The sequence below is a fragment of the Triticum dicoccoides genome, chromosome 2B (assembly GCF_002162155.2).
Source record: "Triticum dicoccoides isolate Atlit2015 ecotype Zavitan chromosome 2B, WEW_v2.0, whole genome shotgun sequence".
Taxonomy (NCBI): Eukaryota; Viridiplantae; Streptophyta; class Magnoliopsida; order Poales; family Poaceae; genus Triticum; species Triticum dicoccoides.
The window spans coordinates 230,093,061-230,165,149 of NC_041383.1; the positions used below are offsets into that span (position 1 = coordinate 230,093,061).

The 72,089-nt window shown below is 45.0% G+C and overlaps 2 protein-coding genes across 2 annotated transcripts; one reads left to right on the top strand and one right to left on the bottom strand.

The window, feature by feature from the left end:
- Positions 1–20,014: 20,014 nt before the first annotated feature.
- LOC119363249 (pre-mRNA-splicing factor 18-like) lies at positions 20,015–23,376 on the top strand. Its single transcript, XM_037628562.1, has 2 exons — positions 20,015–21,073; positions 22,787–23,376. Exons 1-2 carry the CDS (start codon positions 20,189–20,191, stop codon positions 23,192–23,194), a joined length of 1,293 nt encoding a protein of 430 aa, XP_037484459.1. The 5' UTR covers positions 20,015–20,188; the 3' UTR covers positions 23,195–23,376.
- Positions 23,377–23,483: 107 nt separating this feature from the next.
- LOC119360813 (protein YABBY 7-like) lies at positions 23,484–24,602 on the bottom strand. Its single transcript, XM_037626303.1, has 6 exons — positions 24,513–24,602; positions 24,309–24,440; positions 24,064–24,184; positions 23,937–23,985; positions 23,767–23,842; positions 23,484–23,656 (listed from the first exon to the last, which is right to left on the bottom strand). Exons 1-6 carry the CDS (start codon positions 24,600–24,602, stop codon positions 23,618–23,620), a joined length of 507 nt encoding a protein of 168 aa, XP_037482200.1. The 3' UTR covers positions 23,484–23,617.
- Between the last annotated feature and the right edge of the window lie 47,487 nt (positions 24,603–72,089).

Consider the following 72,089-nt stretch of genomic DNA (forward strand, 5'->3'; position numbering starts at 1 on the left):
TACTCTACTCAAGCAAGTTAGGGCATAGTAGTAGGTACTGTAGGGAGTACCAGTATTGTGATCACTCAAGCAAGTTGTCTCGCATTGATATGACCCTACGCTGCTGGTATGTGTCTCGTAAGTCAAGCGGCATGTTGTAGTCATCATCACCTGTCCACTTCCCACAGCACATATTCGCTTCTCCATCTTTGTCCGCACATAATCTTGTCCAATCTTCCATCCCCGCTAAGGCACCTCCCCCCTCGTCCGAAACCCAAGCACTAACAATGGCAGAACCGAGCAGCGTTCGCCGAAAGAGTGGCTGGAATTCGCTCCCCACAAAGGTAATCAAGCTCATTGGTTCACGTGTGGATAATCTCAGTACCATGTCGCTCGCCGCGTGCTCGTCAGGGCTGTACCATTTACTCAAAGCCCTCACGCCGGAGCTTTTTAAGCCAGCTCCTTGCTTGTTGATGCCGCTTGATCTTCAGAAACGACATGTCACGCAGCATACCAATCATAGGGTGGCGAGCATCAACCCCCTTGACTGTGATCCGATCCCCGTCGCCCTCAACTACATTAACGGTATGTATTCGGTTGGCATGAACACGTCTTGGATGGTGCTCGTCGACGGTCGCGGTAGCTGGATGCTCGTGGAGATCTACACCCGGTGATTGATCCCCCTTCTTTCGATTAACACTGCACTGCTTTGGCACCGCGGCCCAGAATACTCGGAATCTTATAGTAGCCAACATGATACCAAGTTTGATTTGCTCAAGGTTGTAATCTGCCAAGTGCCCACAAGATCTGCAAATTATAAAGACTTCAGGCTAATTGCATTCTTCAACCATGGTCTCGCCTATCTGACAGGTCATTGCTGTAAGTGGATAAATCTGCACGTCCATCGCAGGATCATACATCCTCCATGGTTCTTTGATGCCATTGAACACAAGGGCTTCATTTACGCTGTCGACTCCTTCTATGGCTGGACGTATTGCTGGCCTACTCCAATCATCGCTACAAACGGCTGTTACTGCAGTATGTTACTTTCCTATGATATCATGATGGCTTGCTTATATTACTGTCAACATTTACTGAAAAAATATTCATGCTCATAACATGTTATTCTTAAGATTGACTACATCGAGAGCCCTTTTTTATTTGACTCCAACTTGATATGATGTTGTAGGCCGCCTGGTGTCCCTACCCTTCCTAATCCCAAAACCTTTCAAAGAAAAGTGGCATGGCAGTTGCAGGTGGTTCCTGGCTCGATCAGACGATGGTGAACGATTGATGATCGTTCGCACGTACCGGCCGTGTTGTTTCGCGGAATGCAATGACAGTCACTGCAAGGTCTTTGAGCAGGATCCCAGCTTCTCTGGGCCTTCAAGAGTTTTTGACTGGAGGCTGGTAAGTAGACTTGGTACATGCTCTCTATTTGTCGGACTGAATTATCCGATTAACCAGGAGATAACCGATGGCAAGGATCATGATGGCAGCGCGGTTTTGTTCATCGGGCAAAACTATGTGTACACAGCGTACCATGCGTCTCTGCATGCACCATACCCTGATATGTGCCGCCATGCTCTGCAGCCCAAAGTAGGATAGAGGGTCGCAAGTATCAGACTTCGACCTGCTGGCTGGAGTTTCCCCCGTTAGGCACCCATCTGGTTCAAGCCGTCAGCCAATCTCCACAGCTTAATAAATAGTACGTCTAACTGAACCAGTTAGTTAGATGTGTACACTTGGTGTAGTAGGATCTTTATTTAGTTTGATGCATACACTTGTTCTTTTTTGGTAGCCCTTTTGTAATAATGGCTGATGTTTGGTTTGGAAGAGAGAGCTGCGTCTTCACTCTTCTGGTCTGCATACTGCTTTTGTTGCACCCTCAACCCTGGTTGTTGCTGCTGCTGTTTTCAATGTACAATCAGTAGTATATTTTGTCTGTTGGTTGAATAAATGTGTTGTTAGAACGACAAACACAATGTTTTGGAAGTCGTTGCACGGTTCGATCCTTTAGTGCCCCGTACCGTATGTAGCGCATACTATTTTTCGTACAGAACACATTTTCCACTTGTTGATAACATGCAGCCCACTGATGAAGGTCTAATAAAGGAGCCCATAATTAACTGGAAGAGAGGCTCTCACATGAATCCGACCCAGGTACATGCTCATGGTCCCCTAAACATAAATAAGTAAATAAATAAATAAAGCTAAATGCTCATGCACCAGTTCTTTAAATTCACGATTTAACACAAGGATATTATTTCTTATGATAGTGTCGTTACATTCAGTCGATATTATTCTTAGGCAAAGATAGCGACCGGTCTTCTTTCTCCCAGCATTTTCTTCCTGCAACTAGCGGACCCATGCAAATCGTAATCAACGTCGTAAATAGTTCTGGTCCATTTTTATTTTTCAATAAGAATATCCAACCCAGCCCAGCACATTGGCGACAACACTTTATCCTTCACCTTGGTGCGCTCGCCACGGCGCCGCTGTCCGGCCCTGTCAACATAGTTTTTTTTTGAAACGGTCCCTGTCAACATAGTGAATCGGGAGAGGACTGTAGTTGTGAGTATGATAGTACGGACCCACCAGGTCCACTCCCGAACACAAGCAAGCGCCTCTTTTACTACTCAGATGCCCCCTTGTTTTTTTACTCTAATCCACCCTGCTGATATCTCGGACCCACATCATTTTCAACGTATAGTCAATTAACGACAGAATTGCACAACTTTTTTTTTGAGTAGTAATCGGAGGAGCAGGCTATAAACTCGGTTGTGCAGTCTCTGTGGCCCGTCTAACAACATGACCAGCCCAACAGTTTTTTTCTTTGGGAAAATAGGTAGCCCAGTATTTCTTTTTGAAGAATACCCAAGCTAGGCCTATTTGTTTTCTCTGACTTACTGGGCTGCAAATCTTTCAAGACGAGGAGGGATGCATTCCGGCCTGGCCAAAGAGTATGGTCAGTGTCTGTTAAAAGTAATATCAAAGGGGTTGAAAATTCCAAAAAAAATATAGCAAATGGGATATTAGTTTCTGTTTTTGTTTTTGTTCTTCACTGATATTTTATACTCCCTCCGTCCCAAAATTCTTGTCTTAGATTAGTCTAGATACGGATGTATCTAATACCAAAATGTGACTTGATACATCCGTATTTAGACAAATCTAAGACAAGAATATTGGGACGGAGGGAGTATTTCATTGGATTTAACATGACATAGTACTAATTTATTTTTAAATTTGTTTTAGTATGGCTACTAATTTTTGGATTAAGCATATTTTGTTCCCCAGCAAAAAATTACGAATTTTCAAAATTTCGCACATATTTAGTTAATTTTTTTAACCCTAGTACTGACCAGAAAATGGGCAGCAATTCTAAAAATGGAAAACGGGCTGCAATAAATTCCATATGAATTAGAAAATAAGTAAAAATTATAAAAATAATAGCAAATGGGTTGTACACGCCACATATTTCGAGGCTGACTTGTTTACGCAACGCTTTGTCAGTCAACACACGGTTCTAGCAGCAGTGACTGTTGGATGTCCATCCAACGGCCGACGTGCTTCTTCAATCTCTAATCTTCCTGCTCCCTCCTCTTGTGGCCCGCTGTGATGCCGCGCAGGCTTCCCTGGCCCACCCTACTCCCTCTGCTGGCCTGGCCGCACGTAATCAACTGCCTCCTTCCTATGCAAAAAAATGATTCCTCCCACTGACATCTAGGGCGCAGCGGTTGGGATCCTGACCTATGGGCCTACTAAGTTGACGCGTACATAGGGCTTGTCAACTTAGTTAACAAACGATTCTAGCGGCATTAACCCTTGGTTTTGAATCGAACGGTCCTGCTACTTCTTCAATCACTGCTCTTCTTGCACCAGCCGCCCAAACCAGCGCCGGCGAGACCGCCTACTCCTGCCTCCAGTGACCGGTTGTGCTGCCGTTGAGGCCTCACCGCCCCCTACTACTCCCACCGCTAGCCAGGCCCAGCGGTGACGGCAGCCTCACACCGCAGCCGAACCAGTGAACCCTCGTACTCCTCTCCGCGTGGGAATCCACTGCCGCGTCTTCCCCGGCTCCGCGTCGTCCCCTTCCTAGGCCTTGCGTCGTCCACCGCCCTGGTGCTCTCGGCGCGGCGTGGTCAACATGGTCATGAAACGACTTCCATTGAACGTGGACTGTACGTAGAGAGGCTGACAGCTGGGTCCACGATCGCACACAAGGAAATGCCTCCTTATTACACGCAAAATAATGATTACTCCAGCTGACATCTGGGACCCACCGGAAGGGCCTCTGTATTTTACAAAAAAAACGTTCCCCTCACTGACAGGTCGGACCCACTAGCTATATCTTCGCACACAAGGAAGTGCCTCCTTATTACGCACAAAAAAATGAATACTCCCCCTGCTAGCTAGGACCCAGCATAGTGGGATGCTGACTGGTGGGCCTACTAAGTTGACGGGGACGGAGGGCTTTGTCAACTTAGTCAATATGAACGATTCTAGCTCCAGTTACCGTACGATGTTCATCCAACAGCCGTAGTGCTTCTTCAACCTTTGGTCTTCTTGCTCCAGCCACCCAAAGCAGTGTCAGTCGTGCCGCCTGCTCCTGCCTCTCGTGGCCGGTTGTGCTGCCGCGGAGGCCTCACCGCCCCCTACAACTCCCACCACTGGCCAGGCCCTGCGGCGACGGCAGCCTCACACCGCAGCTGAACAAGTGAACCCTCGTACTCCTCTCCACGCGGGCTTCCACTGCCGCGTCTTCGCCGGCTGTGTCGTCCCCTTCCTAGGCCTAGCCATCGTCCACCGCCTTGGTGCTCTCGGCGCGGCGTGGTCAACGTGGTCAAGGAACGACTTCCATCGGAAGAGTACTGTACATGGAGAGGCTGGCAGCTGGGTCCACGGCGGCTACAAGGAAGTGCCTCCTTATTACGCACAAAATAATTATTCCTCCATCTGACAGCAGGGACCCACCGGACGGGCCACCATATTTCACGAAAAAAACGTTCCCCCCTGACTATTGAGACCCACCAGCTACATCTTCGCACGCAAGGAAGTGTGTCCGAGAAAAATGATTCGCCCCCCTGAATGTTGGGACCCACTAGCTACATCTTCGCACGGAAGGAAGTGCCTGACAGTTGGGACCCACCTGGTCGAAGCGTACGCAACATTTTCATTCTGGTCGTGAACGTGTACGTACATACTGGTCGATATAGAGGCGCGCACGTGTCGTAGTAGAGGCGCGCACGTGTCGTAGTAGAGGCATGCGCGTAGCATGTATACGTATGTACATCGGCCAGGGTGCAAGAAAGAAAATACAGCCACGTACGTACATATGGGCGGGGTCTCGAACGCCTACTCGCGCATATGTACGGCCAGGGCTCGTGTACATGGCTGGGTCGGAACGGAGAAACAACGTCGTCGTCGTGTTCATGGGGAGCCAACCGGCTGGGTCGGAACGGAATGCGTTGTCGTGTTCATCGGGAGGGCTTGGACGGAACAACCGATGGAAACGAGGGTTGGCATACCGCACAACAGAGGAAACGACCTTGTGTTCGACTGGCCATGTTCGAAACGGGATCCTGTTCATCGGGAGGGGTCTGGCGTACCGCAAAACAGAGGAAACAGACTTCTGTTGGACCTCCTACGGTCGAAACGGGGTCCTGCTGATCGGGAGGGGTGTGGCGTACCGCAAAACGGAGGAAACGGACTTGTGTTGGAGCGCTATGGTCGAAACGGAGGTCCTGTTCATCGGGAGGGGTGTGGCGTACCGCAAAACGGGACTCCACGGGATACTGTTCATCTCCACCGTCGACCTCTGATACGTCTCCAACGTATCTATAATTTTTTATTGGTTCATGCTATTATATTACCTGTTTTGGATGTTTATGGGCTTTACTTTACACATTTATATCAGTTTTGGGACTAACCTACTAACCGGAGGCCCAGCCCGTATTGCTGTTTTTTTGTGTCTATTTCAGTATTTCGAAGAAAAGGAATATCAAACAGAGTCCAAACGGGATGAAACCTTTGGGAGCGTGATTTTTGGAACGAACGTGACCCAGAGGACTTGGAGTGCAAGTCAAGAAGCAGCCGAGGCGGCCACGAGGGTGGAGGGGCCCCCTACTGGGCGCGTCCCCCTATCTCGTGGGCCCCTCGGGCGTCCACCGACCTACTTCTTCCTCCTATATATACCCACGTACCCCGAGAACATCAGAACAAGCCACGAAAACCTAATTCCACTGCCGCAACCTTCTGTATCCGCGAGATCCCATATTGGAGCCTTGGCCGGCTCTCCGCCGGAGGGGAAATCAACCACGGAGGGCTTCTACATCAACACCATAGCCCCTTCGATGAGTTGTGAGTAGTTTACCACAGACCTTCGGGTCCATAGTTATTAGCTAGATGGCTTCTTCTCTCTTTTTGGACCTCAATACCATGTTCTCCTCGATCTTCCTGGAGATCTATTCGATGTAACTCTTTTTTGCAGTGTGTTTGTCGAGATCCGATGAATTGTGGGTTTATGATCAAGTTTATCTATGAGAAATATTTGAATCTCCTCTGAATTCTTTTATGTGTAATTAAGTTTTCTTTGCAAGTCTCTTCAAATTATCAATTTGGTTTGGCCTGCTAGATTGATCTTTCTTGCAATAGGAGAAGTGCTTAGCTTTGGGTTCAATCTTGCGGTGTCCTTTCCCAGTGACAGCAGGGGCAGCAAGGCACGTATTGTATTGTTGCCATCGAGGATAAAAAGATGGGGTTTATATCATATTGCATGAGTTTATCCCTCTACATCATGTCATCTTTCTTAATGCGTTACTCTGTTCTTTATGAACTTAATACTCTAGATGCATGCTGGATAGCGGTCGATGTGTGGAGTAATAGTAGTAGATGCAGGCAGGAGTCGGTCTACTTGTCACGGACGTGATGCCTATATACATGATCATGCCTAGATAATCTCATAATTATTCGCTTTTCTATCAATTGCTCGACAGTAATTTGTTCACCCACCGTAATACTTATGCTATCTTGAGAGAAGCCACTAGTGAAGCCTATGGCCCCGGGTCTATCTTTTATCATATAAGCTTTCAATTACTTTTATTTGCATCTTTACTTTTCCAATCTATATTATAAAATACCAAAAATATATTCATCTTATCTTATTATCTCTATTAGATCTTACTTTCGCAAGTGGCCGTGAAGGGATTGACATCCCTTTTATTGTGTTGGTTGCGAGTTCTTGTTTGTTCGTGTAGGTGCGTGGGACTTTTGAGGAGCCTCCTACTGGATTGATACCTTGGTTCTCAAGAACCGAGGGAAATACTTACGCTACACTTTGCTGCATCACCCTCTCCTCTTCGAGGAAAACCAACGCAAGTTCAAGATGTAGTAAGAAGGATTTCTGGCGCCGTTGCCGGGGAGGTCTTCGCTCAAGTCAAGACATACCAAGTACCCATCACAAACTCATCTCCCTCGCATTTACATTATTTGCCATTTGCCTCGATTTCCTCTCCCCCACTTCACCCTTGTCGTTTTATTCGCCCTCTCTTTCTCAATCTCCTCTCTCTTTCGCTTGCCTTTTTCTGTTTGCTTGTGTGTTGGATTACTTATGTCGATGGCGCAAGATAATACCAAATCGTGTGATTTCTCCAATACCAATAATAATGATTTCCTTAGTACTCTGATTTCTCCTCTTAATGATGTTGAGTCTTGTGAAATCAATACTGCTTTGCTGAATCTTGTTATGAAAGATCAATTCGCCGGCCTTCCTAGTGAAGATGCCGCTACCCATCTAAACAACTTTGTTGATTTGTGTGAGATGCAAAAGAAGAAAGATACGGATAATGATATTGTTAAATTGAAGTTATTTCCGTTTTCACTTAGAGATCGTGCTAAAGTTTGGTTTTCATTTTTGCCTAAGAATAGTATTGATTCATGGAACAAGTGCAAAGATGCTTTTATCTCTAAGTATTTTCCTCCCGCTAAGATCATCACTATTAGGAACGTTATTATGAATTTTAAACAACTTAATCATGATCATGTTGCCCAATCTTGGGAAAGAATGAAATTCATGATTCACAATTGCCCTACTCATGGTTTTAATTTATGGATGATCATACAAAATTTTTATGCCGGATTGAATTTTGCTTCTAGAAATCTTTTAGATTCGGCCGTGGGAGGCACGTTTATGGAAATCACCTGAGGATAAGCTACAAAACTCCTTGATAATATTATGGCTAATTATTCTCAATGGCACACCAAAAGATCTTCTAGTAAAAAAGTGCATGCTATAGAAGAAATTAATGTTTTGAGTGGAAAGATGGATGAACTTATGAAATTGCTTGCTACTAAGAGCGCTCCTATTGATCCCAATGATATGCCTTTGTCTACTTTGATTAAGAATAATAATGAATCTATGGATGTGAATTTTGTTGGTAGGAATAGTTTTGGAAACAATGCTTATAGAGGAAACTTTAATCCTAGACCGTTCCCTAGCAATTCCTCTAATAATTATGGAAATTCCTACAATAATTCTTATGGTAATTTTAATAAGATGCCCTCTGATTTTGAGAATGGTGTTAAAGAATTTATGATCTCTCAAAAGAATTTTAATGCCTTGCTTGAAGAAAAATTGCTCAAAGTTGATGATTTGGCTAGGAATGTTGATAGACTCTCGCTTGATGTTGATTCTTTGAAACTTAGATCTACTCCTCCTAAGCATGATATCAATGAGTCTCTCAAAGCTATGAGAATTTCCATTGATGAGTGCAAAGAAAGAACCGCTAGATTGCGTGCTAAGAAAGATTACTTTCTAAAGGCATGTTCTTCTAGTTTTCATGAAAATAATGATGAAGATCTTAAAGTTATTGATGTATCCCCTATTAGATCTTTGTTTTGCAATATGAATCTTAATAATGATGGGACTGGAGATGAGTCAACTTTAGTTAAAAGGCGTCCCAATGATTTGGAGTTCTTAGATCTTGATGCTAAATTTCGTAAAAGTGGGATTGGAGAGGTCAAGACTTTAAATAGCATTGAACCTACTATCTTGGATTTCAAGGAATTTAATTATGATAATTGTTCCTTAGAAGATTGTATTTACTTGTTGCAATCTGTTATGAATTCTCCTCATGCTTATAGTCAAAATAAAGCTTCTACCAAACATATTGTTGATGCCTTGATGCAATGATATGATGAAAAACTTAATTTGGAAGTTTCTATACCTAGAAAACTTTATGATGAGTGGGAAACTACTATAAAGATTAAAATTAAAGATCATGAGTGTTATGCTTTATGTGATTTGGGTGCTAGTGTTTCCACGATTCCGAAAACTTTATGTGATATTCTAGGTTTCCATGATCTTGATGATTGCTCTTTAAATTTGCACCTTGCGGATTCCACCATTAAAAAGCCAATGGGAAGGATCAATGATGCTCTCATTGTTGCAAATAGAAATTTGGTGCCCGTAGATTTTATCGTTCTTGATATAGATTGCAATCTTTCTTGCCCTATTATTCTTGGTAGACCTTTTCTTAGAACGATTGATGCGATTATTGATATGAAGGAAGGGAATATTAGATTCCAATTTCCATTAAAGCAAGGCATGGAGCACTTTCCAAGAAAGAAAGTCAAATTACCTTTTGAATCTATCATGCGAGCTACTTATGAATTGAGTGCCAAAGATGGCACTACTTAGATCTATCCTTGCTTTTATGCCTAGCTAGGGGCGTTAAACGATAGCGCTAGTTGGGAGGCAACCCAATTTTATTTGTGTTTTTTGTTTTTGTTTCTGTTTAGTAATAAGTTTTGCATCTACCTTCTGTTTAGATGTGTTTTTATGTTTTAATTAGTGTTTGTGCCAAGTAGAACCTATAGGATAACCTATGGTGATAGTTAATTTGATTCTGCTGAAAAACAGAAACTTTGCATGCACGAAAATAATTTTGTTAATTCACAGAAACGTACTTTTGCGTTGATTCTTTTTTGATTTAGATCAATAGACAAATTTCCCAGGACTTCCTATTTTTGTAGGATTTTTAAAGTTCCAGAAGTATTCGAGAGATATAGATTGCTACAGACTGTTCTGTTTTTGACAGATTGTGTTTTTCGTGTGTTGTTTGCTTATTTTGATGCATCTATGGCTAGTATTAAGTGGTATGAACCATAGAGAACTTGAAATACAATAGGTTTAACACCAATATAAATAAAGAATGAGTTCATTACAGTACCTTATGTGGTGGTTTTTCTTTCTTTCACTAACCGAGCTTATGAGATTTCCTGTTGAGTTTTGTGTTGTGAAGTTTTCAAGTTTTGGGTAAAGATTTGATGGACTATGGAATAAGGAGTGTCAAGAGCCTAAGCTTGGGGGTGCCCATGGCACCCCTAGATATTCAAGAATATCCAAAAGCCTAATCTTGGGGATGCCCCCGGAAGGCATCCCCTCGTTCGTCTTCGTTTATCGGTAACTTTACTTTGAGCTATATTTTTATTCGCCACATGATATGTGTTTTGCTTGGAGCGTCTTTTATGATATTAGTATTTGCTTTTTAGTTTACCACAACCATCCTTGCTGTACACACCTTTTGGGATAAGCCCACTTGATTAGAATTTATTAGGATACGCTATGTGCTTCACTTATATCTTTTGAGCTTGATAGTTTTTGCTCTAGTGCTTCACTTATATCTTTTAGAGCACGACGGTGGCTTAATTTTGTAGAAATTGCTGGTCTCTCATGCTTCACTTATATTATTTTGAGAGTCTCTTAGAACAGCATGGTATTTGCTATGGTTATAAAATTTGTCCTAGAATGGTGGGCATCCAAGTTGGGTATAATAAAAACTATCATAGAAAGTGAATTGGATGCTATGATCAATTTGATACTTGATAATTGTTTTGAGATATGAGGATGGTAATATTAGAGTCATGCTAGTGGGGTGATTATGAATTTAAAGAATACTTGTGTTGAAGTTCGTGATTCCCATAGCATGCACGTATGGTGAACCTCTTTGTGATGAAGTTGGAGCACAATTTTACTTATTGATTGTCTTCCTTATGAGTGGCGGTCAGGGACGAGCGATGGTCTATTCCTACCAATCTATCCCCCTAGGATCATGCGCGTAGTACTTTGTTTTTGATGACTTGTAGATTTTTGCAATAAGTACATGAGTTCTTTATGACTAATGTTGAGTCCATGGATTATACGCACTCTCACCCTTCCACCATTGCTAGCCTCTCTTGTGCAGCGCAACTTTCGCCGGTACCATACACCCACCATATACCTTCCTCAAAACAGCCACCATACCTACCTATTATGGCATTTCCATATCCATTCCGAGATATATTGCCATGCAACTTTCCATCGTTCCGTTTATATGACACGCATCATTATTGTCATATTGCTCTTTGCATGATCATGTAGTTGACATCGTATTTGTGGCAAGTCCACCTTCATAATTTTCATACATGTCACTCTTGATTCATTGCATATCCCAGTACACCGCCGGAGGCATTCATATAGAGTCATATCCTGTTCTAAGTATCGAGTTGTAATCTTGAGTTGTAAGTAAATAAAAGTGTGATGATCTTCATTTTTAGAGCATTGTCCCAGTGAGGAAAGGATGATGGAGACTATGATTCCCCCACAAGTCGGGATGAGACTTCGGACTTTAAAAAAATAAAGAAGAGAAAGGCCAAAAAAAATAGAAAGGCCAAACAAATAAAAAATGAGAGAAAAAGAGAGAAGGGACAATGCTACTATCATTTTACCACACTTGTGCTTCAAAGTAGCACCATGATCTTTATGATAGAGAGTCTCCTATGTTGTCACTTTCATATACTAGTGGGAATTTTTCATTATAGAACTTGGCTTGTATATTCCAATGATGGGCTTCCTCAAGATGCCCTAGGTCTTCGTGAGCAAGCGAGTTGGATGCACACCCACTTAGTTTCATTTATTGAGCTTTCATACATTTATAGCTCTAGTGCATCCGTTGCATAGCAATCCCTACTCACTCACATTGATATCTATTAATGGGCATCTCCATATCTCGTTGATGCGCCTAGTTGATGTGAGACTATCTTTCTCCTTTTTTGTCTTCTCCACAACCACCATTCTATTCCACATATAGTGCTATGTCCATGGCTCACGCTCATGTCTTGCGTGAAAGTTGAAAAAATTTGAGATTACTAAAGTATGAAACAATTGCTTGGCTTGTCATCGGGGTTGTGCATGATTAAATACTTTGTGTGATGAAGATGAAGATAGAGCAATAGCCAGACTATATGATTTTGTAGGGATAACTTTCTTTGGCCATGATATTTTGAGAAGACATGATTGCTTGATTAGTATGCTTGAAGTATTACTGTTTCTCGTGTCAATATGAACTTTTATTTTGAATAATTTGGATCTGAACATTCATGCCACAATAAAGAAAATTACATTGAGAATTATGCTAGGTAGCATTCCACATCAAAAATTCTGTTTTTATCATTTACCTACTCGAGGACGAGCAGGAATTAAGCTTGGGGATGCTTGATACGTCTCCAACGTATCTATAATTTTTTATTGTTTCATGCTATTATATTACCTGTTTTGGATGTTTATTGGCTTTACTTTACACATTTATATCATTTTTGGGATTAACCTACTAACCGGAGGCCCAACCCGTATTGCTGTTTTTTTGTCTATTTTAGTATTTCGAAGAAAAGGAATATCAAACGGAGTCCAAACGGGATGAAACCTTCGGGAGCATGATTTTTGGAACGAACGTGACCCAGAGGACTTGGAGTGCAAGCCAAGAAGCAGCCGAGGCAGCCACGAGGGTGGAGGGCCCCCCTACTGGGCGCGCCCCCCTATCTCGTGGGCCCCTCGGGCGTCCACCGACCTACTTCTTCCTCCTATATATACCCACGTACCCCGAGAACATTAGAACAAGCCACGAAAACCTAGTTCCACTGCCGCAACCTTCTGTATCCGTGAGATCCCATATTGGAGCCTTCGCCGGCGCTCCGCCGGAGGGGGAATAAACCACGGAGGGCTTCTACATCAACACCATAGCCCCTCCGATGAGTTGTGAGTAGTTTACCACAGACCTTTGGGTCCATAGTTATTAGCTAGATGGCTTCTTCTCTCTTTTTGGATCTCAATACCATGTTCTCCTTGATCTTCTTGGAGAACTATTCGATGTAACTCTTTTTGCGGTGTGTTTGTCGAGATCCGATGAATTGTGGGTTTATGATCAAGTTTATCTATGAGTAATATTTGAATCTCCTCTGGATTATTTTATGTGTGATTAAGTTATCTTTGCAAGTCTCTTTGAATTATCAGTTTGGTTTGGCCTACTAGATTGATCTTTCTTGCAATAGGAGAAGTGCTTAGCTTTGAGTTCAATCTTGCGGTGTCCGTTCCCAGTGACAGCAGGGGCAGCAAGGCACGTATTGTATTGTTGCCATCGAGGATAAAAAGATGGGGTTTATATCATATTGCATGAGTTTATCCCTCTACATCATGTCATCTTTCTTAATGCGTTACTCTGTTCTTTATGAACTTAATACTCTAGATGCATGCTGGATAGCGGTCGATGTGTGGAGTAATAGTAGTAGATGCAGGCAGGAGTCGGTCTACTTGTCACGGACATGATGCCTATATACATGATCATGCCTAGATAATCTCATAATTATTCGCTTTTCTATCAATTGCTCGACACTAATTTGTTCACCCACCGTAATACTTATGCTATCTTGAGAGAAGCCACTAGTGAAACCTATGGCCCCCGGGTCTATCTTTTATCATATAAGCTTTCAATCTACTTTTATTTGCATCTTTACTTTTCCAATCTATATTATAAAATACCAAAAACATATTTACCTTATCTTATTATATCTATCAAATCTCACTTTCGCAAGTGGCCGTGAAGGGATTGACAACCCCTTTATTGTGTTGGTTGCAAGTTCTTGTTTGTTTGTGTAGGTGTGTGGGACTTTTGAGGAGCCTCCTACTGGATTGATACCTTGGTTCTCAAAAACTGAGGGAAATACTTATGCTACTATTACTGCATCACCCTTTCCCCCTCAAGGAAAACCAATGCAAGCTCAAGACGTAGCAACCTCCTCCAGCCTCCACGGGCTACTGTTCATCCACCGTCGACCTCCTCCAGCCTCCACCTGCGACTGTTCATCCATGGGCTCCTGTTCATCCAGCCTCCATCGTGCGCTACTCCACCGGCTACTGTTCAACCAGCCCTCTCCACGGGATCCTGTTCAACCATCCCTCCACGGGCTACTGTTCATCCAGCCCTCCACCGACTACTGTTCAACCATCCCTCCATGGGGTCGTCCTGTTCATCCAGCCCTCCACGGGGTCCTGTTCATCTAGCCCCAACCGACTCGATCGATCGGGGTCCTGTTCATCCATAGGCAACACCACGGGGTCCTGTTCATCCACCCCCACTGGGAACTGTTCATCCAAACCCCCCAGCAACGCTCACTGTTCATCCAGAGGCAGCATTGATCAACTTCAATTAGCAGCAGTAGCAAAGGAATCGCTCGATCGGGTTCAGTTAACAGCCATCGATCGATCGCTTGGGTTCAGTAACACGTAGCTTGCAGTGCAATCGCTCGGGTTCAGTAGGCGAACGCCTCGCTCGGGTTCAGTTATAGAGCCCAACTCCTCGCACCCACGCGCGTGCGTGTACGAGGGAAACACGCAAACCTCCGTGCATCGCTCTGCCCCAACCACCCACCGTAACCGGGAACACCCCGACATTTTCCTCGCCCTCGCTTCTATCACGGTTTTTTTCGTCATGGACGGCCCAAAAAATGTCATGCAGCTGCGTCTCCGGCCCGCCCAGGACGAAAAGCCAATTTTCTGTCATGATTTTTTGTCATAGAAGTAGGAGCCCACCACATCTATGATGATACCGGGTTTTGTCACAATTATCATCATAGAAGTGTCATAAGTATGATAGTAATTTTGTTTCATTCGGCCCAAATTGTCATGGATGTGTCTTTTTTTGTAGTGCTTGGTCTTGCTAGTAGTAGAGGGTCTTTCATGCCTATTAAAATCACAAGGAGAGTCATCCAATTTGCATGGGGTACAATTGGCACCTTCGGCACCACCGATTAACCATCTTTTATTTGCAGGTTACAGCCTACTGTTCTTCAAGGCAAACGGTGTGGGGGCAAACGAGGTGAACCAAGTTCTGAAGAGCTACTGTCAAGCTTCAGTTCAATGCATCAATTTTGCCAAATCTTGTATAATTTTCAGTAAAGGAGTTCCAGAAAATGCTAGGGTTTTGATCAAGGGCTTGCTTAACGTTCCTAATGAAATCCCGAATGAGAAGTATTTGGGCATGCCCTTGGATGTTGGGACTTCAAAGAATGGTGTCTTCAAATATCTCAAAGATCGTCTTTGTAGGAAAATTCAAGGATGGATTGAAAATACAATGTCATCGGCAGGGAAGGAAGTGCTAGTTAAATATGTTGCTCAAGCTGTGCCCATGTTCTCAGTGTCTTACTTTAAATTGCAAGAGATTTGTGCGAGCATCTAAACATGTTGATTAGAAAGTTCTGGTGGAAGCAAGGACGGTAAGCGCAAACCACATTGGTTATCATGGAAAGCCATGACACAACCGAAGGGAATGTGTGGCCTTGGTTTCAAGGACTTTGAGTTTTTCAATCTAGCCATGTTGGCGAAGTAGGCGTGGCTCTGTTGCATAACCCGGAGTCCCTAAGTGCCCATCTGTTGAAAAGTATATACTTCCCCGATGTTGATATCCTACATGCATCGCTTGGGAACCACGCAAGTCAAATATGGCGAGTGATTGTAGAAGGAAGGGACACACTCAAACAGGGTCTAATCAAAAGAATAGGCAATGGTGACACAACTCGCATTTGGGAGGACACGTGGCTTCCTAGGGACGAAATGATGAGACCGTATGGCTGTCGGGTGGCAGACCCGTCAGGTATGGTCTCTTAGCTCATTGACAACATGACGGCCACATGGAACAAGACTCGAATTGAGGAAGTATTCATGTCAATGGATGTTCGCACCATATTATCCATCCCCCTGAACACCAGAAAACATCCCAGATTTTTGGAGCTGGAACTTTCAGAGAAGCGGTATCTCACCGTTAAATCGGCGTATAGGATGTTGGTGGCCACGAGAAACAAATGCGAAGCCTGGCTCGAGGGTGCTGTAGGGTCATCAAGTACGGCTGCAGATGAAAGTGCCTGGAAAACTTTATGAAAAACAAAGGTACCTGCCAAAGTGAGAATGTTCCTGTGGAGGTTATCTAAGCACTCGCTTCCCATGGAAGACGTTCGGCTCACAGACATATGTCAGATAACCTGTGGTGTGGCCTATGCGGATCACCGGACCCGTGGAGACACTCATTGATAAATTGCACAGTGGCGATGTGTACCTGGGCTCTCGTGGATGATGAACTTGCGCAAAAATTGGTGTCCACTACGGAACCAAATGCTAAGCAATGGCTATTCACCATGATGGATATGCTGTCAAATGAACAATCTGTGTTACCGACGGTTACATTATGGGCAATCTGTTCACGGCGCAAAGCGATCCATGAAGGTATTTTTCAAGCTCCACAAGCTACTCAATCCTTTGTGCAGAACTTCATTGCGAAGCTGGAGGTGATTCACGGAGCTGAGCCACACACACTACAGGGACCTGTATGGCATGTGGTAAGGAGGCCGAGAGCTCCACCTATGGGCTTTGTTAAAATCCACGTTGATGCTGGAATTAGAAGTGGACGAGGAGGCTCAGCGGCTGCAGTTTGTCGGGACCAGCAGGGCCACTACCTTGGCAGCTCCGCTCTGGTGAATGCTGGAGTTGAAGACCCAACCATTATGGAGATGATTGCTTGCCGGGAAGCATTGGCGTTGGCAGAAAATTTGAACGTTTACAACTTGATGATTGCCTCGGACTCCAAACAAACAGTTCAGAATATAGCCGAAGGTAGCCGAGGAAAGCATGAGTCAGTGGTAGCCGAGATTAACCTCAGATCATCTTCTTTTCTTTTGAGGCTACTCTGTCAACGCAAAATCGCACAATTCTTTATCTCTCGATACGGAACGCCACATTTGGTTGGGCCAATGCATGATCGAACTTGTATCCCACATAGTGGCTTTTGATGAATACTAGTAAGCTTGCACGTGTAACGCACGTATCGACTAATATTACAACCAAATGTGAGAATTCACATACATTGTTCAGTTATTCCAATTGATTAAAAGAATATTACAAAGCAACTATAATGCAAATGAGTGCTATAGTTTAGCTTTTTTTGTATAAAGACAAAAACTAATTATATCGGTAATTCGTAATATGCTAATGCACTTCCCAATGTAGCTAAATCATAGAAGGTGTAATGCATGTCTAGTCTGTTAACAGATTTATTTGCAAGCGAAAAGGGAGATTTCCTAATCAAGCGAAAAATTAACCAATTAAAAAATCATATAATAGCTATAGGACAGAAATCTCCGCGTGCAAGTACCATAATGAGTCAATAATTATGTGGCAACCAGACAAAATTGTATGCAAATAATAGTTAATCACCATAAAATGTACTTTTCAGAAACAAAACCAAATTACAGCCTAGAGCACATGTAATCTCCAACATAGTCAATAGGCAGTGATACCTTTGCTCCCAAACCATATTTAATGTCTAAGTCACACCAACATCAGAAATATGAGTAAGGTAAATGGCATCTTGCAGATCTTCGTTTGCTATAATCAGAAGCATAATACTTTAGGTTTCCAAAGAAGAAATATCTAAAACATAGGAATGGAAGAGATTGAACTTTAAAGAGTCCTAAGGAATGATTGACTCGCCCTCCTTGTCCCATATGAGCAGCGGCTTTGGACCTGAAGAATAACACGGGGAAAATAACATTTCAGGCATAGTACAAATGAATATATTGAGAAACATTTGCTCCCCCATTTCATTACGAAGAAAACATTTTGTAGAAGATATCTTCTGTACCTGTGTTTTTTTGTTTGTACATCAACAAGAAACACGATCAAAGAAAATTATCAAAATGTACATGATCAGCAAATCGTGCAATTTGTAACTTTCTCTATCGATGGAATTTTCCATCAGAAGTTACACCGCCAAAGAACTCCCCTGACCCCTGCCATAGCAAACTTACACAGAAGTAACAATTTTAAAATTTAAGGTGCAACACAATCTTGAAACTTGACTGAAGTGAACTGTGGCTTCAAATCAATGAAACTTGACTGAAGAAAAATTCACTGAAGTTTACTGTGGCTGCAAATCTGAAACTTGACTGAACTAAACTGTAATATAGTTTCTAATACATTACAGGAGGCAAGAGAATAAATAATTTATCTGAAGTGACCTATGGTCCATAACACTAAAGTAAAAGTCATTGCAATGGTGCATCAGACAAAAGAGATCAACTAAACTTGACTGACATGAACTATGGCCCAAACTAAACAAACACTACAGAGTGAAAATTGTTCTAGTTGCTTGCTTCTTTAGGATCACTCAAGTTAGATCATATGACTTCCAAGAACAAAAAGTACATCACTGTAACCCAGCTCTGCCCGTGCTGCACAAAGGTATATCTATCTGCACGTTATAATCTTAGCACAAAATTTTATTGAGGTTGACAGAAAAAGAAATGAGTAGACAGAAAAAGAAATGAGGTTGACAGAGGATCGCTCACCATTGACAGAAAAATACTAATCCACCAAACAAGGGACAAGCGATGAATTGACAGAGGATCGCTCACCATTTGTCTCCTGCTAGATCCATGCATACATAAGGAAAAAAAGAATGAAAGTCCAAGAAAATAGAAATAACACAAATAAGAGAATCCAAAAACCGACACACCTGTTGGGTCTTCTCCTTCAATAAGATCAGTGACTAATCCTATTGGGTCTTCCACTATACCAACACTTCCTAGTACGTGTGTCTGCTCTTTTGATACTCTCCAGCTGCAAAGCCTCGTGCGTGTGAGACGATAAGCACATCCTAATATGACGGCAGCGAATGAGATGATCAAGATCGACACACCTATGACAGTGGAGCAGGCCACCATTTCTTATTGACGTCTTGTTCCTGCACATGTTAAGCTAGTAATACTGAACCAATATCTAAATCGTGGGACGGCGACCTTTGTTCTCCGCTGATGGCTCCGATGATGAGAGGGCGAGTGGAGCACGACCATTGGACGCGGTGAGGACGCCGTTGTGGGGTTGTTGACTTCTCAGTCCATCGCGGAAGCCTTCTCAGAGCAAGAGGATATCCCGCAGCTCCAAGACGTCGCCGCCCCGTAGGCCCGCGTCGGCGCCGTGCCCCGCCTCTCGCCGGTGAGGCGGAGACCGTCACCGCCCCGTAGGCCCACGTCGGCGCCGTGCCCCGCCTCTCGCCAGAGACCATCGCCACAGGCGATTCACCGTCGAGGCTGCCACGCACGCCCCTGCCCTTCGAACTTTCACTTCCTTCTGTTCTCCTCTATCTCCTCCTCACCTTCGAAGCTCTCTCTCCCTGGAACCGCAGCAGGCCATGGAGGAGCTCAGCCGCCGCCGCCGTCCCTCCGACTCGCCAGAGCCGCCCGTCGTCGACCAGATACGACTCCCATCCACCAGATCCATGCCAGCCCCGCTGAAGCCCCCTGCATCGAGCTCCCGCCGCCGCCCCGTGTTGACCGCGTCGCTCGCCTGAAATCAGGTAGTATCTGTTTGTGATTGGGTTGTATTTTCCCCCCTTGGATCAAGGAAGCGATGTATTGGGGTGGGCGGGGCGTGGAACGTTGGTCTGGCAGAGTTTTCGTCCGCCGGGTAAATTGCTAAACACGCTTTGGGCTGATTGTTAGTATAATTTTGACGGTTAGATCAAATTAAGTGGCCATGATCGTGAGGCTGTCATTAATCTGTGTTGTTATGTGTACGTTAGGCTGGGTATACTTAGCGATGAATATGTTTGCTTGTTTAATAGTAGTATAGAAAACCTGGCTTCTCCCCTGAAAAAACATAATCTCACCGATTTCTAAAAAAAAAAAAAGCAGAATCTCTCCGGTGCGTACCGGAGGCTGAGAGGAGTCGTGGCCGCCGTGTCAGGAGTATTCCCGTGTCACAAATCCACACCGGCGCCGCCTCCCCCCCTCTATCTCCGTCTCCGTCACCGGGAAGCGGCGAGGAGCCTTGCGCTGCATCGCCGTCGAGATGGATCTCCTGAGGAAGGAGCTGGAGAAGAAGCGGAAGGCGGCGACGGCCGACTTCGGCGGTAAGAACTTTGTCCGGCGGTCGGAGCTGGAGGACAAGCAGCTCCAGAAGCGCCGCCAGATCCCCGCCAAGGCTCCTTCTGTGCTCAGCCCCAACTCCTCCGCCTCCGACCCTACCAACTCCAACGCCGACCCCGCCCAGGCCGGGGGCGGGAACCCTAACCCTAGCTCCTCCGCCGCCGCGGCCTCTGTTCCTCCCGCCCTCGCGGGGAAGAAGGCCACGCCGGACGATACGCTCCACTCCGAGGAGCGCCGCATTGATGAGCTCGTCCTCCCGCGGAACGAGGTCATGCGGCGACTCCGGGTGCTCCGCGAGCCGGTCACGTTATTTGGGGAGGACGACGCCGACCGCCTTGATCGCCTCAAGCTCGTGCTCAAGTCCGGGGCGATCGACGACATTGACGACCTTGAGATGACAGAGGGGCAGACCAACGATTTCCTCCGTGACATGATTGAGCTCCGCATGCGGCAGAAGGCTGGTCGAGACGCCTACGGCAAGGGTAAAGGCAAGCGTGTAGGTGCTGGTGATGGTGGCGAGGGCGGCGCCCTGGGAGATGATGTGGATGAAGGGGATGGGGATGCCCGGAGGAGTGGGGATGATGCTGACGCAGACAAGGACTCAAAGCGAATGAAGACCAAGTTTGAGGAGCTTTGTGATGAAGACAAGATCTTAGTCTTCTTCAAGAGGTTGCTCAATGAGTGGAACCAGGAGCTGGATGATATGACAGAGCTGGAGAAGCGTTCGGCAAAGGGAAAGTCAATGTTTGCAACGTTCAAGCAGTGTGCGCGGTATCTCAGTCCCCTGTTTGAGTTCTGCAGGAAGAAGGTGAGAATATTTTGGTGTTCTGTCAGCTGGTTGCTTAAATTGTGTGATGTTATTTTCATTCAGTTACGAATTAAAGTAATTGTGCAAGAGTGGGGTGAATTAGGGTTTACAGTGATGCTTGCGATGACGTGATGTTACCTGCAAAATTCAGAATCATGGGTAAAGTGACGAGTGCTATTGTAGGACTTACAGTTGTATTAGAAATAGGAGATGACAAAACTTGACATCCAATACATTTCAACCTTTTGCTCAAATCCTACTTGGTTCTTGCATTGCAGCCTCAAAAAGTCGTAGAGTATTTTGTAAAGGAAAACTGATCAAAGAGATGTTCATTGTCACACATATTTTACATATAAATTATGCATGTATACCCAGACTAAATAATGGTGACCGGAGCAACATAAATAAATTTATTAAGGAAAAGGGGCCTACATATGGTCATCTGTTGAATGTAATGATAGCCGATAGTTATAAATAGTCATCTAATGTTTGTGCTGCAACCTGGCTGTATTTACATAGTTTCTTATGACCATGTAAAGGCATTTGCTCGAGATTCAACGAAGCTTATGAACTTCTATTATAGAGTCAGTGCTGGTAGTGCCAGAGGATCACATATATTCCGTTCCTTAGGCCAGCTTATAAAGCTGTAATGATGTAAATTTTCTATGAAATATCTCTTATATATCCATGACACATGGTAGACATGTTGCTTCCTAGTTAGTGTGATTCTAAACTTGATTTTGCACAACATTGTTGCATCTGCTCCTTTATATATGTTTCAGTCTGCCAAGGATCACACTGTTTTGTTGTTACTTCTGCACTATAAATCATAATATATCTAGTTATGAAAATCCTCCCATTTTTAGAGTATACTTATTAACTAATTTATTCATTGTATGCTGGATAGGCAAATTAAAATTCATGTATTTGAGTAGTGTAATGAGTCATGACTATGCTTGGTAATTTTGTGTCGGTGTTAGTTTCAAGTTTAATATAGCTCTTATGCGTGTAAAGAGTACCTGTACGGCTGTACCAGGAAACACACACATAATCAATTCATCCCTATTATAGGGAGGGTGCGCTTGTAAAAATGATGAAAACAATTTCGGTGGAAACTCTTGTAGCCGGGGCTCAATTGTTTATTACTCCCTCTGTAAACAAATATAAGAGCGTTTGGATCACTACTTTAGTAATCTAAACGCTCTTATATTTCTTTACGGAGGGAGTATCAATCAAAATTTCAAGGCCTGACTCGAAGCCAACGGTTAACTTTTTTTCAAACCCCTTTAAAATGTTGGTTCTTTGTTCTCATTCTTAATCTGTGCTGTGCATGTTCCGGCATACACTCTGGCTTCTGATTCATTGTGATGTAGCTAGCTACCTGGCCCATATATAGTTCTGAATCTAAAAACAGAAGTAGTACTATGGTTGAACTTTGTGCATATTCTGCAAGGGGTTAAGGACCTTTTTGAGGAAGAGACTTTTGATGGTCCTTTTTATGGATTCAGCTTCCTCTTAAACTATCTCTTGCTTCTCCTTTGGGTTTACTTCTCATAAAAGAACCTGCTTATGCTGAATTGTGATTCTCACATCTCAATTCTGAAGAATGTTTATGAACTTTATGTTTTACTTTTCATGCCTATGGTATGTTGACCATCTCCTGACTGCCTACTGCTTGTCATATCTGACGCCAATTATTGCTTTTGTGTTTAGGTTCTTCCTGATGACATCCGCAAAGCATTGCTCTTTATTGTGGACTGCTGCATGAAGCGTGATTATTTGCAAGCAATGGACCAATACATCAAGCTGGCCATTGGCAACGCGCCATGGCCTATTGGAGTCACTATGGTTGGTATCCACGAGCGTTCTGCACGAGAGAAGATATACACGAATAGTGTGGCTCATATCATGAACGACGAGACCACTCGCAAGTACCTTCAGTCGATCAAGAGGCTTATGACCCTTTGCCAGCGGCGTTATCCTGCCCTGCCCTCCAAATCAGTGGAGTTCAACAGCCTGGCAAATGGGAGTGACTTGCAGGCCCTTCTGTCGGAGGAGAAGGATCCGACGAAAGGTCCTTCTGAGGACAGGCTCCGGCTGATGCCAGCAGCAAAAGAGTGATCGCCTCAACCCACAAGCTCGGATCACAAATACAAAGTTTGGGGGTCTTTGTGTAATCTAAACTAAATGCGACATTTCCTGTTATGTTTCCATTTTTGTACTGACGCCGAACAACAGAAGAATCGTGTATGTTAGTCAAAAATTGCTAAAGAAGCTATGATTATCTGTACCAATATAATTCACTGTCTGAGGTTTCACGAAATCAGATTATAATTGCATGCATATAACATCCTGCACCGTTCAACGGAGGTGTTGGCAAACCATACTTGGTCAATCAGGTGGGTTATCTCTAGTTATGTTCTCACAGAATAGATCAGGCTTGGCTACTTGGGTAACAGAGGCAAACCACTCTGCTTCACTTGAATGGAAACTAATTGTGCTCCACCCTCCTGCAGTTTGCATGTGAAGCCGGCAGCTGTTTCATCAGTCTCCCTTGTGCTGAATTCTGGGTAAGTGAGCCCACTGCATGACAACAACCAATTATAATTTCCAAATCACAGGAACGAACCTTTGGATGAAAATGCAAATGGATACAATGATCGAAAGGTGGTCTTTTAGACATGAATGCCTACGTTTTTAGCAGCCGTGCTGAATGCTTCTTTGTGGGTGATGTCAGGCTCCATGGCTTTAATCCTCTTTATCTCTTCCCTGAGAACATGGTGAATACGTATGTTAAAAGCTTCCATTGCCTCTCACAGGAAAATGTTTGGCAAATGGTATGGCTGCATGCCCATTTTCTTACTTGATGAAACAGTTGTATGCCGACGGCGTCCGCTGCTTCCTCACCGGCGCTGCAAAAGCACATGCTTAACATAGATCATCATGATCTGTCTGCCGGTGCAGAAGAAAAGACGGGTAAGTTTGCCTACGTTTGTTGACGGCAGTGGCACTCTTCTCCGCGACCTCTCCCTCCCAGTCGCCGTCATCTTCGTCGTCGCCGGCGCTGCTGTCGTCCGACCATTCTCTCGGCGGCGGATCAACGCCCAGCTCCTGTTCCACCAGGCAGGCAGTTTGGTATACAGTTGAAGCTGAAAAGAACCATCGCGTAGCGTACAATGCCCTACTCCTATACGATGCCCATGCAAAGCAACTTGGTAAGCAAAAAAGTGCTGACCTGCAGAGGCAGCTCGACGGACGGCGGCGGCGGCGGTGGAGGGGGAGAAGCCACACTGACGGAGAGGATGCCAGCGCAGCGGCCGCACTGCACGGCCACCATCTTGAGAAGGCCGCTGCACGGCACGCTCACCTGCACGTACGTCTAATTAAGTGAGCTCCTGCACACCGTGATGGGACGAGAGCCAAGCGGCAGGGCACGTACCAGCAAGATGGTGGTGCAGAACTTGCACTGCACGTAGCCGAGCCGCTCCGGGAGGCCGCCGAGAGCTAGGCGAGACGCCGACGACGACATGGCGGCGGCGGCGGCGACGAGCCGTGCGATCTGCGGGCGCGCGTATGTGCGGGTGGTGCGCCGTGGAAGGGACCGCAGTTTATAGGCACGACACGAGCAACACTGGAGCAACCTGTTGGCTAATCCAACATTTATCTCCACACACACACACACACACACACACACACACACACACACACGTCCTCTTGGGGTGGGTAGGGGGGGCATGCATGTGCGCGGCAGTGTTGGCGTTGCAATCGGTAGAGTGAAAATGGCTCCCGATCGCCATGAAACCATGCACAGCGGCAGGAGCTTCGAAACGGCAACCTCGTGGCCGGGTGAGGGGCGTACGTACGGGAGGGTCTAGGAACAATCTCATCAGGCCAACACAATGGAAACGAGCTCCGAGAAGGCGGGTGGCCCATGTCGGCAATCCTGTGATCCCAAGCCCATGCAGGGTGATGGCGCAGTAACGATCATGGCAGAGAGAGATGGCATGCCTCGCATACACTCGGTGACAATCGGGTTGCCCGGCAGGGGGCTCCTCGGCTACGTGGTCTCAGCGTCTTGTTGCCGCGGAGATTCCTCCGTTTCGGGGACGGTCTATTGCGCCGGGGACCCCCTGCTTGTCCGTGGCATGGCAGAAGGCAGAATGGCTCGTTTACTAGCCCCAGTGCGCACGCTGATGAACGCCTGAGAACGTTGGCGTTGCCATTCTGCAACAGAAGGTGCTTTCAAGTACACAATTCCACGTCTTGGTTATCGATCCAGTGCTAGCTTGGTCGACCAAGAAAGAATCGGATTAAGTCTCTCTTTCTTTTACAAGAACTTCACGAAAAAATTACGACAATTGCTTGGGCAGGTATGTTGGCAGTGTTGCAGCCAGTCTGCCAACCCAAGTGCACCAGTTCTCATACTGTCATACAAGGCCGAAGGAGACGCCACAAATACAGCACAAAGCCATTGCTTCTAAAGAGATGCTACAAGAAAGTTTCTGGTAATTCTTTTTGGGAGGCAGCGCCAGCCATCGATCGGTCCGAACCTGCACAAGCATGTGAAAGTGAGTGCTCCCTGCTCCGTGCAGACAAGCTTTAAGACAGGACACCATACCTGCACATTTTGCTCTTTCAAGTCTGGCAAAATGGCATCGCCTGCTAGTGCTTGAATGAATACAGTGACATTTGTCGCAGAAGGAGACCGAGAGACAAAAGTAAATATACCGAACAGCTTCCGCATCTTCAACTGTGAGGGATTCAGGATTCCTCCATTCTGGGGCATGTTTTCAATCGCGGATTCCAACACTACGTAACCGAGAAACCACTTGGTTTGTTTCTCAGTTACTTTGTTTCAATTTGGTTTCCACTACGTAACCGAGAAACCACAATTTGGTTCGCGGGAGCAACTTTTATCACTGACACATGTGGTAAGCAATGCAAACAAATTCAAGAGAGAAAGAGAGAAACCTCAAGTTGGTTGAGTTTTGTTATGGTCACGTTGCATAAGTGAAATATTTCTGCTTAAGTACCCGGCGCTCCCATCAAACATGGTCGGAGTCTTGGGCAAGGCAACGTGGCACGAACTTCTTCAAAAACCAGGGCCTTTTTTCCTCTAAAAAAATAATTTCCTTAAAACCAGGGCCACGGCCTTATTTTTAGGATCTCACTTTACACGAACGATGTGGCGGTTTCTTGACCAACCTTACCCATATCTTGCATTGCTTCACGGAGGTGACGGGATTGTCTAGCAACTTCCATAAGAGCTTAGTTTTCCCCATCCGTTGTGATCACCTCAACTTGGATGGTATTCTCCAGAATTTGCCGGCCATGCACACCTCCTTTCCTATGAAATACCTCGACCTTCCACTCTTGGTGTGGCATCTCAAAAGGCCGACTTTCAGCCTCTAGAGGGGAAAATAGCGGCCAAGTTAGTTACCTACAATGGAAAGAATTTCACAACGGCGAGGCGTATTGTACTTGTCAAACCCGTCATCACCTCTCAAGAGATCCACCACCTCACACCACTCGTTGTTCCACATAAAGTAAAGAACAATAGTAAATGTGTAAGTGAAAGATGAAATATGTCGAGTAGAAGGGAGTGAATAGGGGACTACATTTTTAACTTTCTTAGTTAGTTTAAGGATTGTAGAATTCTGATTTCTCAAATCCAACTAACTGAATGAACATACATGAAATGAAACACAACATTCGCAATAAGATAAGCAAGCTAGTAACACACCAAGAGGCTTGAGACAAAATAAGCGCATGCATGGGGATGCGGTGATGTATCCTAATTAAGTCCTTGAGGGAACTTTAATCTCTGCCGGAGAGGTGTGGGCACTAAGTTTCCCGATGACATCGAGTGTCTCGCCTTCATCTCCTTGAGCCTTGACAACCAAAGCTTAGGATCAACTACAAAGATGTAGGTTTTGAGGTGGCATCTAACCTCCACAAACTTTTCCAGTGATCTTGCACACCATGAAGCTTTTGAGCGACTCCAATCATCTAGTAGTCCCCGCAATTCCAAGATTAACAAAATCGATGAAGCATTGATAGGGGGTGGCGATTTAGCTAGGTAGAATCATGGATATAGGTCTCCTCTTTCTTTCCCCACATGAAGATTAAAACTTGGGTGGTTTGGGAGGAGTATTCAAGCTCTCAAAGTTAACAACAACGGTTAGAGCTCATATACAAATGGCCATGTGTTGTTGGGAAGAAGAGGTGGCTTATATAAGTCCCCCAAATCCAACAGTTACCTTCACTCTCTGATGTACCTAGCCACTTTGGATTTAGTCTGGAGTACTGGAATTCCACAACCGGGTTCGACTCCAAACCATGCAAAGAGCACTTCTATTGTTCTCGTGCTCAAGTTAGAGATCTAGGGTTTTGGGGAGCTCGGATTTTCGGGGTTGAGACATACTGAAATAGAGACTATAAAGAGAGCAAGCTCTCTAGTTCAGAGCTTTGATTGATCTTCCAGGGCAATCCAAATTTTGTAGAGAAGCAACAATAACATCTTAGGTTACCTTGTTTTGAAACTCTGAAGACTTTTTTTTTGAAAATGATAGAATACAGAAGTGGTGCGTAAGACCTGATTCATGATATAAAATGAAATGCAACCCTTGAGGATTTGTATTTTGTGGGAATTCACTGAATATTTTGTTTGAAACAAAACTTAATGCACTTTTGGAGCATGTAAGAGCATCTACAACCAGAAGGGGCAAATCTGACCCTCTATATGTCTGTGGACAGGAGCCGCTCACCCCTCATTTGTCCGTTTCCGCAGCCCCCTCCATATCCAAACCCCCAAAACCATACACAAGCATGCAACATAGATCAACACACGAACTTTTATTTCTAGCACATAGGAATAGCTCATACATAGTCCAGACATTGCATCGGGGAGTTCATACATACCATGAGACTACCAAAATGATGGCATGTTCTATTGTTTCTTCATGATTAAAGACTATATAGATAGGGGAAGTTCGTCAACTATGGCTTCACTTGCCCTCGTTGTCACAGAAGTAGAGGTCCAAAACGCAATACAGGTCAATGTTGATATGCTTGACGCTGGAGCTGGATGTGTCAAAAGCGGCACCAAGCATCTCATCCTCTTTCGGGGGGAGGTTGCTAGGGTATGGACGGACCCGACTTGCTGCTTCGCTAGGACCAGGGCATGGGAATCCTCCCCGGCCTTATTTTCCGCGTCACGTTGTGGCTTTGTGGCACGATGCGCCTTCTCCCTGTCACGGCGGGCACACTGTGCCTCGACCACGCATGCGCGTTCGCACCTTTCGCATTTGGGGGATATGTGGCCTTGAGCATTTTTGCCATTGGCCTTAGATACCAAGGCCGATGTCGCCAGGACAAGGACCCAACATCGAGGATATGTTGAGTTGGGGTGCTAGAACCTTCTGTCGGGGACCCACTTAGTCGCACCCGTCGGTTGCGATGACAGAGTGGACATCCGACGCGAGGTTCCACTAGACGCACCGCCACCGCTGGATCCCAACCGGATTGGCAGTGAAGGGTCGATCCACGATGCTCGAGCATCCTCCATGGAGCGGCGGGGTGCGACCAAGAGGGCTCTCTCCTCCTCATCTGAGCAGGCGACGAACTCCCAGTCGATGGATTCAGATTAATTGGACTTAGATCTGCTGCTAGCCATGCATGAGACGATCGGGGAGAGAAGGGAGAGAGGCTGAGTAGACTGAAAGTAGAGCGGAGTGAGATACGTGGCTAAGGTTTGGTCCGAGATGGCAACAAGGACAGATTTTGTAGGCTCGAGATGGGCCGGTCCAATGTGGCAAATGCGCCCTGGCTTGTCCGGGTCGCCCATATCCGCTCCACATATGGACTGAATATGAGGGGTGCCAGACAGCCGAGACATATCAGCTGGTTTTGAGGGGTCCTATTAGATGACGTTTTTGGATGAGAGCGGTGCCCAGGCTGTCCACCCGGATGTTCAAAGGGATCCCGGGGGGTCTGGTTGTAGATGCTCTTAGTGTGATTTTTTCCAACTTTGTCATTAGTTTGTATTCATGTGTGAAAGGATCGATATGGTTGACTAGAGGGGGGGTGAATAGGAAACTAACAATTTTTAATCTTTTCTTTACCAAATTAAACTTTGCAACAAAATAGGTTGTCTAGATGTGCAACTAGGTGAGCAACCTATATGATGCAATAACAACTAGTACACAAGCAAGCAAGGGATGTAACAACAAGTAAGCTTGCAAGAGTAAAGGCACAAAATAACCAAGAGTGGAGCCGGTGGAGACGAGGATGTGTTACCGGAGTTCCTTCCTTTTAAGGGGAAGTACGTCTCCGTTAGAGCGGTGTGGAGGCACAATGCTCCCCAAGAAGCCACTAGGGCCACCGTATTCTCCTCACGCCCTCACACAATGCGAGATGCCGTGATTCCACTATTGGTGCCCTTGAAGGCGGCGACCGAACCTTTACAAGCAAGGTTGGGGCTATCTCCACAACAATTGGAGGCTCCCAACAACAACAACAACACCACGAAGCTTCACCACAATGGAGTATGGCTTCGAGGTGACCTCAACCGTCTAGGGTGCTCAACACCCAAGAGTAACAAGATCCACAAGGGATAAGTGGGGGGAATCAAATTTCTCTTGGTGGAAGTGTAGATCTGAGCCTTCTCAACCAATCTCGAGCAAATCAACAAGTTTGATTGGCTAGGGAGAGAGATCGGGCGAAAATGGAGCTTTGAGCAACAATGGAGCTTTGGGGGAAAGAGGTGGGTCAACTAGGAGGAAGAAGACCCCTTTATATAGTGGGGGAACACATCCAACCGTTACCCCACTGAGCAGCCCCGCAGAGAGCGGTACTACCGCTGGGGCAGGGCAGTACTACCGCTGAGAGCAGTACTACCGCTCCCTGCCCAGCGGTACTACCGCGCGGAAGGGGAAGCCAGGCCACTGGCCCCAGAGCAGTACTACCGCGGGAGTAGGAGCGGTACTACCGCTCGGAGCGGTACTACCGCTTCTACTACCGCTTGTAGTGCCACAAAACCCGACACGAGAAAACACCGTCTCGAATCGAGGCGGTAGTAGGCGCGGTACTACTGCGGTACTACGGCCGAAACCCGCGAGCGGTACTACCGCTCTACGGAGCGGTACTACCGCTGGGAGCGGTACTACCGCTCGGTGGAGCGGTACTACCGCTGTAGATCGCGGTACTACCGCTAGCACAGGGCGAAGCAGGTTACGGAAGAGAAGTGCAGCTCCAAAGATGCGAAGGGAAGACGACGGGTGTGATAGGGATATGTACGTGTTGATTCCACCCAAGTCTTACCAAAGCGGATCCCCTCTTAATAGTACGGTGACTCCTACGAAACTAGTCCACCAACAACGAAACGCAGGAGCTACACCGTCTTGAATAAAACACCGAGGGAAGGAAATCGTCTCGTGCCAATGGATGATCCTCTGAAAGAACTTAACGCACACGATTAGTCCGCAAAAGCATTGTCATCAATCACCAAAACCACTGGGGAATAAATATGCCCTTACAATCTCCCCCTTTTTGGTGGATTGATGACAATACGGGATTTGCATAAACACGATATATGGTAAGCATACAAACCCCACGGTCCTAACATGTAGATGGGCTCCCCCTAGATGTGTGCTATTTAGATAAGTGCTTTGGACTGCACCGCACACATACTAGGATCAAAGCTCCCCCTACATTTTAGAGACCAATAATCTAAGCATGGTGTATGAGAGTAGCATAGATGATATAACAAGATAAGCACGCAACTCATAAGCTAGATAGACATAGATAATGATACTGGAAATGAAGGTAGCATATGTCTTACACCATATGACTCGAACTTAAGTCTCACTCGAACTTAGGTCTCACAGACAAACCAACCAAAGCAAATGCGAGGAAAACACGAACACGACACGAATAAGAGACGAAAGACACACTCGCAAATCCCTAAACTCTCTCCCCCTTTGGCATCGAGACACCAAAAAGGAGAGGGAGTGTTGCTACCGCTCCAGGTGAGAGCAAATGAGGGACACACGCATCAGAGCCCAACGGAATCATCGGCACCACCGTCGTCAGTCTGGAAGTGCTCGGCCTCAGAATCGGTCCACGGGCAGTGCTGCTGAATCCACTCCTCCTCCTCAGTAAGCTGGTCCTCAGATCCACTCTGGACAGTAGCACCCAACTGGCGCATGAGCTCCTTGTGACGACCTCGAGTCTTCTTCTCAGCCACATGAGTCATGTACTAACTGTGAGCCTCCATGCAGAACAGCTTCTTCGTCTTAGACTTGAGCTTCTTAGCCCAAGAGGGCTCTCCCTCAGAAGGCATGTAGTCATCATCCTCATCATCATCGGCTGCAGGCTCCTCCTCTGTCTCCATGGCAGCAGCAGACGAAGGGACTCCAGTCTTAGGGGCCTGAGTGCCCCAGTTATCCTTCTTCCTCAGACGCTTGACATCATGGGAGATCAACTCTCCACACTCCAGTGGCACATTAGGATATATATGATCCCAGGCTTTCTCAATGAGCAGCATGATGAAGGGACCATAGATCGGGCACTTGCGCTCGGAGATAGCAGACAACAGCTCAGACCACATCACATGAGAAATATCCAAAGACTCTCCGGTGGGATTTTCCTTCTCACGCTGGCAGAAAAGAAGCATGTCCACAAGATAAGAGTGAACCTGGTCCAGATTCCCAATGCGAGGAAAAAGAGTCTCTCTGAAGATGCGGTGAAGGATATCCAGAAAGGCAGGCAGCTCATAGGTTTCCTTATTTGTCTCCTGGTTGACCTTCAGAGTGCAGTAGGGCCAGAGAGCTTGCTTGTGGGTGCAATGGGCGCGGGCGTGAGGGCGAAAGCCAACAGGAGACTCAAGTCCAAGATCTTGCACCCCAATCAACTGCATAAACGCTTTCCACTTGACGGAAAGCAACTTGCCATTGGTCATCCAGGTGAGTGTCCTGTCCTCATCAGTCCCAAGGTGAACCGTGGCATAGAATTGGGCCACAATATCAGCATCAAAGTCCTTGTTGAATTTCATGACCCCAAGAATGTTCAGTTGGGTGCACATCTGAAGAGCTTCACCAAAGTAGTCAGGATCTTGCTCCATATGGTCAGTGTCGATGGAGTGCACGTTGACAAAGAAATTCTTCTTGGCTTTGAGAACATCGAAGAAGATGGCAAACTGGAACTTGGTCCAGAACGGACGGTTGACTAAAGTGGGTTCTTGGGCAGCTTCATACGGGTTGCGGCGGCGCCTTGCCCAGAACTCCTTTTGCGGCATTTCTGGCACAGTCTTGCCGGGATTGGGCTTGACCCCTGACTTCTTCTGGAGTTGAGGTGGAGGTGGAGGTGGAGGTGCAGCACTTGAGGATCCTCCGGCAGGCTCGATGGTATGGTAGCGCTTGGACGTGGCACGTCCGGGATTGACACGATGAGCCTGATGCTCAGGGACCTCATCACCTGGAACCACACACAAGAACACGCAAACAACCAGAAAGCACAAGCATAAGCCACAAAACACGAGCAAAAAGATCAATGAAAGGTAGAAGTGGAGTGGAATGTGGTAGAGGGCGGTAGTACCGCGACATGCTAGCGGTAGTACCGCCATGAGCGGTAGTACCGCCCTGGAGAGGGCGGTAGTACCGCTCGGGGCGGGGAAACAGCAGTTTCCTACTACCGTGGACAGATCCGGCACTACCGTCCTACCAAATTCAAAAATACTCCAACCAAACATCAATCCACACTGCCTAGAAGCATTCTCCATCCTACTCAAGCCTAGATTTGGCCAAAAATCTAAAGATGCAACTGCTACTGCCCCTAAGATGCTAGATTGGAAACCTAGACAAAAAGAACAAGAGAACGGGGACAATACCGGCATCCATGGCAAGAGGACGAGGTGGGGATCGTTTCCACCGAAGGGAATGGAGAGGGACGGCCCGGAGAGGGAGATCCGCCGGAGCCCTCCCGCGGCGCCGGTTGCTGCAGAGAGAGAAGAATAGGCGAGGGGGCGTGCGAATGGGTATGAGGGAGAAGAAACTCCCCCTGCCCCTGATATAACCCCCGCCCGCGCCTCTCAGCGGTAGTACCGCGCTGGCGGGCGGTAGTACCGCTTAGAGCAGTAGTACCGCTCGCCAGCGGCGGTAGTACCGCCAGCAACCAAAAACTGCTTCTAGACCCAAAAAAACGCACGAAAAAGACGGGAATGCAAAGATACTAAAAACAAAGATTAACAAGACACCATAAACACGAGTAACGAACCGGAACCCACTCCTTCAAGGCAACCAAACAAAAGAGAAGCGGGCTCTAGCCTCTCTCAAGAGAGGGCGGTGGCCGGAGCCACCTATGTTTGAGTCAATTGGTATGGCACCGCGAAGAATTATCCTTGGGCCCATGACCAAAACTCGTCTTTGAAGCACAAGTACCATAAAAAATGGCTAATGTGAAAGAGTTGATCGTTTTATGCATAATGGGGGGAGGGAGAGTTCATTGAGAGAACAACACTCCCCCTATGTCCATGCCTACATCTAAACTAGACAACAAGTTGAGTGTGGTGGGGGGTGCACGGGTTCAAGTCACATTGCTCAAATCAATGATATTTAGCTCATGCCTTAACTCGCGAAATCTTGCTTCATCCAAGGGCTTCGTGAAAATATCTGCAAGGTTATCATGAGTGTTGACATACTTGAGCTCGATCTCCCCTCGCCTAATGTGATCCCGGATGAAGTGATACCGAATCTCAATGTGCTTCGTCTTGAAGTGTTGCACCGGGTTGAGAGAAATCTTGATGGCACTTTCATTATCACACCAAAGAGGCACTTTGTCACAAATGACACCGTACTCCTTTAAAGTTTGCCTCATCCATAGGAGTTGAGCACAACAACTACCGGCCGCCACATACTCCGCTTCGGTGGACGAGAGAGACACACAACTTTGCTTCTTGGAAGACCAACTTACCAAAGAGCAACCAAGAAATTGGCACCCTCCGGAAGTGGACTTCCTATCCACTTTGTCTCCCGCCCAATCGGAATCCGTGAAACCTTCAAGCTTGAAGTTTGCTCCTCTTGGGTACCATAAGCCAAAGTTTGGAGTATGAGCCAAATATCGAAAGATTCGCTTGACCGCCACAAAGTGACTTTCCTTTGGTGCGGCTTGAAAACGTGCACACATCCCCACACTCAACATGATATCCGGTCTAGATGCACAAAGGTAAAGCAAGGAGCCAATAATGGAGCGATATACCTTTTGATCCACCGCTTTACCATTGGGATCGATGTCAAGTTGGCACTTGGTAGGCATTGGTGTAGACGCCGGCTTGACATCACTTAGCTTGAATCTTTTAAGCATGTCTTGAGTGTATTTGGCTTGGTTGATGAAGGTTCCTTCTCTTCTTTGTTTGATGTCAAAACCAAGGAAGAACTTCAACTCTCCCATCGAAGACATCTTAAACTTGGAGGTCATGAGAGCGGCAAATTCCTCATTGAAAGCTTTGTTAGGAGAACCAAAGATAATATCATCAACATATAGTTGGCATACAAACAACTCCCCGTTGACCTTCTTAGTAAAAAGAGTGGGATCGATTAGTCCTACTTCAAATCCACGATCTTGTAGCAACTCGGTAAGGTGGTCATACCACGCACGTGGGGCTTATTTAAGGCCATAGAGTGCCTTATCGAGTTGATACACATGATCCGGGAAGTAGGGGCCCTCGAACCCGGGGGGTTGCTTGACATAAACCAACTCATTAATAGGACCATTAAGAAAAGCACTTTTCACATCCATTTGTTGCAACTTAAAGTTGTGATGAGAAGCATAGGCAATCAACAAACGTATGGATTCAAGACGAGCAACGGGAGCAAAGGTTTCACCGTAGTCGATACCCTCGACTTGGGAGTAGCCTTGTGCTACCAATATTGCCTTGTTGCGAACGATGTTCCCATGAGCATCTTACTTGTTCTTGAAGATCCACTTGGTTCCAATGACATTGTGGTTCCCCGATGGCCTTGGCACCAATCTCCGTACTTTGTTGTACTCGAAGTTGTTGAGTTCTTCATGCATGGCATTGAGCCAATCCGAGTCTTCCAGCGCCTCATAGACCTTTTGGGGTTCAACACAAGAGACAAACGCGCGATGTTCACAATAGTTTGCTAATTGTCTATGAGTGCTTACCCCCTTTCTTAGGCTTCCAACCACATTTTCCATAAGATGGCCTTGGGTGGTGAGCTTGGAAGCAATCTTTGCGGCACGACGCTCTAATTCCTCCTCGGATGTGGAGGGAGGAGGGTTGACTTGATCATCTTGAGCGCCGTCTTGAGCTTGTTCTTGGTCTTGAGCTTGCTCTTAAGATTGAGTTTGCTCTTGATCTTGAACTTGCTCGAGAGGGAGAACTTGACCTTGGGCATCATTTTGAGGTTCACCACCATCTTGAAGTTGATCTTTCCCTTGGTGTTGTTCACAAGGTTGAGGGCCTTCACTTTGTTCTTCGGAAGCGTGTGGGTCTTGATGAGGTGATGGCTCTACTTGAGTAGAGCATTGTCCTTCTCCTTCGGCCACAAGGGGTTCCTCAATGGGTAGGATTTGACCAATACCCATTCTTCTTATGGCTTGGGGAGGAATTTCATCACCTACATCACAAGTACCACTTTGCTCCACTTGGGAGCCGTTATTTTCATCAAACTCCACGTTACACATCTCCTCAATGAGTCCGGTGGATTTGTTGAGGACACGGTAAGCATGAGAGTTTGTAGCATAACCAACAAATATGCCCTCATGAGCTCTAGCCTCAAATTTAGACAAACAAACACCTTTCTTGAGAATGAAACACTTACAACCGAACACCCGGAAGTACTTGAGGTTGGGCTTGTTCCCGGTGAGAATCTCATACGGAGTCTTGTTCAAGCCTTTGCGAAGATAGAGCCGATTGGATGCATGACATGCGGTGTTGATGGCTTCGGCCCAAAAGTTGTACGGAGACTTGAACTCCGCCATCATGGTCCTTGCTGCATCCATCAACGTCCGGTTCTTCCTCTCCGCAACACCATTTTGTTGAGGGGTATAAGGTGCCGCATATTGATGCTTGATCCCCTCATCACTAAGAAACTCATCCAAGGTGTAGTTCTTGAACTCGGTGCCGTTGTCACTTCTTATTGTCAAGATCTTTGCATCATGTTGACGTTGAGCTTCATTTGCAAAGTCGATGACGGTTTGTTGAGTCTCACTCTTCCTCTTGAAGAAGTATACCCAAGTGTACCTTGAGTAATCATCCACAATCACCAAGCAATACTTTCTTCCTCCAAGACTATCAAAAGATGGAGGCCCAAAGAGATCCATGTGAAGGAGCTCCAAGGGTCTCTTCGAGTAGATGATGGTTGAAGGAGGGTGAGCCTTTTCATGAAGCTTTCCTTTGATACAAGCACTGCAAGCACGATCTTTGGCAAAACTAACATTTGTTAGTCCACGAACATGGTCCCCCTTGAGAAGACTTTGCAAAGATCTCATATTGACGTGGGCTAAACGGCGATGCCAAAGCCATCCCACGTCAACTTTAGCCATTAGGCATGTCGCGGTCTTAGTGGGTCGCTCTGAGAAGTTAATCACATAGAGACCATTCTCGACATGCCCAACAAAGGCTACTTTAAGAGTCTTGCTCCACAAGAGGGCCACGGTATCAATATCAAAGAATGTAGCAAAGCCCACGAGTGCAAGTTGACGGACGGAAAGTAAATTGAATGCAAGGGACTCAACAAGCATGACTTTCTCGATCGTTAGATCATGAGAAATGACAACCTTGCCGAGGCCCAATACCTTAGAATGTGATGCATCACCCCACTCGACATTGGTGGGCATAGATGGAATCTCTTGCACGTCCATCACCAAGTCCTTGCTCCCGGTCATATGATTTGTTGCTCCACTATCGAGCAACCATGATCCCCCACCGGAAGCAAACACCTACACGAGATCAATGCTTGGTTTTAGGTACCCATTTAGTAATGGGTCCTTTGATGTTAGTAACAAGGGTCTTGCGAACCCAAATAGACCATTCAATGTACTCATAAGAAGAACCAACAAATCTAGCATAAACATGTCCATCACTAGCACGGCACAACACATATGAAGGGTTAAAGTCGCCGGCTTTGTTTGAGGAAATGCTTTTGCCCTTTTGGACATCAACTTCCTTCACTTTCTCCTTCTTCTTCTTAGAAGCACCCTCTCCCTCTTTCACGAACGTTTGTTTGAGAGGAGGAGGACGATTGGTCTTGTTGTTCTTCTTCTTGCTCTTGGACTTGGGTGCAAACCCAATTCCTTCTTTGGCCACAACTTCCTTTTGATTGCTCAAAAGGCCGTTGAGGTTTTTCTCACCTTGAATGCAAGACACAAGGCCTTTCTCAAGTTGATCCTTCAACTTGGCATTTTCCTCCACAAGATGCACATGCTCACAACAAGGGTTAGTAGCACATGCATTATCAATTAATACCATATGAGGAAAGGTGGCCTTTTCCTTGATTAGCTTAACTTGGAGTTGAGCATGAGACTCTTTGAGGCTAGCATGAGTATCCTTCAAGACCTTGTGGGCCTTGTCAAGTATCTCAAACTCCTCTTTGAGTCTAGCATGATCAACCCCAAGTTTAGCCTTCTCGGAGGTTAGCACATGAGACATGACAAGAGCATGATCAAGATCTTTCTTTAACTTAGCATGGTCATCATTGTGTGACTCCTCAAGAATCAAACGATGCACACGCTCTTCCTCAAGAGCATTAGAGAGATCCGATATCTCATCGACATAGTCACGACTATGACCTTCCATCTTGGAGATGGTTTCTTCGTGAGCCTCGATCATGTCATTGGCCTCACCAAGTTGTTCCAAGAGAGCAACAAAGTGCTTCTTGGACTTTCCCTTGAGCTTACTCATAAAAGACTCAAATTCATTCACTTCCTCATTAGACTCAACATGTCCATCAATGCAATCCTCCAAGGAGGGATTAGTAATGATGGTGGTTGTGATGTTGGGGGTTACCTTGTTTGAAGCTTTAGCCATGAGGCATCTAGCGGTGATGTTTTCGTTGGGTGATTCGAAGAGAGACACCCGGGGAGTAGCAATGGCAATGGATGCCATGGCCGTTGCTTCTTCATTTTCATCATCATCGTCATCCTCTTGGTATTCTTCTTGAACCACCAACCCACGAGTGGGAGTCTTCTTGGCGAAGTTGTTCTTGTTGGGGAAGGACTTGGCTTTGTCTTTCCGAATGAACTTGCCACCATTGTCTTCCGGCTTCTCGTAAGGACAATCCGCAACGAAATGGCTCACATTGCCACAGTTGAAGCAAGTTCTAACTCGTTGCTTGCCCTTGACGCCACTTGAGTTGTTCTTGTTGAAGTTGGGTCTTGAGCTCTTCTTGCTCCAAAATTGTCTTGAAGCAAGGGCCATGTGCTCATGGTAGTCAAACTTGGTGTCTTCGGGGTTGCTTTCCTCATCTTCCACTTCTTCCTCTTCTTCCAGAGTAACCTTGGCCTTCAAAGCAAGGTTAGGCTTCTTTGCTCTTTGAGAATGGAGCACCGCATTGTCGGCGGTCTTGTCCAAGATGCTCATTGCAACGAACTCATCCAACACTTCACTTGAGGTCATGGTGTGGAAGTCCGGTCGTTGACGAATGACGGGGGACATGGCCTTGTTGTAGGGCATCATGGCCTTGAGGAACTTCCGCTTGATCCAATTGTCATCCGTGTCCTTGCTTCCATGATCTCGAAGTGCCACCGCGAGTTTGGTCACTCTTCGAAAGAGCTCACGAGGTTCTTCATCTTCTTTCATTGCAAACTCATCGGCTTCATCTTGCACCACTTCATAGTTGGAGCGTTGAATGCTAGCACTTCCATGATAGAGACCCTCGACACATTTCCATGCTTCTTTAGCCACGACATGGGGTCGAAGGTGAGGGAGATCTTCGGGAAGGATTGCATCTTGGATGATGAAGAGAGCACTCTCATTGAATTGATTGTCCACGGCTTCTCGAGGGGTGAAGTTGCTTGGGTCATGAGGATAAAAACCTTCTTCAATGATTCTCCAAAGGTTAGTGTTCACATGTTTCAAATGACGCTTAAAGCGATAGACCCAATTATCAAAATCTTCATGTTTCTCATATTTAGGAGGTGGACCGGCATGATTCAAATGAGTGGAGGGGATTGGCCCTCCATAAACCGGGGGTTCCACACGGGCAAAGATGCCGGTGCCATTTCTACCACTAGTAGAAGGACTCTTTTCATTGTTAGCTTCCCCCTTGTCGGAGATAGCATCCGTCACCTTGTTAGTAGGATCACCTGAAGGAAATATGCCCTAGAGGCAATAATAAAGTTATTATTTATTTCCTTATAATCATGATAAATGTTTATTATTCATGCTAGAATTGTATTTACCGGAAACATAATACATGTGTGAATATATAGACAAACAAAGTGTCACTAGTATGCCTCTACTTGACTAGCTCGTTAATCAAAGATGGTTATGTTTCCTAACCATGAACAATGAGTTGTTATTTGATTAACGAGGTCACATCATTAGTAGAATGATCTGATTGACATGACCCATTCCATTAGCTTAGCACCCAATCGTTTAGTATGTTGCTATTGCTTTCTTCATGACTTATACATGTTCCTATGACTATGAGATTATGCAACTCCCGTTTACCGGAGGAACACTTTGGGTACTACCAAACGTCACAACGTAACTGGGTGATTATAAAGGAGTACTACAGGTGTCTCCAATGGTCGATGTTGGGTTGGCGTATTTCGAGATTAGGATTTGTCACTCCGATTGTCGGAGAGGTATCTCTGGGCCCTCTCGGTAATACACATCACATAAGCCTTGCAAGCATTGCAACTAATATGTTAGTTGTGAGATGATGTATTACGGAACGAGTAAAGAGACTTGCCGGTAACGAGATTGAACTAGGTATTGGATACCGACGATCGAATCTCGGGCAAGTAACATACCGATGACAAAGGGAACAACGTATGTTGTTATGCGGTCTGACCGATAAAGATCTTCGTAGAATATGTAGGAGCCAATATGGGCATCCAGGTCCCGCTATTGGTTATTGACCGGAGACGTGTCTCGGTCATGTCTACATTGTTCTCGAACCCGTAGGGTCCGCACGCTTAAGGTTACGATGACAGTTATATTATGAGTTTACATGTTTTGCTGTATCGAAGGAGTTTGGAGTCCCGGATGAGATCGGGGACATGACGAGGAGTCTCGAAATGGTCGAGACGTAAAGATTCATATATTGGATGATATGGTTAGGCCAAGGGGTCAAGCCCATGAGGCTTTAGGTCGGTGCAAAAGGAGTTTTGCGGAGGCCAGGGGGCCAAACGCCGGAGACCCTGGCGTCTGGCCCTGGGCCAGACGCCGAGGCCCATGGCGTCTGGGCCAGACGCCAAGGATTGTGGCGTTTGGTCCTGGAGTCCGAGTGGGACTCTTGCCTTTCGGGCAAAACCGACTTTGAGGAGGCTTTTGCTCCAAGTTTCGACCCCGGGGCTCAACATATAAATAGAGGGGCAGGGCTAGCACCAAAGGGACAACAAGTTGATCCACGTGATCTATTCCTTAGCCGTGTGCGGCGCCCCCAGCCACCATATTCCTCGATAATACTGTAGCGGAGTTTAGGCGAAGCCCTGCTGCTGTAGTTCATCAAGATTGTCACCACGCCGTCGTGCTGACGGAACTCTTCCCCGACACTTTGCTGGATCGGAGTCCGGGGATCGTCATCGAGCTGAACGTGTGCTAGAACTCGGAGGTGCCATAGTTTCCGTGCTTGATCGGTCAGGCCGTGAAGACGTACGACTACATCAACCGCGTTGTGCTAACGCTTCCGCTTACGGTCTACAAGGGTATGTAGACAACACTCTCCCCTCTCGTTGCTATGCATCACATGATCTTGCGTGTGCGTAGGAATTTTTTTGAAATTACTACGAAACCCAACAGTGGCATCCGAGCCTAGGTTATTTATGTTGATGTTATATGCACGAGTAGAACACAAGTGAGTTGTGGACGATACAAGTCATACTGCCTACCAGCATGTCATACTTTGGTTCGGCGGTATTGTTGGACGAGACGACCCGGACCAACCTTACGCGTACGCTTACGCGAGACCGGTTCCCTCGACGTGCTTTGCACAGAGATGGCTTGCGGGCGACTGCCTCTCCAACTTTAGTTGAACCAAGTATGGCTACGCCCGGTCCTTGCGAAGGTTAAAACGGAGTCTATTTGACAAACTATCGTTGTGGTTTTGATGCGTAGGTGAGATTGGTTCTTACTTAAGCCCGTAGCAGCCACGTAAAACATGCAACAACAAAGTAGAGGACGTCTAACTTGTTTTTGCAGGGCATGTTGTGATGTGATATGGTCAAGGCATGATGCTGAATTTTATTGTATGAGATGATCATGTTTTGTAACCGAGTTATCGGCAACTGGCAGGAGCCATATGGTTGTCGCTTTATTGTATGCAATGCAATCGCGATGTAATGCTTTATTTTATTACTAAACGGTAGTGATAGTCGTGAAAGCATAAGATTGGCGAGACGAAAACGATGCTACGATGGAGATCAAGGTGTCGCGCCGGTGACGATGGTGATCATGACGGTGCTTCGGAGATGGAGATCACAAGCACAAGATGATGATGGCCATATCATATCACTTATATTGATTGCATGTGATGTTTATCTTTTTATGCATCTTATCTTGCTTTGATTGACGGTAGCATTATAAGATGATCTCTCACTAAATTATCAAGAAGTGTTCTCCCTGAGTATGCACCGTTGCGAAAGTTCTTCGTGCTGAGACACCACGTGATGATCGGGTGTGATAGGCTCTACGTTCAAATACAACGGGTGCAAAACAGTTGCACACGCGGAATACTCAGGTTATACTTGACGAGCCTAGCATATACAGATATGGCCTCGGAACACGGAGACCGAAAGGTCGAGCGTGAATCATATAGTAGATATGATCAACATAGTGATGTTCACCATTGAAACTACTCCATGTCACGTGATGATCGGACATGGTTTAGTTGATTTGGATCACGTGATCACTTAGAGGATTAGAGGGATGTCTGTCTAAGTGGGAGTTCTTAAGTAATATGATTAATTGAACTTAAATTTATCATGAACTTAGTCCTGGTAGTATTTTGCAAATTATAGATCAATAGCTCGCGTTGTTGCTTCCCTGTGTTTATTTTGATATGTTCCTAGAGAAAATTGTGTTGAAAGATGTTAGTAGCAATGATGCGGATTGGATCCGTGATCTGAGGATTATCTTCATTGCTGCACAGAAGAATTATGTCCTTGATGCACCGCTAGGTGACAGACCTATTGCAGGAGCAGATGCAAACGTTATGAACGTTTAGCTAGCTCAATATGATGACTACTTGATAGTTTAAGTGCACCATGCTTAACGGCTTAGAATCGGGACTTCAACGACGTTTTGAACGTCATGGACCATATGAGATGTTCCAGGAGTTGAAGTTAATATTTCAAGCAAATACCCGAGTTGTGAGATATGAAGTCTCCAACAAGTTCTATAGCTAAAAGATGGAGGAGAATCGCTCAACTAGTGAGCATGTGCTCAGATTGTCTGGGTACTACAATCGCTTGAATCAAGTGGAAGTTAATCTTCCAGATAAGATAGTGATTGACAGAATTCTCTAGTCACCATCACCAAGTTAGTAGAACTTCGTGATGAACTATAATATGCAAGGGATAACGGAAACAACTCCCAAGCTCTTCGTGATGATGAAATCAATGAAGGTAGAAATCAAGAAAAACATCAAGTGTTGATGGTTGATAAGACCACTAGTTTCAAGAAAAGGGCAAAGGGAAGAAGGGGAACTTCAAGAAGAACGGCAAGCAAGTTGCTGCTCAAGTGAAGAAGCCCAAGTCTGGTCCTAAGCCTGAGACTAAGTGCTTCTACTGCAAAGGGACTGGTCACCGAAAACGGAATCACCCCAAGTGATTGGCGGATAAGAAGGATGGCAAAGTGAACATAAGTATATTTGATATACATGTTATTGATGTGTACTTTACTAGTGTTTATAGCAAACCCTAAGTATTTGATACTAGTTCAATTGCTAAGATTAGTAACTCGAAACGGGAGTTGCAGAATAAACAGAGACTAGTTAAGGGTGAAGTGACGATGTGTGTTGGAAGTGGTTCCAAGATTGATATGATCATCATCGCACACTCCCTATAATTTCGAGATTAGTGTTGAACCTAAATAAGTGTTATTTGGTGTTTGCGTTGAGCATGAATATGATTTGATCATGTTTATTGTAATATGGTTATTCATTTAAGTAAGAGAATAAATTGTTGTTCTATTTATATGAATAAAACCTTATATGGTTACACACCCAATGAAAATAGTTTGTTGGATCTCGATCATAGTAATACACATAATCATAATATTGAAACCAAAAGATGCAAAGTTAATAATGATAGTGCAACTTATTTGTAGCACTGCCGTTTAGGTCATTTTGGTGCAAAGCGCATGAAGAAACTCCATGTTGATGGGCTTTTGGAATCACTTGATTATGAATCAGTTGATGCTTGCGAACCATGCCTCATGGGCAAGATGACTAAGACTCTGTTCTTCGGAACAATGGAGCGAGCAACAGATTTGTTGGAAATCATACATACTGATGTATGTGGTCCGATGAATATTGAGGCTCGCGACAAATATCATTATTTTTTGATCTTCACAAATGATTTGAGTAGATATGAGTATATCTACTTGATGAAACATAAGTCTGAAACATTTGAAAAGTTCAAAGAATTTCAGAGTGAAGTGAAAAATCATCGTAACAAGAAAATAAAGTTTCTACGATCTGATCGTAGAGAAGAGTATTTGAGTTACGAGTTTGGCCTTCAGTTAAAAACAATGTGAAATAGTTTCACTACTCATGCCACCTGGAACACCACAATGTAATGGTGTGTCCGAACGTCATAACCGTACTTTATTGGAGATAGTGCAATCCATGATGTATCTTACCGATCTACCACTATTGTTTTGGGGTTATGCATTAGAGATAGCTGCATTCATTTTAAAATAGGGCACCATCTAAATCCGTTGAGACGACACTGTATGAACTATGGTTTAGCAGTAAACCTAAGCTGTTGTTTCTTAAAGTTTGGGGCTGCGATGCTTATGTGAAAAAGTTTCATCCTGATAAGCTCGAACCCAAATCGGAGAAGTGCGTCTTCATAGAATACCCAAAGGAAATTGTTGGGTACACCTTCTATCACAGATCCGAAGGCAAGACATTCGTTGCTAAAATGGATCCTTTCCAGAGAAGGAGTTTCTCTCGAAAGAAGTGAGTGGGAGGAAAGTAGAAACTTGATAAGGTAATTGTACCTTCTCCTTTATTGGAAAGTAGATCATCACAGAAATTTGTTCCTGTGACAAATACACCAATTAGTGAGGAAGCTAATGATATTGATCATAAAACTTCAGATCAAGTTACTACAGAACCTCGTAGGTCTTCCAGAGTAAGATCTGCACCAGAGTGGTGTAGTAATCATGTTCTGGAAGTCATGTTACTAGACCATGATGAACCTACGAACTATGAGGAAGCGATGATGAGCCCAGATTCTGCGAGATGGCTTGAGGCCATAAAATCTGAGATATGATCCATGTATGACAACAAAGTATGGACTTTGATTGACTTGCTCGATGATCAGCAAAGCCATGTTAAATAAATGGATCTTCAAGAGGAAGACGGACACTGATAGTAGTGTTACTATCTACCAAGCTCGACTTGTTGCAAAAGTTTTTCAACAAGTTCAAGGTGTTGAATACGATGAGGTTTTCTCACTCGTATCGATGCTTAAGTCTATCTGAATCATGTTAGCAATTGCCACATTTTATGAAATCTGGCAAATGGATGTCAAAACTGCATTCCTTAATGGATTTATTAAAGAAGAGTTGTATATGATGCAACCAGAAGGTTTTGTCAATCCTAAAGGTGCTAACAAAATGTGCAAGCTCCAGCGATCCATCTATGGACTGGTGCAAGCATCTCGGAGTTGGAATATACGCTTTGATAAGTTGATCAAAGCATATAGTTTTATATGGACTTACGATGAAGCCTGTATTTACAATAAAGTGAGTGGGAGCACTACAGCCTTTCTGATTAGTATATGTGAGTGACATATTGTTGATCAGAAATGATGTAGAATTTTTCTGCAAAGCATAAATGAGTGTTTTAAAGGAGTTCTTTAAAAAGAAAAGACCTCAGTAAAAGGCTACTTATATATTGAGCATCAAGATCTATTGAGATAGATCAAGACGCTTGATAAGATTTTCAATGAGTACATACCTTGGCAAAATTTTTGAAATAGTTCAAAATGGAACAGTTAAAGAAAGAGTTCTTGCCTGTGTTGCAAAGGTATGAAATTGAGTAAGACTCAAATCCCGACCACAGCAGAAAATAGAAAGAGAATGAAAAGTCATTCCCTATGCCTCAGTCATAGGTTCTATAAAGTATGCTATGCTTTGTACCAGACCTATTGTATACCTTGCTCTGTATTTGGCAAGGGAGTACAATAGTGATCTAGGAGTAGATCACTGGACATTGGTCAAGAATATCCTTAGTAAGGACTAAGGAGATGTTTCTCGATTATGGAGGTGATAAAAGAGTTTGTTGTAAAAGTTACATCAGTGCAAACTTTTACGCTGATCCAGATGACTCTAAGTCTCAATCTGAATACATATTGAAAGTGGGAGCGATTAGCTAGAGTAGCTCCGTACAGAGCATTGTAGACATAGAATATTTGCAAAATACATACGGCTCTGAATGTGACAGACCCGTTGACTAAGCTTCTCTCACGAGCAAAACATGATCACACCTTAGTACTCTTTGGATGTTAATCACATAGCGATGTGAACTAGATTATTGACTCTAGTAAACCCTTTGGGTGTTGGTCACATGATGATGTGAACTATGGGTGTTAATCATATACAGATATGAATAATTGTGTTAAATCACATGACGATGTGAACTAGATTATTGACTCTAGTGCAAGTGGGAGACTGAAGGAAATATGCCCTAGAGGCAATAATAAAGTTATTATTTATTTCCTTATAATCATGATAAATGTTTATTATTCATGCTAGAATTGTATTTACCGGAAACATAATACATGTGTGAATATATAGACAAACAAAGTGTCACTAGTATGCCTCTACTTGACTAGCTCGTTAATCAAAGATGGTTATGTTTCCTAACCATGAACAATGAGTTGTTATTTGATTAACGAGGTCACATCATTAGTAGAATGATCTGATTGACATGACCCATTCCATTAGCTTAGCACCCGATCGTTTAGTATGTTGCTATTGCTTTCTTCATGACTTATACATGTTCCTATGACTATGAGATTATGCTACTCCCGTTTACCGGAGGAACACTTTGGGTACTACCAAACGTCACAACGTAACTGGGTGATTATAAAGGAGTACTACAGGTGTCTCCAATGGTCGATGTTGGGTTGGCGTATTTCGAGATTAGGATTTGTCACTCCGATTGTCGGAGAGGTATCTCTGGGCCCTCTCGGTAATACACATCACATAAGCCTTGCAAGCATTACAACTAATATGTTAGTTGTGAGATGATGTATTACGGAACGAGTAAAGAGACTTGCCGGTAACGAGATTGAACTAGGTATTGGATACCGACAATCGAATCTCGGGCAAGTAACATACCGATGACAAAGGGAACAACGTATGTTGTTATGCGGTCTGACCGATAAAGATCTTCGTAGAATATGTAGGAGCCAATATGGGCATCCAGGTCCCGCTATTGGTTATTGACCAGAGACGTGTCTCGGTCATGTCTACATTGTTCTCGAACCCGTAGGGTCCGCACGCTTAAGGTTACGATGACAGTTATATTATGAGTTTATGCATTTTGATGTACCGAAGGTTGTTCGGAGTCCCGGATGTGATCACGGACATGACGAGGAGTCTCGAAATGGTCGAGACGTAAAGATTGATATATTGGAAGCCTATATTTGGATATCGGAAGTGTTCCGGGTGAAATCGGGATTTTACCGGAATACCGGGAGGGTTACCGGAACCCCCCGGGAGCTATTTGGGCCATAGTGGGCCTTAGTGGAAAAGAGAAGGGGCTGCCCTAGATGGGCTGCGCGCCCCCCCTTCCCCTAGTCCTATTAGGACTAGGAGAGGTGGCCGGTGAAGGAAATATGCCCTAGAGACAATAATAAAGTTATTATTTATTTCCTTATTTCATGATAAATGTTTATTATTCATGCTAGAATTGTATTAACCGGAAACATAATACATGTGTGAATACATAGACAAACAAAGTGTCACTAGTATGCCTCTACTTGACTAGCTCGTTAATCAAAGATGGTTATGTTTCCTAACCATGAACAATGAGTTGTTATTTGATTAACGAGGTCACATCATTAGTAGAATGATCTGATTGACATGACCCATTCCATTAGCTTAGCACCCGATCGTTTAGTATGTTGCTATTGCTTTCTTCATGACTTATACATGTTCCTATGACTATGAGATTATGCAACTCCCGTTTACCGGAGGAACACTTTGGGTACTACCAAACGTCACAACGTAACTGGGTGATTATAAAGGAGTACTACAGGTGTCTCCAATGGTCGATGTTGGGTTGGCATATTTCGAGATTAGGATTTGTCACTCCGATTGTCGGAGAGGTATCTCTGGGCCCTCTCGGTAATACACATCACATAAGCCTTGCAAGCATTACAACTAATATGTTAGTTGTGAGATGATGTATTACGGAACGAGTAAAGAGACTTGCCGGTAACAAGATTGAACTAGGTATTGGATACCGACGATCGAATCTCGGGCAAGTAACATACCGATGACAAAGGGAACAACGTATGTTGTTATGCGGTCTGACCGATAAAGATCTTCGTAGAATATGTAGGAGCCAATATGGGCATCCAGGTCCCGCTATTGGTTATTGACCAGAGACGTGTCTCGGTCATGTCTACATTGTTCTCGAACCCGTAGGGTCCGCACGCTTAAGGTTACGATGACAGTTATATTATGAGTTTACATGTTTTGATGTACCGAAGGAGTTCGGAGTCCCGGATGAGATCGGGGACATGACGAGGAGTCTCGAAATGGTCGAGACGTAAAGATTCATATATTGGATGATATGGTTAGGCCAAGGGGTCAAGCCCATGAGGCTTTAGGTCGGTGCAAAAGGAGTTTTGCGGAGGCCAAGGGCCAAACGCCGGAGACCCTGGCGTCTGGCCCTGGGCCAGACGCCGAGGCCCATGGCGTCTGGGCCAGACGCCAAGGATTGTGGCGTTTGGTCCTGGAGTCCGAGTGGGACTCTTGCCTTTCGGGCAAAACCGACTTTGAGGAGGCTTTTGCTCCAAGTTTCGACCCCGGGGCTCAACATATAAATAGAGGGGCAGGGCTAGCACCAAAGGGACACAAGTTGATCCACGTGATCTATTCCTTAGCCGTGTGCGGCGCCCCCAGCCACCATATTCCTCGATAATACTGTAGCGGAGTTTAGGCGAAGCCCTGCTGCTGTAGTTCATCAAGATTGTCACCACGCCGTCGTGCTGACGGAACTCTTCCCCGACACTTTGCTGGATCGGAGTCCGGGGATCGTCATCGAGCTGAACGTGTGCTCGAACTCGGAGGTGCCGTAGTTTCGGTGCTTGATCGGTTGGATCATGAAGACGTACGACTACTTCCTCTACGTCGTGTCATCGCTTCCGCAGTCGGTCTGCGTTGGGTACGTAGACAACACTCTCCCCTCGTTGCTATGCATCACATGATCTTGCGTGTGCGTAGGAAATTTTTTGAAATTACTACGAAACCCAACATCACCCACTTTCATTGGCGCGGTAGATGGTTTAAATCCCTCTAGAAAATCACTAAACATGCTTTTAACCTCGGCCGTCATGGAGGTTTTCAATGTGTCTAAAGCCACATTGAATTCCTCACGAGAGAACGAGGTACCCCTTCGGCCGAAGACGAGATGGGATTCACACCGGAGTGTTCCTCCGCACCATCGTTGGTGTCAACCATACTCTTCGGACGGCAAAGTCCTTAATAAAGAGACGAGGCTCTGATACCCATTGAAAGGATCGATATGGTTGACTAGAGGGGGGGTGAATAGGCAACTAACAATTTTTAACCTTTTCTTTACCAAATTAAACTTTGCAACAAAATAGGTTGTCTAGATGTGCAACTAGGTGAGCAACCTATATGATGCAATAACAACTAGTACACAAGCAAGCAAGGGATGTAACAACAAGTAAGCTTGCAAGAGTAAAGGCACGAAATAACCAAGAGTGGAGCCGGTGGAGACGAGGATGTGTTACCGGAGTTCCTTCCTTTTAAGGGGAAGTACGTATCCGTTAGAGCGGTGTGGAGGCACAATGCTCCCCAAGAAGCCACTAGGGCCACCGTATTCTCCTCACGCCCTCACACAATGCGAGATGCCGTGATTCCACTATTGGTGCCCTTGAAGGCGGCGACCGAACCTTTACAAGCAAGGTTGGGGCTATCTCCACAACAATCGGAGGCTCCCAACAACAACAACAACAACAACAACACGAAGCTTCACCACAATGGAGTATGGCTTCGAGGTGACCTCAACCGTCTAGGGTGCTCAACACCCAAGAGTAACAAGATCCGCAAGGGATAAGTGGGGGGAATCAAATTTCTCTTGGTGGAAGTGTAGATCTGGGCCTTCTCAACCAATCCCGAGCAAATCAACAAGTTTGATTGGCTAGGGAGAGAGATCGGGCGAAAATGGAGCTTTGAGCAACAATGGAGCTTTGGGGGAAAGAGGTGGGTCAACTAGGAGGAAGAAGACCCCTTTATATAGTGGGGGAACACATCCAACCGTTACCCCACTGAGCAGCCCCGCAGAGAGCGGTACTACCGCTGGGGCAGGGCGGTACTACCGCTGAGAGCGGTACTACCGCTCCCTGTCCAGCGGTACTACCGCGCAGAAGGGGAAGCCAGGCCACTGGCCCCAGAGCGGTACTACCGCGGGAGTAGGAGCGGTACTACCGCTCGGAGCGGTACTACCGCTTCTACTACCGCTTGTAGTGCCGCAAAACCCGACACGAGAAAACACCGTCTCGAATCGAGGCGGTAGTAGGCGCGGTACTACTGCGGTACTACGGCCGAAACCCGCGAGCGGTACTACCGTACTACCGCTGGGAGCGGTACTACCGCTGGGGGGCTTCGGCGGTACTACCGCTGTAGATCGCGGTACTACCGCTGGCACAGGGCGAAGCAAGTTACGGAAGAGAAGTGCAACTCCAAAGATGCAAAGGGAAGATGACGGGTGTGATAGGGATGTGTACGTGTTGATTCCACCCAAGTCTTACCAAAGCGGATCCCCTCTTAATAGTACGGTGACTCCTACGAAACTAGTCCACCAACAACGAAACGCAGGAGCTACACCGTCTTGAATAAAACACCGAGGGAAGGAAATCGTCTCGTGCCAATGGATGATCCTCTGAAAGAACTTAACGCACACGATTAGTCCGCAAAAGCATTGTCATCAATCACCAAAACCACTGGGGAATAAATATGCCCTTACAATGTGCTTCTGTGAGAAAGTGCTCTTCTAATCCCAAGCTCACGTGCAATCGAATGAACAGTAAAGTTCAAAAAATAGTAAAGAATTCTGAATTATTTTGTGATAAACATTGGTGAACGTTTAAAATTCGTGATGAAATGGCCTTTATGAAGGCCTGGGCAAAAATAAAATCAATGATGCAAATGAAGGAAATATGCCCTAGAGACAATAATAAAGTTACTATTTATTTCCTCATATCATGATAAATTTTTATTATTCATGCTAGAATTGTACTAATCGGAAACATGATACATGTGTGAATACATAGACAAACTTAAAGTTACTAGTATGCCTCTACTTGACTAGCTCATTAATCAAAGATGGTTATGTTTCCTAACCATAGACATGAGTTGTCATTTGATTAACGGGATCACATCATTAGGAGAATGATGTGATTGACATGACCCATTCCGTTAGCTTAGCACTTGATCGTTTGGTATGTTGCTATTGCTTTCTTCATGACTTATACATGTTCCTGTTGGAAATATGCCCTAGAGGTAATAATAAATTAGTTAATATTATATTTCCTTGTTCATGATAATCGTTTATTATCCATGCTATAATTGTATTGAAAGGAAACTCAGATACATGTGTGGATACATAGACAACACCATGTCCCTAGTAAGCCTCTAGTTGACTAGCTCATTGATCAATAGATGGTTACGCTTTCCTGACCATGGACATTGGATGTCGTTGATAACGGGATCACGTCATTAGGAGAATGATGTGATGGACAAGACCCAATCCTAAGCCTAGCACAGAGATCGTGTAGTTCGTATGCTAAAGCTTTTCTAATGTCAAGTATCTTTTCCTTAGACCATGAGATTGTGTAACTCCCGGATACCGTAGGAATACTTTGGGTGTACCAAACGTCACAACGTAACTGGGTGGCTATAAAGGTGCACTACAGGTATCTCCGAACGTGTCTGTTGGGTTGGCACGAATCGAGACTGGGGTTTGTCACTCCGTGTAAACGGAGAGGTATCTCTGGGCCCACTCGGTAGGACATCATCATAATATGCACAATGTGACCAAGGGGTTGATCACGGGATGATGTGTTACGAAACGAGTAAAGAGACTTGCCGGTAACGAGATTGAACAAGGTATCGGTATACCGACGATCGAATCTCGGGCAAGTACAATACCGTTAGACAAAGGGAATTGTATACGGGATCGATTGAGTCCTTGACATCGTGGTTCATACGATGAGATCATTGTGGAACATGTGGGAGCCAACATGGGTATCCAGATCCCGTTGTTGGTTATTGACCGGAGAACGTCTCGGTCATGTCTACATGTCCCCCGAACCCGTAGGGTCTACACACCTAAGGTTCGATGACGCTAGGGTTATAAAGGAAGTTTGTATGTGGTTACCGAATGTTGTTCGGAGTCCAGGATGAGATCCCGGATGTCACGAGGAGTTCCGGAATGGTCCGGAGGTAAAGATTTATATATGGGAAGTCCTATTTTGGCCACCGGAAAATGTTCGGGATTTTTCGGTATTGTACCGGGAAGGTTCTAGAAGGTTCCGGAGTGGGGCCCACCTGCATGGGGGACCCACATGAACGTGGGTAGTGGTGTCAAGGCCCCACACCCCTGGTCAAGGCGCACCAAGATCCCCCCTTAGAAGGAATAAGATCATATCCCGAAGGGATAAGATCGAGATCCCTCAAAAAAGGGGGATAACAATCGGTGGGGAAGGAAATGATGGGATTTCTTTCCTCCCACCTTTACCAACGCCCCAATGGACTTGGAGGGCAAGAAACCAGCCCCCTCCACCCCTATATATAGAGGGGAGGCGCATGGGAGCTACAGGCTTCCCCTGGCGCAGCCCTCCCCCTCTCCCAAGTACTCCTCCTCTCCCGCGGTGCTTGGCGAAGCCCTGTAGGATTGCCACGCTCCTCCATCACCACCACGCCGTCGTGCTGCTGCTGGATGGAGTCTTCCCCAACCTCTCCCTCTCTCCTTGCTGGATCAAGGCATGGGAGACGTCACCGGGTTGTACGTGTGTTGAACGCAGAGGTGCCGTCCGTTCGGCACTAGGATCTCCAGTGATTTGGATCACGACGAGTACGACTCCTTCAACCCCGTTCTCTTGAACGCTTCCGCTTAGCGATCTACAAGGGTATGTAGATGCACTCTCCTTCCCCTCGTTGCTAGTCTCTCCATGGATAGATCTTGGTGACTCGTAGGAAATTTTTGAATTTCTGCTACGTTCCCCAACAGTGGCATCATGAGCTAGGTCTATTGCGTAGATTCTTTGCACGAGTAGAACACAAAGTAGTTGTGGGCGTTGATTTTGTTCAATATGCTTACCGTTACTAGTCCAATCTTGTTTCGACGGTATTGTGGGATGAAGCGGCCCGGACCGACCTTACACGTACTCTTACGTGAGACAGGTTCCACCGATTGACATGCACTTGGTGCATAAGGTGTCTAGCGGGTGCCAGTCTCTCCCACTTTAGTCGGAATGGATTCAATGAAAAGGGTCCTTATGAAGGGTAAATAGCAATTGGCATATCACGTTGTGGTTTTGCGTAGGTAAGAAACGTTCTTGCTAGAAACCCATAGCAGCCACGTAAAACATGCAACAACAATTAGAGGACGTCTAACTTGTTTTTGCAGGGTATGCTATGTGATGTGATATGGCCAAGAAGAATGTGATGAATGATATGGGATGTATGAGATTGATCATGTTCTTGTAATAGGAATCACGACTTGCATGTCGATGAGTATGACAACCGGCAGGAGCCATAGGAGTTGTCTTTATTTATCGTATGACCCGCGTGTCATTGAACAACGCCATGTAATTACTTTACTTTATTGCTAACCGGTAGCCATAGTAGTAGAAGTAATAAGTTGGCGAGACAACTTCATGGAGACACGATGATGGAGATCATGATGATGGAGATCACGGTGTCATGCCGGTGACGATGATGATCATGGAGCCCCGAAGATGGAGATCAAAAGGGGCAAAATGATATTGGCCATATCATGTCACTATTTGATTGCATGTGATGTTTATCATGTTTATGCATCTTGTTTACTTAGAACGACGGTAGTAAATAAGATGATCCCTTACAACAATTTCAAGAAGTGTTCTCCCCTAACTGTGCACCGTTGCTAAAGTTCGTCGTTTCGAAGCACCATGTGATGATCGGGTGTGATAGATCCTTACGTTCACATACAACGGGTGTAAGACAGTTTTACACATGCAAAACACTTAGGGTTAACTTGACGAGCCTAGCATGTACAGACATGGCCTCGGAACACAGAGACCGAAAGGTCGAGCATGAGTCGTATGGAGGATACGATCAACATGAAGATGTTCACCGATGATGACTAGTCCGTCTCACGTGATGATCCGACACGGCCTAGTTGACTCGGATCATGTAATCACTTAGATGACTAGAGGGATGTCTATCTGAGTGGGAGTTCATAAGATGAACTTAATTATCCTGAACATAGTCAAAAGATCTTTGCAAATTATGTCGTAAGCTCGCGCTTTAGTTCCACTGTTTAGATATGTTCCTAGAGAAAATATAGTTGAAAGTTGACAATAGCGATTATGCGGACAGTAGAAAGCTTATGTCCTTAATACACCGCTCAGTGTGCTGAACCCCAAACATCGTTTGTGGATGTTGCGAACATCAGACATACACGTTTTGATAACTACGTGATAGTTCAGTTAAACGGTTTAGAGTTGAGGCACCAAAGACGTTTTTCGAAACGTCGCGGAACATATGAGATGTTTTGAGGGCTGAAATTGAGATTTCAGGCTCGTGCCCACGTCAAGAGGTATGAGACCTCCGACGATTTTCTTAGCCTGCAAACTAAGGGAGAAAAGCTCAATCGTTGAGCTTGTGCTCAGATTGTCTGAGTGCAACAATCACTTGAATCGAGTGGGAATTGATCTTCCAGATGAGATAGTGATGTTTCTCCAAAGTCATTGCCACCAAGCTGCTAGAGCTTCGTGATGATCTATAACATATCAGGGATAGATATGATGATCCTTGAGGTATTCACGATGTTTGACACCGCGAAAGTAGAAATCAAGAAGGAGCATCAATTGTTGATGGTTGGTGAAATCACTAGTTTCAAGAAGGGCAAGGGCAAGAAGGGATACTTCATGAAACGGCAAATCAGCTGCTGCTCTAGTGAAGAAACCCAAGGTTGAACCCAAACCCGAGACTAAGTGCTTCTGTAATAAGGGGAACAACCACTGGAGCGGAATTACCCTAGATACTTGGTAGATGAGAAGGCTGGCAAGGTCGATAGAAGTATATTGGATATACATTATGTTAATGTGTACTTTACTAGTACTCCTAGTAGCACCAGGGTATTAGATACCGGTTCGGTTGCTAAGTGTTAATAACTCGAAATAAAAGCTACGGAATAAACGGAGACTAGCTAAAGGTGAGCTGACGATATGTGTTGGAAGTGTTTCCAAGGTTGATGTGATCAAGCATCGCACGCTCCCTCTACCATCGAGATTTGGTGTTTGCGTTGAGCATAGACATGATTGGATTATGTCTATCGCAATACGGTTATTCATTTAAGGAGAATAATGGTTACTCTATTTATTTGAATAATACCTTCAATGGTCTTGCACCTAAAGGAATGGCTTATTGAATCTCGATCGTAGTGATACACATTTTCATGCCAAAAAGATATAAGATAGTAATGATAGTACCACTTACTTGTGGCACTGCCATGTAAGTCATATTGGTGTAAAACGCATGAAGAAGCTCCATGTTGATGGATCTTTGGACTCACTCGTTTTGAAAAGTTTGAGACATGCGAACCATGTCTATTGGTGTATACGCATGAAGAAACTCCATGCAGATGGATCGTTTGGACTCACTTGATTTTGAATCACTTGAGATATGCAAATCATACCACATGGGCAAGATGACTAAAAAGCCTCGTTTTTCAGTAAAATGGAACAAGATAGCAACTTGTTGGAAGTAACACATTTTGATGTGTGCAGTCCAATGAGTGCTGAGGCATGCAGTGAATATCGTTATGTTCTTACTTCACAGATGATTTGAGTAGATGTAGAGTATATTTACTTGATGAAACACAAGTCTGAATTATTGAATGGTTCAAGTAATTTCAGAGTGAAGTTGAAGATCATCGTGACAAGAGGATGAAATGTCTATGATATGATCATAGAGATGAGTATCTGAGTTACGAGCTTTGGCACACAATTAAGACATTGTGGAAATTGTTTCACAATTAATACCGCCTGGAACACCATAGTTTGATGGTGTGTCCGAACATCATAGTTGCACCCTATTGGATATGGTGCGTACCATGATGTCTCTTATCGAATTACCACTATCGTTTATGGGTTAGGCATTAGAGACAACCACATTCACTTTAAATAGGGCACCACGTAATTCCGTTGAGATGACACCGTATGAACTATGGTTTAGAGAAACCTAAGCTGTCATTTCTTAAAGGTTTGGGGCTGCGACGCTTATGTGAAAAATTTTCAGGTTGATAAGCTCGAACCCAAAGCGGATAAAATGCATCTTCATAGGACACCCAAAACAATTGGGTATACCTCCTAATTCTGATCCGAAAGCAATAGAGATTGTTTCTTGAATCGGGTCCTTTCTCGAGGAAAAGTTTGTCCCGAAAAGTTGAGTGGGAGGATGGTGGAGACTTGATATGGTTATTGAACCGTCACTACAACTAGTGTGTAGCAGGGCACAGGAAGTTGTTCCTGTGGCACCTACACCAATTGAAGTAGAAGCTTATGATAGTGATCATGAAACTTCGAATCAAGTCACTACCGTACCTCGTAGGGTGACAAGGATGCGTACTGCTTCAGAGTGGTACAGTAATCTTGTCTTGAAGGTCATGTTGCTAGACAACAATAAACCTACGAGCTATGGTGGGCCCAAATTCCGACAAATGGTTAGAAGCCATGAAATCCGAGATAGGATCCATGTATCAGAACAAAGCATGGACTTTGGTGGACTTGCCCGATGATCGGCAAGCCATTGAGATAAATGGATCTTTAAGAAGAAGACGGACGTGGACGGTGATGTCACCAACTATGAAGCTCGACTTGTGGCGAAGAGTTTTTCACAAGTTCAAGGAGTTGACTACGATGAGATTTTCTCATCCGTAGCGATGCTTAAGTCCGTCGGAATCATGTTAGCATTAGCTGCATTTATGAAATCTGGCAGATGGATGTCAAAACGAGTTTCCTTACCAGTCTTCGTAAGGAAAGGTTGTATGTGATACAATCCGAAAGTTTTTGTCGATCCTAAGGATGCTAAAAGGTATGCTGGCTCCAGCGATCCTTCTAAGGACTGGAGTAAGCATCTCGGAGTTGGAATGTACGTATTGATGAGATGATCAAAGATTTTGGGTTTATACAAAAGTTTATGAGAAACTTGTATTTCCAAAGAAGTGAGTGGGAGCACTATAGAATTTCTGATGAGTATATGTTATTGACATATTGTTGATCAGAAATGATGTAGAATTTCTGGAAAGCATATAGGGTTATTTGAAAAGTGTTTTTCAATGGAAAACCTGGATTAGGCTACTTGAACAATAAGCATCAAGATCTATAAGATAGATCAAAATGCTTAATAGTACTTTCAAATGAGCACGTACCTTGACATGATCTTGAAGGTGTTCAAGATGGATCAGTCAAAGAAGGAGTTCTTGCCTGAGATGTAAGGTATGAAGTTAAGACTTAAAAGCTCGACCACGGCAGAATAGAGAGAAAGGACGAAGGTCGTCCCCTATACTTCAGACGTAGACTATATAGTATGCTATGCTGTGTACCGCACCGGAAGTGTGCCTTGCCATGAGTCAGTAAAGGGGTACAAGAATGATCTAGGAATGGATCATTGGATAGCGGTCAAAATTGTCCTTGGAGTAAATAAGGACATGTTTCTCGATTATGGAGGTGATAAAGAGTTCGGCGTAAAGGGTTACGTCGATGCAAGCTTTAACACCTATCCGAGTGACTCTGAGTAGCAAACCGGATACGTATAGTGGAGCAACCATTTGGAATAGCTCCAAGTGGAGCGTGGAAGCAGCATTTACAGAATGACCTAGAGATTTGCGAAGTACATACGGATCTGAAAGTTGCAGACCCGTTGACTAAAACCTCTCTCACAAGCAAAACATAATCAAACCCCAGAACTCATTGAGTCTTAATCACATGATGATGTGAACTAGTTTAATGACACTAGTAAACTCTTTGAATGTTGGTCACATGGTGATGTGACATGTGAATGTTAATCACATGACGATGTGAACTAGATTATTGACTCTAGTGCAAGTGGGAGACTGTTGGAAATATGCCCTAGAGGCAATAATAAATTAGTTATTATTATATTTCCTTGTTCATGATAATCGTTTATTATCCATGCTATAATTGTATTGAAAGGAAACTCAGATACATGTGTGGATACATAGACAACACCATGTCCCTAGTATGCCTCTAGTTGACTAGCTCGTTGATCAATAGATGGTTATGGTTTCCTGACCATGGACATTGGATGTCGTTGATAACGGGATCACATCATTAGGAGAATGATGTGATGGACAAGACCCAATCCTAAGCCTAGCACAGAGATCGTGTAGTTCGTATGCTAAAGCTTTTCTAATGTCAAGTATCTTTTCCTTAGACCATGAGATTGTGCAACTCCCGGATACCGTAGGAATGCTTTGGGTGTACCAAACGTCACAACGTAACTGGGTGGCTATAAAGGTGCACTACAGGTATCTCCGAAAGTGTCTGTTGGGTTGGCACGAATCGAGACTGGGATTTGTCACTCCGTGTAAACGGAGAGGTATCTCTGGGCCCACTCGGTAGGACATCATCATAATGTGCACAATGTGACCAAGGGGTTGATCACGGGATGATGTGTTACGGAACGAGTAAAGAGGCTTGCCGGTAACGAGATTGAACAAGGTATCGGTATACCGACGATCGAATCTCGGGCAAGTACAATACCGTTAGACAAAGGGAATTGTATACGGGATCGATTGAGTCCTTGACATCGTGGTTCATATGATGAGATCATTGTGGAACATGTGGGAGCCAACATGGGTATCCAGATCCCGTTGTTGGTTATTGACCGGAGAACGTCTCGGTCATGTCTACATGTCCCCCGAACCCGTAGGGTCTACACACCTAAGGTTCGATGACGCTAGGGTTATAAAGGAAGTTTGTATGTGGTTACCGAATGTTGTTCGGAGTCCAGGATGAGATCCCGGATGTCACGAGGAGTTCCGGAATGGTCCGGAGGTAAAGATTTATATATGGGAAGTCCTATTTTGGCCACCGGAAAATGTTCGGGATTTTTCGGTATTGTACCGGGAAGGTTCTAGAAGGTTCCGGAGTGGGGCCCACCTGCATGGGGGACCCACATGAACGTGGGTAGTGGTGTCAAGGCCCCACACCCCTGGTCAAGGCGCACCAAGATCCCCCCTTAGAAGGAATAAGATCATATCCCGAAGGGATAAGATCGAGATCCCTAAAAAAGGGGGATAACAATCGGTGGGGAAGGAAATGATGGGATTTCTTTCCTCCCACCTTTACCAACGCCCCAATGGACTTGGAGGGCAAGAAACCAGCCCCCTCCACCCCTATATATAGAGGGGAGGCGCATGGGAGCTACAGGCTTCCCCTGGCGCAGCCCTCCCCCTCTCCCAAGTACTCCTCCTCTCCCGCGGTGCTTGGCGAAGCCCTGTAGGATTGCCACGCTCCTCCATCACCACCACGCCGTCGTGCTGCTGCTGGACGGAGTCTTCCCCAACCTCTCCCTCTCTCCTTGCTGCATCAAGGCATGGGAGACGTCACCGGGCTGTACGTGTGTTGAACGCGGAGGTGCCGTCCGTTCGGCACTAGGATCTCCGGTGATTTGGATCATGACGAGTACGACTCCTTCAACCTCGTTCTCTTGAACGCTTCCACTTAGCGATCTACAAGGGTATGTAGATGCACTCTCCTTCCCCTTGTTGCTAGTCTCTCCATGGATAGATCTTGGTGACTCCTAGGAAATTTTTGAATTTCTGCTACGTTCCCCAACAGTTCCTACAACTATGAGATTATGCAACTCCCGTTTACCGGAGGAACACTTTGTGTGCTACCAAACGTCAAAACGTAACTGGGTGATTATAAAGGAGCTCTACAGGTGTCTCCAAAGGTACATGTTGAGTTGGCGTATTTCGAGATTAGGTTTTGTCACTCCGATTGTCAGAGAGGTATCTTTGGGCCCTCTCGGTAATGCACATCACTATAAGCCTTGCAAGCAATGTAGCTAATGAGTTAGTTACAGAATGATGCATTACGTAACGAGTAAAGAGACTTGCGGGTAACGAGATTGAACTAGGTATTGGGATAGCGACGATCGAATCTCGGGCAAGTAACATACCGATGACAAAGGGAACAACGTATGTTGTTATGAGGTTTGACCGATAAAGATCTTCGTAGAATATGTAGGAGCCTATGAGCATCCAGGTTCCGCTATTGGTTATTGACCGGAAACATGTCTCGGTCATGTCTACATAGTTCTCGAACCCGTAGGGTTCGCACGCTTAAGGTTTCGTGGACAGTTTTATTATGAGTTTATGAGTTTTGATGTACCGAAGGTTGTTCGGAGTCCCGGATGTGATCACGGACATGACGAGGAGTCTCGAAATGATCGAGACATGAAGATCGATATATTGGACGACTATATTTGGACACCGGAAAGGTTCCGGGTGAGATTGGGACAATACCGGAGCTCCGGGAGGTTATCGGAACCCCCCGGGAGGTATATGGGCCTTATTGGGCCTTAGTGGAAAGGAGGGGAAAGGAGCAAAGGAGGGGCCCCCCCATGCCCAACCGAATTGGGAGGGCCCCCCCCTTTCCTTTCTCCCTCCCTCCTCTTCCTTCCCTCTCCCTCTCCTAATAGGAAAGGGGGGAGTCCTACACCCAGTGGGGGTTGGACCCCCCCCCCTAGGGCGCGCCACCCCCCTTGGCCGGCCCCCTCCTCCACTCCTTTATATACGGGGGAGGGGGGAATCCCATAGACAACAATTGATCTCTTGATCTCTTAGTCGTGTACGGTGCCCCCCCTCCACCATAGTTCTCCTCGATAATATTGTAGCAGTGCTTAGGCGAAGCCCCGCAACGGTAGAATATCAAGATCCTCATCACGCCATCGTGCTGACGGAACTCTTCCCCGACATTCTGCTGGACCGGAGTACGGGGATCGTCATCGAGCTGAACGTGTGCTAGAAGTCGGAGGTGCCGTAGTTTCGGTGCTTGATCGGTCGGGCCGTGAAGATGTATGACTACATCAACCGTGTTGTTCTAACGCTTCCGCTTTCGGTCTACGAGGGTACGTGGACAACACTCTCCCCTCTCGTTACTATGCATCACCATGATCTTGCGTGTGCCTAGGAATTTTTTTGAAATTACTACGTTCCCCAACAGTGGCATCAGAGTCTGGTTTTATGCGTAGATGTTATATGCACGAGTAGAACACAAGTGATTGTGGGCGATACAAGTCATACTGCTTACCAGCATGTCATACTTTGGTTCGGCGGTATTTTTGGATGAAGCGGCCCGAACCGACATTACGCGTACGCTTACGCGAGACTGGTTCTACCGACGTGCTTTGCACACAGGTGGCTGGCGGGTGTCTGTTTCTCCAACTTTACTTGAGCCGAGTGTGGCTACGCCCGATCCTTGCGAAGGTTAAAACAACACTAACTTGACGAACTACGTTGTGGTTTTGATGCGTAGGTAAGAACGGTTCTTGCTCAGCCCGTAGCAGCCACGTAAAATTTGCAACAACAAAGTAGAGGACGTCTAACTTGTTTTTGCAGGGCATGTTGTGATGTGATATGGTTAAGACGTGATGCTATATTTTATTGTATGAGATAATCATGTTTTGTAACCGAGTTATCGGCAACTGGCAGGAGCCATATGGTTGCCGCTTTATTGTATGAAATGCAAGCGCCCTGTAATTGCTTTACTTTATCACTAAGCGGTAGCGATAGTCGTAGAAGCAATAGATGGCAAAATGACAACGATGCTACGATGGAGATCAAGGTGTCGCGCCGGTGATGATGGTGATCACGACGGTGCTTCGGAGATGGAGATCACAAGCACAAGATGATGATGGCCATATCATATCACTTATATTGATTGCATGTGATGTTTATCCTTTATGCATCTTATCTTGTTTTGATTGACGGTAGCATTTTAAGATGATCCCTCACTAATTATCAAGAAGTGTTCTCCCTGAGTATGCACCATTGTGAAAGTTCTTCGTGCTGAGACACCACGTGATGATCGGGTGTGATAGGCTCTACATTCAAATACAACGGGTGCAAAATAGTTGCACACACGGAATACTCAAGTTAAACTTGACGAGCCTAGTGAAGGAAATATGCCCTAGAGGCAATAATAAAGTTATTATTTATTTCCTTATTTCATGATAAATGTTTATTATTCATGCTAGAATTGTATTAACCGGAAACATAATACTTGTGTGAATACATAGACAAACATAGTGTCACTAGTATGCCTCTACTTGACTAGCATGTTGATCAAAGATGGTTGTGTTTCCTAGCCATAGACATGAGTTGTCATTTGATTAACGGGATCACATCATTAGAAGAATGATGTGATTAACATGACCCATTCCGTTAGCCTAGCACTTGATCGTTTAGTATGTTGCTATTGCTTTCTTCATGACTTATACATGTTCCTGTAACTATGAGATTATGCAACTCCCGTTTACCGTAGGAACACTTTGGGTGCTACCAAACATCACAACGTAACTGGGTGATTATAAAGGAGTACTACAGGTGTCTCCAAAGGTACATGTTGGGTTGGCGTATTTCGAGATTAGGTTTTGTCACTCCGATTGTCGGAGAGGTATCTCTGGGCCCTCTCGGTAATGCACATCACTATAAGCCTTGCAAGCAATGTAACTAATGAGTTAGTTACGGAATGATGCATTACATAACGAGTAAAGAGACTTGCCAGTAACGAGATTGAACTAGGTATTGGATACCGACGATCGAATCTCGGGCAAGTAACAGACCGATGACAAAGGGAACAACGTATGTTGTTATGTGGTTTGACCAATAAAGATCTTCGTAGAATATGTGGGAGCCAATATGGGCATCCAGGTCCCGCTATTGGTTATTGACCGAGAATAGTTCTAGGTCATGTCTACATAGTTCTCGAACCCGTAGGATCCGCATGCTTAAGGTTTCGATGACAGTTATATTATGAGTTTATGAGTTTTGCTGTACCGAAGGAGTTCGGAGTACCGGATGAGATCAGGGACATGACGAGGAGTCTCGAAATGGTCGAGACATAAAGATCGATATATTGGACGACTATATTCGGAGTTTGGAAAGGTTCCGAGTGATTCGGGTATTGTTCGAAGTACCGGAGAGTTACGGGAATTCGCCGGGGAGTATATGGGCCTTATTGGGCCATACGGGAATAGAGGAGAGAGGCCGAAAGGAAGGAGGCGCGCAGCCCCCCTCTGGTCCGAATTGGACAAGGGGTGCGGCCCCCTTTTCCTTCCTCCTCTCTCCCTCTTCCCCCCTTCTCCTACTCCAACAAGGAAGGAGGGAGTCCTACTCCCGGTGGGAGTAGGACTCCCCTTGGCGCGCCCCTCCTAGGCCGGCCGCCCCTCCCCCCTTGCTCCTTTATATACGGGGACAGGGGGGCACCTCTAGGCACAACAACAATTGATCCCTTGAATCTCTTAGCCGTGTGCGGTGCCCCCCTCCACCATATTCCACCTCGGTCATATCGTCGCGAAGATTAGGCGAAGCCCTGCGCCGGTAGAACATCATCATCATCACCACGCCGTCGTGCTGACGGAACTCATCCCCGACGCTTTGCTGGATCGGAGCCCGGGGAACGTCATCGAGCTGAACGTGTGCTGAACACGGAGGTGCCGTACGTTCGGTGCTTGGATCGGTCAGATCGTGAAGACGTACGACTACATCAACCGCGTTGTCATAACGCTTCCGCTTACGGTCTACGAGGGTACATGGACAATACTCTCCCCTCTCGTTGCTACGCCATCACCATGATCTTGCGTGTGCGTAGGAAAATTTTGAAATTACTATGTTCCCCAACAGTGGCATCCGAGCCTAGGTTTTATGCGTTGATGTTATATGCACGAGTAGAACACAAGTGAGTTGTGGGCGATACAAGTCATACTGCTTACCAACATGTCATACTTTGGTTCAGCGGTATTGTTGGATGAAGCGGCCCGGACCGACATTACGCGTACGCTTACGCGAGACTGGTTTTACCGCCGTGCTTTGCACACAGGTGACTAGCTGGTGTCAGTTTCTCCAACTTTAGTTGAACCGAGTGTGGCTACGCCCGGTCCTTGCGAAGGTTAAAACAGCACTAACTTGACGAACTATCGTTGTGGTTTTGATGCGTAGGTAAGAACGGTTCTTGCTCAGCCCGTAGCAGCCACGTAAAATTTGCAACAACAAAGTAGAGGACGTCTAACTTGTTTTTGCAGGGCATGTTGTGATGTGATATGGTCAAGACGTGATGAGATATAAGTTGTTGTATGAGATGATCATGTTTTGATCGGCAACTGGCAGAAGCCCTATGGTTGTCTCTTTGTTGCATAAAGATGCAAGTGCCAAATAATTGCTTTACTTTATCGCTATGCGATAGCAATAGTTGCAAGAGCAATAGTTGGTGAGACGACCATGTGACGACACATTGATATAGATCAAGATGATGAAGATCATGGTGTCGTGCCGGTAACGATAGAGATCATGACAGTACTTTGGAGATGGAGACCAAAGGCGCAAGATGATCATGGCCATATCATGTCACATATTTTGATTGCATATGATGTTTATCTGTTATACATCTTATCTTGCTTTGATTGACGGTAGCATTTTAAGATGATCTCTCACTAAAATTATCAAGAAGTGTTCTCCCTGAATATGCACCATTGCCAAAGTTCGTCGTGCCCAGACACCATGTTATGATCGGGTGTGATAAGCTCTACATCCATCTACAACGGGTGCAAGCCAGTTTTGCACACGTAGAATACTCAGGTTAAACTTGACGAGCCTAGCATATGCAGATATGGCCTCGGAACACGGAGACCGAAAGGTCGAGCGTGAATCATATAGTAGATATGATCAACATAGTGATGTTCACCATTGAAAACTACTCCATCTCACGTGATGATCGGTTATGGTTTAGTTGATTTGGATCACGTGATCACTTAGATGACTAGAGAGATGTCTGTCTAAGTGGGAGTTCTTAAGTGATATGATTAATTGAACTTAAATTTATCATGAACTTAGTCCTGGTAGTATTTTGCAAATTATGTTGTAGATCAATAGCTTGCGTTGTTGTTTTCATATGTTTATTTTGATGTGTTCCTAGAGAAAATTGTGTTGAAAAATGTTAGTAGCAATGATGCGGATTGGATCCGTGATCTGAGGTTTATCCTCATTGCTGCATAGAAGAATTATGTCCTTAATGCACCGATAGGTGACAGACCTATTGCAGGAGCAGATGCAGACGTTATGAACGTTTGGCTAGCTCAATATGATGACTACTTGATAGTTTAGTGCACCTGCTTAACGGCTTAGAATCGGGACTTCAAAGACGTTTTGAACGTCATGGACCATATGAGATGTTCCAAGAATTGAAGTTAATATTTCAAGCAAATACCCGAGTTGAGAGCTATGAAGTCTCCAACAAGTTCTATAGCTACAAGATGGAGGAGAATTGCTCAACTAGTGAGCATGTGCTCAGATTGTCTGGGTACTTCAATCGCTTGAATCAAGTGGGAGTTAATCTTCCAGATAAGATAGTGATTGACAGAGTTCTCTAGTCACCATCACCAAGTTACTAGAACTTCATGATGAACTATAGTATGCAAGGGATGACGAAAACGATTCCCGAGCTCTTCGTGATGTTGAAATCGACGAAGGTGGAAATCAAGAAAGAGCATCAAGTGTTGATGATTGACAAGATCACTAGTTTCAAGAAAAGGGCAAAGGGCAAGAAAGGGAACTTCAAGTGGAAAGACAAGCAAGTTGTCACTCCTGCGAAGAAGCCCAAAGCTGGACCATAGCCTGAAACTGAGTGTTTACACTGCAAAGGTAATGATCACTGGAAGCGGAAATGCCCTGAATATTTGGTGGATAAGAAGGATGGCAAAGTGAACAAGGGTATATTTGATATATAGGTTATTGATGTGTACCTTACTAGTGTTTATAATAGCCCCTGAGTATTTGATACTTGTTCGGTTGCTAAAAATTAGTAACTCGAAACAGGAGATACAGAATAAACAGAGACTAGTTGAGGGTGAAGTGACGATGTATGTTGGAAGTGGTTCCAAGATTGATATTATCATCATCGCACACTCCCTATACTTTCGGGATTAGTGTTAAACCTAAATAAATGTTATTTGGCGTTTGCGTTGAGCATGAATATGATTTGATCATGTTTATTGCGATACGGTTATTCATTTAAAGTTAGAGAATAATTGTTATTCTGTTTACATGAATAAGACCTTCGATGGTCATACACCCAATGAACATTGTTTGTTGGATCTCGATCATAGTGATACACATATTTATAATATTGATGCCAAAAGATGAAAAGTTAATAATGATAGTGCAACTTATTTGTGGCACTGCCGTTTGGGTCATATCGGTATAAAGCGCATGAAGAAACTCCATAAAATTGGATTTTTGGAATCACTTGGTTATGAATCATTTGATGCTTGCGAACCGTGCCTTTTGGGCAAGATGACTAAAACTCCGTTCTCCGGAACAATGGAACAAGCTACTGACTTATTGGAAATAATACATACCGATGTATGCGATCCAATGAGTGTTGATGCTCGTGGCAAGTATCGTTATTTTCTGACCTTCACAAGATGATTTGAGCAGATATGGGTATATCTACTTGATGAAACATAAGTCTGAAATAGTTGAAAGGTTCAAAGAATTTCATAGTGAAGTGGAAAAATCATCGTAACAAGAAAATAAAGTTTCTGCGATCTGATCGCGGAGACGAATATTTGAGTTACGAGTTTGGTCTTCAATTAAAACAATGTGGAATAGTTTCACAGCTCACGCTACCTGAAACACCACAACGTTATGGTGTGTCCGAACGTCGTAACCGCACTTTATTGGATATGGTGCTATCTATGATGTCTCTTATTGATTTACCATTATCGTCTTGGGGTTATGCATTAGAGACAGCTGCATTCACGTTAAAAGGGCACCATCTAAATCCGTTGAGACGACACAATATGAACTGTGGTTTAGCAAGAAACCCAAGTTGTCGTTTCTTAAAGTTTGGGGCTACGATGCTTATGTGAAAAAGTTTCATCCTGATAAGCTCAAACCCAAATCGGAGAAGTGCGTCTTCATAGAATACCCAAAGGAAACTGTTGGGTACATCTTCTATCACAGATCCGAAGGCAAGATATTCGTTGCTCAAAATGGATCCTTTCTAGAGAAGGAGTTTCTCTTGAAAGAAGTGAGTGGGAGGAAAGTAGAACTCGATGAGGTAACTGTACCTTCTCCCGAATTGGAAAATAGTTCATCACTGAAATCAGTTCCAGTGATTCCTACACCAATTAGTGAGGAAGCTAATGATGATGATCATGAAACTTCAGATCAAGTTACTACAAAACCTCGTAGGTCTTCCAGAGTACGATCCGCACCAGAATGGTAAGGTAATCCTGTTCTGGAATTCATGTTACTAGACCATGATGAACCTACGAACTATGAGGAAGCGATGATGAGCCCAGATTCCGCAAAATGGCTGGAGTCCATGAAATCTGAGATAGGATCCATGTATGAGAACAAAGTGTGGACTTTGGTGGACTTGCCCGATGATCGGCAAACCATAGAAAAATAAATGGATCTTCAAGAGAAAGACGGACGTTGATAGTAGTGTTACTATCTACAAAGCTCGACTTGTCGCAAAAAGGTTTTTGACAAGTTCAAGGTGTTGACTACAATGAGATTTTCTCAACTGCAGCGATGCTTAAGTTTGTCCGAATCATGTTAGCAATTGCCACAATTTATGAAATCTGGCAAAATAGATGTCAAAACTGCATTCCTTAATGGTTTTCTTAAAGAAGAGTTGTATATGATGCAACTGAAGGAAATATGCCCTAGAGGCAATAATAAAGTTATTATTTATTTCCTTATTTCATGATAAATGTTTATTATTCATGCTAGAATTGTATTAACCGGAAACATAATACATGTGTGAATACATAGACAAACATAGTATCACTAGTATGCCTCTACTTGACTAGCTCGTTTATCAGAGATGGTTATGTTTCCTAGCCATGGACAAAAGAGTTGTCATTTGATTAACGGGATCACATCATTAGGAGAATGATGTGATTGACTTGACCCATTCCGTTAGCTTAGCACTTGATCGTTTAGTATGTTGCTATTGCTTTCTTCATGACTTATACATGTTCCTGTAACTATGAGATTATGCAACTCCCGTTTACCGGAGGAACACTTTGGGTACTACCAAACGTCACAACGTAACTGGGTGATTATAAAGGAGTACTACAGGTGTCTCCGAAGGTACATGTTGAGTTGGCGTATTTCGAGATTAGGTTTTGTCACTCCGATTGTCGGAGAGGTATCTCTGGGCCCTCTCGGTAATGCACATCATTATAAGCCTTGCAAGCAATGTGACCAATGAGTTGGTTACGGGATGATGCATTACAGAACGAGTAAAGAGACTTGCCAGTGACGAGATTGAACTAGGTATTGGATACCGACGATCGAATCTCGGGCAAGTAACATACCGATGACAAAGGGAACAACGTATGTTGTTATGCGGTTTGACCGATAAAGATCTTCGTAGAATATGTAGGAGCCAATATGGGCATCTAGGTCCCACTATTGGTTATTGACCGAGAATAGTTCTAGGTCATGTCTACATAGTTCTCGAACCCGTAGGGTCCGCACGCTTAAGGTTTCGATGACAGTTATATTATGAGTTTATGAGTTTTGATGTACCGAAGGAGTTCGGAGTCCCGGATGAGATCGGGGACATGACGAGGAGTCTCGAAATGGTCGAGACGTAAAGATCGATATATTGGACGACTATATTTGGAGTTCGGAAAGGTTCCGAGTGATTCGGGTATTTTTCGTAGTACCGGAGAGTTACGGGAATTCGCCGGCGAGAAGTATTGGGCCTTATTGGGCCCTGCGGGAAAGAGAGAGGGGCTGCCTAGGGCAGGCCGCGCGCCCCCCCATGGCCTAGTCCGAATTGGACTAGGGGGAGGGGCCGCACCCCTCCTTCCTTCCCTTCTCTCTTCCCCTTCCTTGTCTCCTACTCCTAATACATGGAAGGACTCCTAGTTGGACTAGGAAAAGGGGAATCCTACTCCTGGTGGGAGTAGGACTCCCCTAGGGCACGCCATAGAAGAGGGCCGGCCCTCCCCTCCTCCACTCCTTTATATACGGGGGTAGGGGGCACCCCATGGACACACAAGTTGATCTACGGATCGTTCCTTAGCCGTGTGCGGTGCTCCCCTCCACCATATTCCACCTCGGTCATATCGTCGCGGAGTTTAGGCGAAGCCCTGCGCCGGTAGAACATCATCATCGTCACCACGCCGTCGTGCTGACGGAACTCATCTCCGGAGCTTTGCTGGATCGGAGCCCGGAGATCGTCATCGAGCTGAACGTGTGCTGAACTCGGAGGTGCCGTACGTTCGGTGCTTAGATCGGTCGGATCATGAAGACGTACGACTACATCAACCGCGTTGTGCTAACGCTTCCGCTTACGGTCTACGAGGGTACGTGGACAACACTCTCCCCTCTCGTTGCTATGCCATCACCATGATCTTGCGTGTGTGTAGGAAATTTTTGAAATTACTACGTTCCCAACAGTGGCATCCGAGCCTAGGTTTTATGCGTTGATGTTATATGCACGAGTAGAACACAAGTGAGTTGTGGACGATATAAGTCATACTGCTTACCAGCATGTCATACTTTGGTTCAGCGGTATTGTTGGATGAAGCGGCCCGGACCGACATTACGCGTACGCTTACGCGAGACTGGTTCTACCGACGTGCTTTGCACACAGGTGGCTGGCGGGTGTCAGTTTCTCCAACTTTAGTTGAACCGAGTGTGGCTACGCCCGGTCCTTGCGAAGGTTAAAACGGAGTCTATTTGACAAACTATCGTTGTGGTTTTGATGCGTAGGTGAGAACGGTTCTTGCTAAGCCCGTAGCAGCCACGTAAAACTTGCAACAACAAAGTAGAGGATGTCTAACTTGTTTTCGCAGGGCATGTTGTGATGTGATATGGTCAAGACGTGATGAGATATAAGTTGTTGTATGAGATGATCATGTTTTTTTGAAGTTATCGACAACTGGCAGAAGCCCTATGGTTGTCTCTTTGTTGCATAAGATGCAAGTGCCAAATAATTGCTTTACTTTATCGCTATGCGATAGCAATAGTTGCAAGAGCAATAGTTGGCGAGACGACCATGTGACGACACATTGATATAGATCAAGATGATGAAGATCATGGTGTCGTGCCGGTGACGATAAAGATCATGACAGCACTTTGGAGATGGAGATCAAAGGCGCAAGATGATCATGGCCATATCATGGCACATGTTTTGATTGCATATGATGTTTATCTGTTATACATCTTATTCTGTTTTGTTTGACGGTAGCATTTTAAGATGATCTCTCACTAATTATCAAGAAGTGTTCTCCCTGAGTATGCACCGTTGCGAAAGTTCTTCGTGCTGAGACACCACGTGATGATCGGGTGTGATAGGCTCTACGTTCAAATACAATGGGTGCAAAACAGTTGCACACGCGGAATACTCAGGTTAAACTTGACGAGCCTAGCATATACAGATATGGCCTCGGAACACGGAGACCGAAAGGTCGAGCGTGAATCATATAGTAGATATGATCAACATAGTGATGTTCACCATTTAAACTACTCCATCTCACGTGATGATCGGACATGGTTTAGTTGATTTGGATCACGTGATCACTTAGAAGGTTAGAGGGATGTCTATCTAAGTGGGAGTTCTTAAGTAATATGATTAATTGAACTTTAATTTATCATGAACTTAGTCCTGGTAGTATTTTGCAAATTATGTTGTAGATCAATAGCTCGCGTTGTTGCTTTCATATGTTTATTTTGATATGTTCCTAGAGAAAATTGTGTTGAAAAATGTTAGTAGCAATGATGCGGATTGGATCCGTGATCTGAGGTTTATCCTCATTGCTGCACAGAAGAATTATGTCCTTAATGCACCGCTAGGTGACAGACCTATTGCAGGAGCAGATGCAGACGTTATGAATGTCTGGCTAGCTCAATATGATGACTACTTGATAGTTTAGTGCACCATGCTTAACGGCTTAGAATCGGGACTTCAAAGACGTTTTGAACGTCATGGACCATATGAGATGTTCCAGGAGTTGAAGTTAATATTTCCAGCAAATACCCGAGTTGAGAGATATGAAGTCTCCAACAAGTTCTATAGCTAAAGGATGGAGGAGAATCGCTCAACTAGTGAGCATGTGCTCAGATTGTCTGGGTACTTCAATCGCCTGAATCAAGTGGGAGTTAATCTTCCAGATAAGATAGTGATTGACAGAATTCTCTAGTCACCATCACTAAGTTACTAGAACTTCGTGATGAACTATAGTATGCAAGGGATGACGAAATCAATTCCCGAGCTCTTCGTGATGTTGAAATCGACGAAGGTAGAAATCAAGAAAGAGCATCAAGTGTTGATGATTGACAAGACCACTAGTTTCAAGAAAAGGGCAAAGGGAAAGAAAGGGAACTTCAAGTGGAAAGACAAGCAAGTTGTCACTCCTGCGAAGAAGCCCAAAGCTGGACCATAGCCTGAAACTGAGTGTTTACACTGCAAAGGTAATGGTCACTGGAAGCGGAAATGCCCTGAATATTTGGTGGATAAGAAGGATGGCAAAGTGAACAAGGGTATATTTGATATACAGATTATTGATGTGTGCCATACTAGTGTTTATAGTATCCCCTGAGTATTTGATACTTGTTCGGTTGCTAAGATTAGTAAATCGAAACAGGAGTTACAGAATAAACAGAGACTAGTTGAAGGGAAAGTGACGATAAGTGTTGGAAGTAGTTCCAAGATTGATATGATCATCATCGCACACTCCCTGTACTTTCTGGATTAGTGTTAAACCTAAATAAATGTTATTTTGCATTTGCGTTGAGCATGAATATGATTTGATCATGTTTATTGCAATACGGTTATTCATCTAAAATCAGAGAATAAT

Bases quoted from the DNA above. Each gene is read 5' to 3' on its own strand.
- LOC119363249 (XM_037628562.1), top strand. From the start codon at position 20,189: ATGGATCTCCTGAGGAAGGAGCTGGAGAAGAAGCGGAAGGCGGCGACG. The intron at 21,074-22,786 runs GTGAGAATATTT...TTTTGTGTTTAG, and splicing joins TTGAGTTCTGCAGGAAGAAG to GTTCTTCCTGATGACATCCG.
- LOC119360813 (XM_037626303.1), bottom strand. From the start codon at position 24,602: ATGTCGTCGTCGGCGTCTCGCCTAGCTCTCGGCGGCCTCCCGGAGCGG. The intron at 24,441-24,512 runs GTACGTGCCCTG...ACGTACGTGCAG, and splicing joins TCTGCACCACCATCTTGCTG to GTGAGCGTGCCGTGCAGCGG. The intron at 23,657-23,766 runs GTAGGCATTCAT...GTTGTCATGCAG, and splicing joins TCAGCACGGCTGCTAAAAAC to TGGGCTCACTTACCCAGAAT.